The sequence below is a fragment of the Lissotriton vulgaris genome, chromosome 2_1, assembly GCF_964263255.1.
Source record: "Lissotriton vulgaris chromosome 2_1, aLisVul1.2, whole genome shotgun sequence".
NCBI lineage: Eukaryota > Metazoa > Chordata > Amphibia > Caudata > Salamandridae > Lissotriton > Lissotriton vulgaris.
The window spans coordinates 825643107-825715195 of NC_141687.1; the positions used below are offsets into that span (position 1 = coordinate 825643107).

The 72089-nt window shown below is 44.0% G+C and overlaps 1 pseudogene; it reads right to left on the bottom strand.

Annotated features, from left to right (window-relative positions):
- Positions 1-7529: 7529 nt before the first annotated feature.
- LOC147731226 (uncharacterized) lies at positions 7530-35475 on the bottom strand (annotated as a pseudogene).
- Positions 35476-72089: the final 36614 nt, after the last annotated feature.

The following is a 72089-nucleotide window of genomic DNA, read 5'->3' on the forward strand; positions in this document are numbered from 1 at the left end:
CGGTAGGTACTACCGCCGTGTTGGCTGGCACCGCCACGGGAAGGGATGGTGTCAATGTCTCATTCCTGCGTGCTGGCGTGGCTGGGAATTCCTTCCGGGTGCCCTTCCTCTTGCGGGTGGACCGACGCGTCCCCTCTCCCGAAGTGCCCGGTGCGCCATCGTGTGCCCCAGGCCTGCCAGCCTCCTCCAGCCGGCGCGCTTCAATGAAGCCTTGTGCCCAGGCTGGCCCTTTCGTCTGTGCGACCGCCAAGAATTCTGCCCACAGCCCATCCTGTGGCAACGCGTCACTGCGGGAGCTCATCGGGAATGCTCCTACCCTTCCGGGTCCCTACGAGTAAGAAAGTACACGTCAATGCACTAAACCTTTTATCATATCAGTTCGCCGCTAGTACGCCCATAACGGAACCCGCGTTACCCACCCCGCGTTACCTACAACACATCAGCAGTAGTGGAAAGGTAATCAACTGGACACACTGTGCACACAACATATATAACACTGATGCAAAGGGAATTTGCCGCTTTCTATTTAGGGTTAAATGACGCAACTTGGGACTCTACAGCGGGGCTATGTATGCGACCCGAGTATTACCTGCTGTTCCTTCAAAGACGGCCGCTGCAAAACTTTTTTTTTTTTTTTTTCGAGATCCGAACGCGACCTGTAAAACAACACGTGTTATTCATCATGCACGAACTTCCCGCTCGCACACCTGCAAGGAACCCGCGTTACCCGATGGCCCGTAACAACCGACGTATGCAACTCGTATATTACCTGGCGCTCCTTAAGAAGGCCGCTGCCGGTCCCTGCCCGCGATTCTGGACGGATCTGTAAAATAATATTGCGTTATCTGACTGCAAACGGATCCTTGCCAGCACACCTGTAGAGAGACCCGCGTTGCCCGACACCCCGCTCGCAACTGACGTACGCAACCTTGCTTTACCTGGTATCTTGCGAAGTCAGCTGCTGCCAGTCCTTGCCCGCGTTCTTGTACCCAATCTGAAAAAACAAACGCGTAAGTCGATATCCAAACTGTTCCTTGCCCACACCCTTGTATGCAAACCACGCTGTCAGATGTACTGCTTCATTGCCCGGCCCCCACCCTACTCGGGCGAGGCACGCCACACGCACCCCAGCCTCCTCGCTCACGAGCCGAAGATATACATTGCCCCGTCGTTACCTGATCCTTCCCGCCTTTCCTTTACCCGGGATGCTAATCTTGTGACGTGGTCCACGTGGCGTCTTCGATCGACGACGTGTCCACCGACGCACAACAGCGCAGAGCAGCCCAGGAAACGCGGCAGGAAAAGACCGAGCAACGCTCGCTGTGCTAGTTATAGGTCCTGTGAGACCGCCTCCCGCTCGCTCAGTATCGCCACTCATTGGCCGTTTGAAAAGGGGCGGCTCCCTGGCCGGCGTGCTATCGTTCTGCTCGCGCGGCATGTGGCACTAAGACGCTGTCTCGCTTTAGCTCCCCTTCGCGTCGCGCGGCCAGCGGCATTCTGCATTGGGGCAGCCGCCATGGCGGCAGCACAGGGCTTGGTGGAAAACGGGATCAAGGCCAAAGGGAGGTGGAAATCCAAGACTTACAAATCATATATCATTGTGCTAATGTGGAGCAACTCTCTTGCCTCAGGGGACAGAGCTGGGAGATGGACGCTTTGGAAAGTGGGTCACTCATACGTCTCAAGGGCACAACAGAGCGAGCGCTCGGAAGCTGTATGGTGGCATATGTTTGCGCAACACCAGGTTTTGCGGCTGGGCAAGCCAGGTATGAAGTGGAAGCAGCTCCTCCCAATGATGCAGGATACGCAACAGGCGCACAGAAACCCAGACGTCATAGTAATTCACTTAGGGGGCAACACAGTGGCAGACCCTGATGCAGAGGTCTAGCCCGGGACCAGGGTTCAATTCCCTGCCTCGGCGGGTCTTGGGCTCAAAAATTCCACGGACCTGATAATTATTCTCGCCTCGTGCCTATTCCAATCATGGAGTCCCACTCTGCAACTCTGGGCAATAGCTTGCTTAATCTCCACAACGGCCCCCGCAACGCTAAGGATGCCTGGCCTCCACCTTGGGGGTGCCCAGGAGTGGACGCCTCACAGGGAAAGCCAGGATGGGTTCCACAGCGGTATTCGTACAAGCGCCTTGAGACCCTTGCGGGTGAGTAGTGCGCTATACAAGTATCAATTTACATTTACAATTTACAGTCTTGTAGCAATGGGGTGAAAAATCCTGTTGGAGGCCATCCAGTCAGACATGCTATCCATCTCACGACTACTACGCCCTGCTGAGATAGCATGATATGGTCAGAAGTGATAGCAAGTAATGAGTGGATGGGGCACCCAGTCATGAAGTGGAAGAAAACCCCAGAAGGAAACTGAACATTGCAATTAGCAGGTTTTGTAAAGGTATGGGATGGGAACTTACCAGGCACGGCCTCATCACCCTGAGAAAGCCATGGTATTACGTAGACGACAAGGCTAACTTATTTTTCATAGGAATCGACATGTTCCTCCTGAATTTGTGGGGACATTAGAGCTTATGAGCTTTTCAGAATTGTGAGGTAGACCTGCCAGAGGCTGGTAAACCACTGCCACCATGGCAGGGAGCTAAAAGATTTAAGAATAAATATCACCACGCAAAGACATAAAAAGGCAATTGACCGAACAAGGTCCTTGGGATGCCTCACAGCAGGGACAATTAAGGACAAACAAAAGGGTAAGAAATGGGCAGCGTAGGGGCTGACCCAGCACATGCAGCCCAGGCACGGCCCGAAGCATTCCGTTGCAAGGGAAGCCTCGAATATGCGACCTGCTGTCACAAGTAAAGGACAGAAGGACATGTCACGGCAGTTGATAAGTGATTTCTTGCAACCATTACTGAAATGTTATGACTGTAAAGAAATGCATGGTAAAGTTATGATTTATGAATATGCAAAAAAAGCAACAGTGTTCACTGGATGACCAATTATGAACAGAATGCATTACAGTAAAGTGCCAAGATAACAACAAGGCCTGCGCTTATCAATGACTGATGCTATTGTGATAACTTATGTACCTGCTTATAAAATGTTAATAAACTGTGGCTGTTCTCACAAAAATGTTTGGGTGTCCATGATTAATGGTAAAGGGGGACGGCGAGAGGGCCCGGCGGAAGCTCGCACAGCTGGGGAGGGTTTTATAATTCAAAGCAATATTTACAGAGTCATCAGCTGTGCTGAAAAATGTTTTGCGCTGTACTAACCATTGAGCTTTGGCTCAACGCCGAGCTATCGCTTTTGTATGAAATTTGGTCAACTTCCAGTGCAAATAAAACATGATGGCAAGCATTCAGAAGTTGCGCAAAATGCGAAGTTTTGTGGAAATTAAACATTTTAGGGGTGGGAATATCATGTGATAAATGGTTGGACCCTAGTTTGGGCCTCATTTAATTTGGTTCTAAAAAATAATGCAAAGCCAGATCACTCTGCTTTAATATACCTGACTTTGTGTAAAACAGTATGAGTGTTTGAGCTGTTCTTGACCAGCTATGACTCTTTGCATAGATACTATGAAGACTGACATTCTGTGCTGAAAAGACCTTTTGAGCTGTGCTTGCATCGAGTTGTCAGGTCAAACTATAGTTTGATCGTGCTGTTTTTTTCATCGTGACATGCTGATTTTCTTCATTGTAAATAATAATAAACCAGGACCTTAATTGGGTACACTCCATTGACTGTTGGGGAAGTTCAGGCTTACACGCCCACACCCCAATCTCACTGATAAAGCTAAGCCTCTGTGTGGAGTATATGGAAGAGAATGCATGTGGCTGTAGAAGATATACAGACCCCCCCACACACACACACACCATGTTGCACTGAATAACTATCCTAAATATTTCTACTATGTAGTTACCTGAGTAAGAACGTTTCTTCTTGAGCCTAAGATCTCCAAAGTCACGTAGGTTCATCAGTTCCAGAATGTCTTCCTAAATGTACCTGTGGGAGAATCCCTGGCCACAACGATGATCGAAGGCGTAGAGCAGCTTTGAGGAACTCATTGTTTAGGAAGAGCACAAAATAGAAATCATAAGCTGGTTCTCAACTAAGCAGATCAAGAATGCAAATTCCAGCCTAAAAAATAAAAAATCATCTAGGCCCAGCCTCCTCTTAAACAAGCTGTTCAAACTCTTTCCAGACTGGTTGGTGAACATATCTCAGGGCGCCCCATCACTGCACTGAGACTTGCACCTAACTAGGCTCATGGCTCAATAGCATTTTTTTTGTATTTTTCTATATTGATTTTTAACTAGGCAACAACATTCGAGCATTCTCCCACACAAAGGCAACATGGTTGTCATTTTATAACAGCATCAACTTCCAATATCCGACCCCAGGGCCAGTACTAGGATTTGCGGGGCCCAGGCCAAAATGGGATGTGTGAGGCCCCTCCAAGTTACTTGAATGACACCTTCTAGGCTCTGGAAGCAGACTCCTCCAGGGCAGCAGCTCCCCTCTCAGCCTCCTACAATACCTCTTTTAGAGCTCCTATTGGGCTGAAGCTATGAGAATTGCTTATGGGCTGAAAGTTAAAACTGTGGGGCGCTAAAGTGATGGACAAAGGGCGTCCTACAGTGTCTCTGAATGGTTTCCTTGCAATTGGGACAAGAGGAAGTGTCTCCCTCCCTTAGGCCTCCAAACACCATTCTTGAGAGGCCTGGGGAGACCCTAATTGCAATGAGACACCTTTCTTTCAATTGAATTAGCAGGGAAGCAACAGGACACAAGATCGGTGCGGGCCCCATGCTGTGAGGCTGAATGTGAGGCCCTGGGTAGCAGCCCATGCCTAGCACCGGCCCTGTCTGACACTGAGAATCCATCAGTTCCTAAGCATTCATGTGTAAGAAAGCCCTCAGCGGGTCAAGTACACACATCGATCATAGGATTTATAAATCAAGGTGTTCAGGAGTGCCAAGGTTATCAACAAACACAAGGCACAAGCGGGTAACATAGATAGAGAGAGCATGGGGGCCAGAAGCTTCCTGTGGGTTTGGATCTTCTGCGGGCACCACCATTTCGGTATCATTTTGAGTTAAATCATGGCAGTCAGGAAGCTGCTTATACAAACGTTCATATCTGACTTAACGTGCGGTTGACATATCTCAAGTCCATGCTGCAATGTCCTGTATACCGGGTGCAGACTGCATTCCCACCCCTATTTTGAGTGAAATCTCTTGTCTATGTGGTCAAGGTGGTGTAACATAATTTTTTACTTTGAGTTTTGTTACCTACACATCCCAGACTCTCCAGACAGAACTGGAGAGTCCCTTTGCCGGGTCAGTATCGTGACATCTGCTTCCACTCTGGTCCACTTTTGCAAGTCACTAGCCAGGAGACTTTCAACGACAGAGCAATGAGACATTCAAAAAGTATGAGGGCCAAATCTATAAACCTGCATAGGGATTTGTTCCCTTTAGACTCCGGCATGAGGCCCAACATACACGGTTCTGGTGTAAGGATACACTGCAGTCCACCAGCTCTGAAACACCCTCTGCCACTCCCCCACAAGCTTGGTGTAGCTTCGGACATTCCCACACCATGTGGTAACCCTGGTGAAAATGGAAGATAATCCTGGAGTCATTCTGAAGTCATCTGATGACTTCATCTGAGCTATTCCTGTAATTTGTATTTGTATTTGTATTTGTATGTCGATTTGTAGAGCGCGATTGCTGCCCGGGGGCGTCCAAGCGCTAAGAAACCAACAGAACAAGAGGGAGTAGCCAGGGCGTTATTGGGCAGCAATGAAGAGGAATGTCTTTAGCTGTTTCCTGAATGAGGTAAGATTAGGATTTTTCCTTAGGTGGAGGGGTAGGGTGTTCCATAGCTTGGAATTATCTGGGTAAGTCATCCCCAACCATCCTGAAGTATGCCTATAGGGCAAAATAGTTAAATGAGATGACTCGAGAGTCATCACAAAAACTACTCTAGGATGATGTTCTGATGCCTTCCACTGGCAAGGAGTGACGACCTTTTACAACTCCACAAATACTAATTGACAACTTCAGGATGATTGTGAATTACCCCAGGATGGTCTCCAGACAATTTATGGATGACTGTGGATTACTGTAGTGTGATTCTGCAACAATTTCAAGGTGACTGTCGATTATTCCCGGATGGTCCTATTACCACTTCAGGATGGCTGTTGATTATTCTGGAATGATCTCATGACAATTTCAGGATGAGTGTGGATTACTTTAGGATGATTTAATGCTAACTCGAAAATAAGCATGGATTACTCAGGATTATTCTGGGACAGCTACTGAATGAGTGTGGATTACTAACCAATGAATACATAGGACTTTCAGATGATTGTGAAATATTCGTGGATGAGTTTATGCCAACTGCAGGCCTAGTGTAGATAACTCCCAGATGATTTATGAATAAATTAGATTGGCTATGGATCACTAATAAATCATTAAGGGTTGGATTACATCTTGACAATTCCATGTTACAAGAACATTAGCCGACTGCCAGTATTCCCTTGCAGGGTCCCATAATTAGTTTAGGAATATGGATTTGCTGGAAGGAAAATATGTAGAGGGCCAACTCCTCAACGTACCTTCTGTCGAAAAGAGACCACTTGGATGTGATATACCTTCTTTACACAATACCATGAATTATTTGCATGCCATGAGTTCTAAAGGAAGGCCCATATTTACAAAACGGTCACTGAATGCATCGCAGGACCCACATTTGCTGCATGGTGTAACAGGGAGAGAGCAGGAAAGTGCCATGTCTACCCATCTTCCTTGCACCACTAGGCAGCCAAGCACCATGCACACACAATTGCACTATAGTGGAAAGGTGTCTGCAAAAGTTTAGCTTAGGTTTTGTACTGGAAGGGTATCCTTTCAGTAGAAAAAATACTATGCCTAGACAAACGTAAAAACTTTTCCCATTTCGGATGAGTGTTGTACCAAATACCAATTTGCTTTGGTTTGCAAATCCTGGAAAGGATTTTGCTTCAAGCCTGCATTATGAAACTTAAGCAAAACAAACATAAAACTTCCATAAATCTGGTCCTAATAATCAGATCAATATGTTCCTGCTTTGGAAAGATTACTTTTTAAACTCTACAATGAAAGGCAGGCACCTGCAAAAAATAAATCTGAGTAATGTTCATTTTGGCTAGGTTTGTGCTGTAGAAACCCCTACATACAAAGTCAGTGGTCTGCAGCAATGATATACTTTGCATTCAGATAAGCTTGATAACTTATGCTGCTACTCCCATACTCTTAAAACACTGGGATTTGCCTTACATTGAGGTACAGATCATTATCTGAAGCTGTTTTACATGGTGTCAAAAGAATGAAAAAAACAGTGGCTTAAGGAAAAAGCACCAAAGGGATGTATCAACATATAATTGTATTGATCTAAAGCACACATTTGGCCCCATAGGGACCAGGATACCGAAAAAGAGAACAAAAAGAAAGTTCAGGACACTGTAAAAGAGGTGGAAAAAAGTCCAGAATACTACAAAAAGAACAAAAACGCTTAATGATAACCAGTAACTTTGTTGTTTGTTTCTAGATTCAGAGTTATCTTTAGCCCTCTTCTACCATTAGAAATATTTATGCCCAGAATACTTCTCATAGTTCTGTTTTCTAGCGATGGCCTGCCGTTGGCCCTGCACACAGACTTCATAAACTCTTGGGAAAGAAAAAAACATGCATCAGTTTCATGTTACCACCAGTATATTAGGTTTTTAATAGGGATGGACTGCTTTTAAAATGTTCCAATCACACTATTTTATACAGAGTGCCCGATAAAATATGGTGACAAGGGTTCATAAGTATAACATTAAGGGCACTTGGTAAAAGAGACATAGGTGAGAGCAAAGCATTGATGAAGGGGGGCTGGAGATGAAAAAAGAAAATGTTCCTTTATGAACTTAAGAGTGAAGCAGCAAGTTGTGGATTCAAGAATGCTATGTAAAGCGCTCTGATAACCTAATCGGTTCAAGTTCGCGCTATAGAAAACTCTAAAAATAAAATAAAATAAATAAAATAAAGAAATATGTTGAAGTTTGAGGAAGAGGACAGAAAAGGTCCATTTACAAAATACATTCTTAACTTTTGTTGAGTGAGCCCCCCTGATGTAAAATGTTTTGAAGTTGAACCCCCTCCAAAACTTTGTATAAGACTTAGAGCTGCAGGAATGGGTAGGGCTAAGAGAAGGGATGGAGGCAGCGACGCTGAGCCTGAACTCTACTTGCAATATTCATATTTGGAAAACAGTCTAAGAAACTACAATACTGACCAGAAATCCAAATAGGAGTTTACAACCAAGTGCTAGGAACAGGGCAACCGATCTATTAAATGGGAGAGTTGATCAAGTCTAATAAAAGCTGTGAGCACAGTGTTTTATAAGTGCAGTTTGCTATCACCCTCCCCTGGACCTACAGATTCAGAAATTAAATCCCAATTCAAGGCTTTGTGCCAGATTTGCATGCCATTTATAGAGCAAACTCAGCACAAACATAATAAATTACAACCTCCATTCTTCTTTTTCAGACAGCTGTTAGTTAAGCACAATGGAGTCCTTCTACAATAATATGATACAGGAACCACATATGAAAACATATTTTAATACTGTATGCATATTAATATATTTTCATAATCCTAGATTGACCGAACGTTACTGTGAACATTTGTAATATCTTACCAAATAATGCATCAACCTGCTCTTCATCAAGGCCAGATGTTCCAGCACGAGCCTTCGTTATACCGTTTGCAGATGCACGTTCTTTCTGTGAAAAAAAGTATTTCACTGACACCATTCAGAAGAAAATCTGTACTGTCCCGAGCTGCCTCGGCTTCCTCCAAGAGTTTGTGCAGTTCTCTCTTTGTCACAAGAACATTTCTGAACCATGAAGGTTCATTTGAATCCTTCACCAATTGCTGCGTATCAATCTGCAAAATAACACAACTATTACCTATTTGGCATCATGTTAGGTTACATAATAGAAATACATATATTATAAGTCATGGTTTTTGGATGTTGATTTGGCATCTGTACATGGCTAACAATCTAAGAATTACTGGGTTAAGATCCCTAAATATAAAGCAGCCATATTTAAAAGACATTGCATGCAGAAAGATTAAAAAATTTCCTCATGCAGAACATCTACAACGTTTGTCCTATATAAACTTTAATTGTGTGGAAATATTGACAAATTACAGCACAAATAGAATGCTAAAATAGTGGAAAAGAAATCAAGTACCTTTTGTACCATGAATGATCGACTGCTTGTTTTTGAGGCAGCTGTATATGTTAAGTTCCTTGAACTTGTCAAAGCAGACAGCGCAGCCTGCAAATGCTGTATAGCCTTGCAACTGTGCTATAATGAAAGAGTTTTTAACACATTAGATCATAAATATAATATACACATAACACAAGCCTGTGTTTGGGCGAAAAAAGATTGTTAATGGAAATTTGTTGCAGTTTATGTGGTTAGGTAGAATATCAATCATGTACCTTTTAAGTGTTCATTTTCGCTTGTAAAGCATTAATTTCTGCTTGTAACTGCACACATGCCTCATTCAGACAGGAACCAAGGGCAACAGAATAGCTTTCATTATGGTTAATAATGAACAATGAGTTATATACTATTTCCTTAGAAAGCAAATCATAATTAGGCCATACAAGTGGAAATGCAATTTCTTCTGTAATTAAAAAAAAATAATCCCCAGTGTGAAATGATGGACTTTCCTAGTTATCAAATGAAAGGATTCTTCATTGTCTGAACGGACCAAAAAAGATTTTTAAAAAACATAACCATTAGGCCATCATTTATACTGTACAGTTCAAACAGATTTTCATTTGTTTATTACAATTTTAAAAAGTAGGTATATATGCCGTATTGCTGAAGAAATTAATGCACAATATTAATTCTATGTTTTAATAAGGATAAAGGCTGTTTGCAATGATAACAGGCAGACGTTTAGTAGTTAATAAAAATAGGTTTTGGCAACAAAAGGCACATTAAGGTCACCAAGAAAAAATGGATGGCATGAATCATAAGGCATTGATTCTTCAATATATATATATATATATATATATATATATATATATATATATATATATATACATATATATATATATATATATATATATATATATATATATATATATATATATCTTCAAACAGACAGGTAACAGTGAGCATTTGAAATATCTTCACTTGATTGCCAGAAATATGTAAATAAACAGCTATTGATATTAACCCCTTCGCTGCTAGCCCCCTCAGTGCTAAGCCTTTTTTGGGCTATTCTTATAATTGTGTATAAATAGATAAATAGATGGACATATTTATTTTGGTAATAGTATACATTTTGTATTTAGATATATATATTTTTATACAGTTTTTAATATGTATATAATTAATGGTTTTAGAACTCCATTTTTTATAATAACATGTGCCATATCAATTCATTCCTGTAATCTGTTATACATTTAAAGTCCAGATTTACCACCAATGCATTTATGCTGCTAGTATGTGTTTGAGCTTGATAGAACAAAAAGTGTCTTATTTAACAAATAAGAAAGAGATTACATAAATGTGCTTTGAAATACATGAAAGAGCCACTTCCCCTATGTATATTGTTTAGAAGTGTGTTTTCACTTTCCATTAATCACGTGGTGTGCTCAACAAAAAAATGTAAAAAAATAAGTATTTAAGGTTCTCCTAACCATAGTACCGTTATGTGATCAAGGGTAGTTTCTACCCGAAACGCGTCATGCCAGAGAGAATGAGGATATAATAAACTGACCCTTCAAAACTGGAAAAGCTGTGTGGTGGTCCTTTTGTCCTGCATGCCGAGCCCGGAGAAGCAGGAAGAAGTGGTATATATATATATATATATATATATATATATATATATATATATATATATATATATATATATATATATATATATATATATATATATATATATATATATATCAATGCTCGAAGGTGTCCACCTTTGAGTAGCACACGAACAGCAGCTTGGTTTATGTATAGGTGAGGGCGGGGATCCACTCGTAGACCCAGCTCCGTATGGGATCTGCCCGAAGCGTTTCGAAGCTCCATTTGATTCTCTTCAGGGGCTTTAACGGAAGCGGTGTGCGCAACCGCCGACCCACTTCCCCATTTTATATATAACACACCCACCGATGGGAGGCTCAAATGAGACTGTGCATTCTGGGAAGTGTGGTTCGGGAAGCACACGATCAAGTCCTGTATGGACTCCACAAGTGGGCCCGTCCTCGATTCCAAGTACGACTGCTGCTTCACTGTACTGACCCTCAGGGTACCTGGGTGGTGCATACTCCGCGGCTGGATGGCCGCGTATAAATCAATGCTCGAAGGTGTCCACCTTTGAGTAGCACGCGAACAGCAGCTTGGTTTATGTATAGGTGAGGGCGGGGATCCACTCGTAGACGCCGCTCCGTATGGGATCTGCCCAACGCGTTTCGAAGCTCCATTTGCTTCTCTTCAGGGGCTTTAACGGAAGCGGTGTGCGCAACCGCCGACCCACTTCCCCATTTTATATATAACACACCCACCGAGGGGAGGCTCAAATGAGACTGTGCATTCTGGGAAGTGTGGTTCGGTAAGCACACAATCAAGTCCTGTATGGACTCCACAAGTGGGCCCGTCCTCGATTCCAAGTACGACTGCTGCTTCACTGTAGTGACCCCCAGGGTACCGGGGTGGTGCATACTCCGCGGCTGGACGGCCGCGTATAAATCAATGCTCGAAGGTGTCCACCTTTGAGTAGCACGCGAACATCAGCTTGGTTTATGTATAGGTGAGGGCGGGGATCCACTCGTAGACACCGCTCCGTATGGGATCTGCCCGACGCGTTTCGAAGCTCCATTTGCTTCTCTTCAGGGGCTTTAACGGAAGCGCTGTGCACAACCGCCGACCCACTTCCCCATTTTATATATAACACACCCACCGATGGGAGGCTCAAATGAGACTGTGCACTCTGGGAAGTGTGGTTCGGGAAGCACACAATCAAGTCCTGTATGGACTCCACAAGTGGGCCCGTCCTCGATTCCAAGTACGACTGCTGCTTCACTGTAGTGACCCCCAGGGTACCGGGGTGGTGCATACTCCGCGGCTGGAGGCCGCGTATAAATCAATGCTCGAAGGTGTCCACCTTTGAGTAGCACGCGAACAGCAGCTTGGTTTATGTATAGGTGAGGGTGGGGATCCACTCGTAGACGCCGCTCCGTATGGGATCTGCCCGACGCGTTTCGAAGCTCCATTTGCTTCTCTTCAGGGGCTTTAACGGAAGCGGTGTGCGCAACCGCCGACCCACTTCCCCATTTTCTAAATATAACACACCCACCGATGGGAGGCTCAAATGAGACTGTGCATTCTGGGAAGTGTGGTTTGGGAAGCACACAATCAAGTCCTGTATGGACTCCACAAGTGGGCCCGTCCTCGATTCCAAGTACGACTGCTGCTTCACTGTAGTGACCCCCAGGGTACCGGGGTGGTGCATACTCCGCGGCTGGACGGCAGCATATAAATCAATGCTCGAAGGTGTCCACCTTTGAGTAGCACGTGAACAGCAGCTTGGTTTATGTATAGGTGAGGGCGGGGATCCACTCGTAGACGCCGCTCCGTATGGGATTTGCCCGACGCGTTTCGAAGCTCCACATAAATAAAGCTGCTGCTCGCGTGCTACTCAAAGGTGGACAACCTGGGAGCGAGAATCTATATGCGGCAGTCCAGCCGCAGAGTATGCACCACCCCGTTAACGTGGGGGTCATGGCAGTGAAGTAGCAGCCGTACATGGGATTGAGGACGGGCCCACTTGTGGAGTCCATACAGGACTTGATTGTGTGCTTTCCGCACTACACTTCCCAGAAGTCTCATTGGAGCCTCCCATCGGCGGGTGAGTTATATGAAATTGGAGAAGTGTAGCGGGTGCGCACACCGCTTCCATTAAAGCCCCTGAAGAGAAGCAGATGGAGCTTCGAAACGCGTCGGGCAGATCCATTACGGAGCGGCGTCTACAAGCGGATCCCCGTCCTCACCTACACATAAATAAAGCTGCTGCTCGCGTGCTACTCAAAGGTGGACAACCTGGGAGCGAGAATCTATATGCGGCAGTCCAGCCGCAGAGTATGCACCACCCCGTTAACGTGGGGGTCACGGCAGTGAAGTAGCAGCTGTACATGGGATCGAGGACGGGCCCACTTGTGGAGTCCACACAGGACTTGATTGTGTGCTTTCCGCACTACACTTCCCAGAAGTCTCATTGGAGCCTCCCATCGGCGGGTGAGTTATATGAAATTGGAGAAGTGTAGCGGGTGCGCACACCGCTTCCGTTAAAGCCCCTGAGGAGAAGCAGATGGAGCTTCGAAACCCGTCGGGCAGATCCATTACGGAGCGGCGTCTACAAGCGGATCCCCGTCCTCACCTACACATAAATAAAGCTGCTGCTCGCGTGCTACTCAAAGGTGGACAACCTGGGAGCGAGAATCTATATGCGGCAACCCAGCCGCAGAGTATGCACCACCCCGTTAACGTGGGGGTCACGGCAGTGAAGTAGCAGCCGTACATGGGATCGAGGACGGGCCCACTTGTGGAGTCCATACAGGACTTGATTGTGTGCTTTCCGCACTACACTTCCCAGAAGTCTCATTGGAGCCTCCCATCGGCGGGTGAGTTATATGAAATTGGAGAAGTGTAGCGGGTGCGCACACCGCTTCCGTTAAAGCCCCTGAAGAGAAGCAGATGGAGCTTCGAAACGCGTCGGGCAGATCCATTACGGAGCGGCGTCTACAAGCGGATCCCCGTCCTCACCTACACATAAATAAAGCTGCTGCTCGCGTGCTACTCAAAGGTGGACAACCTGGGAGCGAGAATCTATATGCGGCAGTCCAGCCGCAGAGTATGCACCACCCCGTTAACGTGGGGGTCACGGCAGTGAAGTAGCAGCCGTACATGGGATCGAGGACGGGCCCACTTGTGGAGTCCATACAGGACTTGATTGTGTGCTTTCCGCACTACACTTCCCAGAAGTCTCATTGGAGCCTCCCATCGGCGGGTGAGTTATATGAAATTGGAGAAGTGTAGCGGGTGCGCACACCGCTTCCGTTAAAGGCGCTGAAGAGAAGCAGATGGAGCTTCGAAACGCGTCGGGCAGATCCATTACGGAGCGGCGTCTACAAGCGGATCCCTGTCCTCACCTACACATAAATAAAGCTGCTGCTCGCGTGCTACTCAAAGGTGGACAACCTGGGAGCGAGAATATATATATATATATATATATATATATATATATATATATATATATATATATATATATATATATATATATATATATATATATATATATTCAATGAAAAAACCATAGGTTATAGACCATATATAGTTAGGAATTCGCATTTACAAAACCTTATTTTACTCGCACAAAACCATTGAAATTCCATATATAGTTAGTTGCACTAACTATATATCGCGCACCCGCAATCCACTGCTGATGATGTCACATATTACATCATTCATGACATGGTCAGTGACATCACTGATGACATCACTGATGACATCTCAAATGACATCACTGATGACATCTCAAATGACATCACTGATGACATCACTGATGACATCTCAAATGACATCACTGATGACATCTCAAATGACATCACTGATGACATCTCATTTGACATTACTGATCACATCACTGATGATATCATTCATGTGATAATACGATGAACCTCTTCAGACTCTAATATAACCTTAGATACAATCAGTGTAAACAGACACTCACAGACTGTCACTCATCCATGGAGTTACTCACACACCTAGTCAGTCATGCAAAGAATCAATCACACCTCCATTTCCTCAACTATACAGTTATACAAACTTTACTTATTCAAACATATACTAACACATATTTACTCTCTTATACAATCCCTGATACAAGTTCACAATGATCCATACAGCCACTCACACATTCACTGGCTCTTATGCACAGTTATTTATATATGTCAACTCTCACATGTACTGTGTTTTACATATGTACTTACTTTGACATGTAGCACTGAGATATCCATTCACTCACCAATACACTCATGCACACAGTCAACCGCCCATACAGCTGTTTCCACATGCACTTTTGAACCCATACATCTAGTGAATCCACTGCTCACACATCTATGCACAGAGTCACACACCCCCTAGACACCCGCACACACACACTCGCTCTCCCATACAAATACTTGGGCAACCAATCAATAACCCATATAGTTACTCATATAGGTACAGAATAACACATGCATCATCTTATACAACAACAGACATACTGATGCACACATTCAGACAGTTTAGTCACTAACCAATGCACTCAGTGAGACACATTTAATCACTCTCTCATACAGTCAGTCATGCACCTACTAAATCCTTTATCCAGACACTTATACATCCACTCATTCTTCAATATGTAAGACATATTTTAACTTTACAGAAACATACAGTCACTGGATAATGTCATCAGTGATGTCATCAGTGATGTCACTGACCATGTCATGAATGATGTAATATGTGACATCATCAGCAGTGGATTGCGGGTGCGCGATATATAGTTAGTGCAACTAACTATATATGGAATTTCAATGGTTTTGTGCGAGTAAAATAAGGTTTTGTAAATGCGAATTCCTAACTATATATGGTCTATAACCTATGGTTTTTTCATTGAATTTCAATGGTTTTTTAAATGCAAATTTCTAACTATATATGGTCTATAACCTATGGTTTTTTCAGTGAATTTCATTGGTTTTTTAAAAGCTAACATCTGTAGCTGTAAAATGTATTATTCTTTAAATCCCAAAATATATATAGATATTTATTGATAATTTTTTTTAAATATTTTTTTCTTCGCTTCTAGTTCGCGAACCGGGAAGCTTTCCGTTAGCTCATCTTGATGCCGCGATCTAGTACGCGAACCGGTCAACGTTACGTTAGCGGAACAGTGACGCGCCGCGGAACCGCGACGTATCACGTTATCGCGTAATGCGTCTAATGACGCGTCGCGTTAGCGCTCCCGGAAGTGCTCCGGACAGCGAACCGGAAGCGATCTGGGACGCGGCGCGCGCCGCGTAACGTAAGCGGAACAGGTCATGTGACTTGTTTATCAAACTTCTCATTGGTTCATTTCACTTTTGGTTTCCAAATGATGTATGACTAGGTCATGTGACCTAAAAATAACACTTTTCATTGGCTCAGAACTTTTGTTTTCCCCAAATCATGTAAACCCCTCCTTATTTCCTCACTCTGACTTTCATCTTGGTGAGAGAAAGACCATTTTTCAGAACTTCCACAATGGCTTCCATTCTTGCTGCAGCTGGTGCACCCCCACCACCACCTCCACCTCCCCATAAGAAGAGAGGACCACCTAGTCAAATTATGACTAACAGAGAGGAGGAAGATGAGGAAGAAGAAGAAGAGGAGAGAGAGGGACAACAATTTGTTGATGAGTTGCCCCGGGTTTCTAAACGAAAAACCAGTTTCATCTGGCAGTTTTTCACCATCCCTCCTGGAACCAAGAAAGTGAATGCAAAATATGCCACCTGCCTCATCTGTGACTACAGATTGTCGAGAGGCACAGAAAAGAAGTACAGTATGGGGAACTATACAATGCATCGTCACATGAGCAGGTGGCATCCCTTGAACTACAGCCGGGCTGAGTTAAGGGATCTTGAAGACAATCCGACGGCAACTCCTGTGGCAAGATCTACATCCACATTGTCTTTGACGGGAAGAGAGGCACAAGAGACTGTGCCAAACATCCAACCTAACTTCCAGCACATGAAGTTGTCTTGTATTTACTGTGGTGCTATGCTATCATATGGCAACATGAGTGTCAACCTCATGAACATTGCATATGAAAATCATAAATGCCCTAATGCACCCAAAAAGTAATTTTCTTTTTTTTGCTCCAGTTGAGCCGTTTTGAAAGCCTGTTTTTTGTTGTCTCCCCTCCATAAAAAACACAAAAAAAACATAAAACAGTTCTAAAAATACAAAAAAATCAAAAAATGTTCAAAAAATAAAAAAAAATATAAAACAACAAAAAGAAGAAAAAAAACAGTTCTTTTCAGAACTACCTCCCCTTTCAAACAAAATTGCTAGAATGTTTATCACTCTGGCAAGCTCTATTTCTTTTGGTTCGCTTCAAGTTCGCTGACCGGTTCGCGAACTTTAAGCGAACTAAAAAAATATTTTTTAAAAAAAAAGAAGAGTTAGTATAAGGGAAGTAAACAGAGAATAATGTAAAAAGAAAGACAGCTAGAGAGAGTAAATGAGAGATAGTGTCAATGACATCATCAGCAGTGCATTGCGGGTAAAAAGAGTGGAAAACATTTACCTTATAATTCTTGTTACCTTTTTTAAATATTTTTTCATACTTTCAATCTGTAAAACAAAGAACAAACATTTCAAAAAATATTAAAACATGTATTTAAAAATTAGAAAAGACAAGGGAAAAGGTTCAAAAACAAACAGTTTTTCAACAACTTTGACATTTACAGAAGTCTCTGCTTCTCTACGTCCCCTACACAATCCTAAAGATATATATTCGAAAGAAACTGTATCTTGATATTGCTGAACTGAGGCCTATTTTGGAACATGATGTTTTTCTTGCACTGCTAATGTCTCACAATAGTGATGCAATAGCAGCGCAAAAAAGATGTAAAGCCATAATAAAATTGTGTCTAACATTGTAAATGATTGTTTTAGGATGCAAATAAGATGTGTGCTTTCAAGAGCTTTCTTTGAGGTGAGGCCTCTTTTTTTTTTTTTAAAAAAACACTACCCAGAAGTACAGCACTCTAAGCATTAAAATTGATATTTACAGAACTCACCTTACCCATATGTACCACACATTTCTAAATGTATATCATAAGGACAAAAAGCATAACATTAATTATACATGTTAAATGGTTTATTTTTGCTGTTCTCAGAATGTATCAAATTTCACTTAAATCAGTGACTTGAAGGTATTCATCATGTAACAGCGGGGAAAAAAAAACACAATCAAAATGACTGTGTTTAAAAAACCCATACAACCTAAGAAATCTGATTTCAAAACTTCTTAAAATTAACTTACTTTCAATGACGTCGAACGATCTCCTATGAACAGCATCCACTCTGTTGTGCTTTAAATATTTTCAGCCCGCCACTTTCTCAAAGAAAACCTCCATCGATACGTGAAATATGTTACATAGAAAAAAAACTTCTCTCATTATATCACATGTTTCCACTAGGCCAAATCATGTTGCCGCGATTCGCAAATCTTGTAATTCTTCAAATCAAATCCCGACATTTTCTATTTTCGCAACTTTCAAAAATAAAATATTTGAGATTATTTTCACAATCCTGGACTACTAATATCTTACTCTTCTTTGTCACTCATGTTCTCCTTTTCCTATGACACTGATACTGCTTACTATGAAGCAGACTTACTTGCATCAGGTTTATATAGTTGGATTTTTAATCGAGACAGCATTGCAGACTTACATTCCCTCTACTTAAAATTTTGGTTTTAAAAACACCAGGTAAGAATTTTTAAGGTCAAACGGCAATTTTTTTTTGAACGTTACAACAGAATCATTACAGAATGACCAGCCGTTTCCAGACTTTAAGTAAGCTGTATAATGTCCTGATGTTGTTGATGGACCATCGTGATAGATAATTGCTACAGTAACAAAAGTCCTCCCTGATATTGACAGCTGAGAAGCCACAAAATTTTTTATTAAAGTTGACAATTTTGATCCATCAGGCCTACATCGTTGCATCATTAAAATGACATACTGGCCATATCTACGTATAAATAATGTTGACATCATATCACATTTACATTGGCTACACTCCATGTTGTGATCCGCTGCATTTACTAGCTTATTAAAGGAGACTGATTTACTGTCTGGCAAAGTTAAATATATAAATCTTTCTGAGTCTACACTAGTAGTACTTGATACCATACAGTTCTCGCAGTCATGCTGCCATTGATAAGAAAGCCCAAACAGGTGATCTACATCTACACCCTCAACTTGCAATATATCAAGCATATACATTAAAAACTCCTGACAATCTTGCTGATTATTTTCAGAGAAGTCTGTTTGACCTGAACATTCATCTAACAGATAACGAACTTCAGACACACTTTCTACTTTTGTTCGATCAGTGCTACATTTCTCGAAAACAGAATTCAACAAACAGCATAAAATTTGTTCAGAATTCAACAGAATCTGTTCTTTTAAACTCTCTAGTGAAAAGAGAACATTAACCACTACATTTGCATAGCAGTTGACACCAGAACTGTTTTCAAATTGAAAACCGACAACATCTTCAACAGAATCCACTTTCTTTCTGCTAACAATTTTCGGTTCATTGACTTTTAGTCTTTTTGCAACAACCTCCCTACTATTACTGCTATTTCTACGTTTGCGGCCTACCACACGTTTCTCAAACAAAGGATATTGAGGCAAATGTGGCGCATACTCTCTTCTTAACCTATTGTATTCCTTAACACAATCTAGATCCGCACAAATGTTTGTGACATCACAGTCAATCAAGTACAATCCCGATAAAGTTCTAACTCGTGACAATGCCACATATGCCATACCCTCCTTGAACACAGAACTGCCAATATTCACCAATGCACAGTCTACACTTAAACCTTGCGATTTATGGATTGTCACCGCATATGCCAAGCAAACAGGAAACTGTTTACGGCGAACATATAAATCTTTAACAAGCAAAAACCTAGCAGAACAACGACCAATTTGCTGTACTTCCTCAATGCCATCAAATTTAATTTTTAAAAATTCTATTCCATCTCTATTTCTGTATTTCTCAAAATCAACAACATTACCCATTGATCCATTTACCAGACCTCTTTCTACATGTAAATTCCTTCTCAAAATAATTCGGCAATTTAAACACACATTCAAAGTCTTTTCAAAACCCGCTGTTTTAGATATAGTCTTCTCTAATGAATCCAATTTTGATTTCAAATTGTCTGACAAAATAATTGTTGATCCCATATGCTCTAATTTGTCGATAGCTTCAAGTTTCACAATCTCTTGCTTTTCTAAATTCAACATTTTGTTGTTGAAGATGGCACATTCTGCAAGAGTTGGCATGAGACATATCCCGGATTTCTTCTCAGTAATTTTCTGAAAAATATTCTCAGGCACAATCTCTTGTTTGGGATACAAATTTGACAGTAACCGTGCATTTAAAGCTTCTTTCCCATGCTCGTTCACTTTTCCAATTCTAATATCTTGTAGAATATTCTTGTAATCTTCATCCTTTGCCTGACGCATATTTTGATGCAGTTCAGCATAATTGAAGTTTAACCATATATTGACGTTGCCAATGCTCCCTAGGCACTTCCTGGTATCTTCATGCGTGAGTATTTTGAACACAGGTTGACCTTTTACTGGTGTCAGCTGTAGAAGATCTCCGAAAACAATAATGTGTTTCCCACCAAATAAGACATCATATTCAGTTTTAAGTACTTCTTGCATTCTCAAATGCACAAAGGCAAGCATGACATTGGAAACCATGCTTACTTCGTCAATGATAAGTAGTTTCATTTTCCTCAAAACTCTTGAAACTTCACAGCAAGCATCTCCAGATAACTTGTTGTATTGTAATTTGTTGTCATGCTCCACCGGCAGCATCAATAGACGATGCAAAGTAATACCTTTAATATTATGTGCTGCCAGTCCAGTAGGAGCGGTGACAACACAAGACAGCGATGACTCAGTCCTTTCCTGCAAATAACAAGAGATTGCTTTAATGAGGAAACTTTTTCCAGTTCCCGCTTCTCCACTCACGTACAGTCGGACAGGCTTCAACGACGTACACGAGCACTCTTTCTTCTCATGACTTAATCCGTGCTCAATTTCCTTGGTAACTTCATCATATATTTTCCTCTGCTCAACGTTGAGTTGTTTTTCCAAGTCTTGTAAGTTAACTGAATCCTCCTGAGCATGTGCCATGGCTCTTTCTACTTCATTCATAGCAGTGGCAGCTTCATTTTCGATAATAGGTCCTCCAAGTGGATCTTGACTCAATGAAACAGAACTCTGACTGTCCTGAGAACTGTCTCTGGCAATCTCAGCTGCAATCGTTGCTTCCTGCTCAATTTCCAAAGTTAGCATTTCTTGATATTTAGAAAAAGCAGGACATTCTATGGACTCCTTGGCTGCATTGAAAGAGTCTTCGTAACAGAGGAAATCTCCAAGCAGTTCCTCTTCTGCACGCCAAGGCTTGAAAAGTTGCAAAAGTGCTAAATAGAAAAACTCCTTTTTTTCTGGAGATTCGCCACTTAATTTTCGATGGTTTACTAATTGGCATTTTCTTTGCTTGACCAGGCATCCCTCACTTCCAATTACAGCATACACTCCTTTCTCAATATCTTCTTTGATGTTCCTCTTGAATATATAATTTTGGAGAACCTCATATAGACAAACATTCTCAAGGTGACTGCTTCGATTTGGATAATATGTATCCAACATGTTGGTCTTCAAAATGTCGGTACTGTTTGGTTCCTTTTCTGCCAAATACTCAATTTCCCGAACAGGTTTTAGAACTCGATTTCGCGTTGCAGCAAGACCAAGACTCGCCCAAACGAGACTCCTGGATTTGGCATAGAGACTTGCTGAAGACAATCGATCAGAACATTCGTAAGCTCCGATTTCTCGATGCGACAACATCTTCAGACTGAAACTGTACAACTTCTTGCTGAGGCTCTTTTCATGGGAAATGTCCTCCCACATATCCTTCAGTTCAGTCTTTTCTTTTTTGGTGATGTAAGATGTCACATACCGAGCCACAGCCATACAGTTGTCAGCCACAAACTGTATATCCATGTTGGCATTCCACATGGACAAAATCACTGGGTTGTAGTCATTGATGTACTTGGACTCTTCGTTCCTTTTCAAATTGTATGTATTCTTGGGTGATTTCCTCGTCACATTATGTCGCAGCGAAGACATCAAACTGTTCACTCTTCCTTTAGAAATCACCGGTCGTGGAAAGTTGAAACGACATTTGGTGTAGAACTTGTCCTTGTTTCTGAATTTACGACGACAGTACTTTCCACAACGATGGCTTTGGAAACGTAGAACTTGTTCTCTTAGACTTTTCTTCTCCGTTGCGTTTGGAACAGCACACGTAGAATACTGTTCGATGAAATTCATCACTAAGTCATCCGGATCTGTTCCAAATTTAGGTGCATCCTTGATCCACAGCAACATATGTATATGAGGGGCACCTCTTGCTTGGTACTCCTTTCTCCAGAAGAAATCCAACACCTCTCCAAGAGGTGGATTCTTTTTATTTGTGATGAAAGACATCATAGCTTCAAATCTATGATTGAAGTACCTGCATACATTCACAGGATCCAAAGAACACAGTTCTCCAGGTGTCTTGAATTCAATGTTTTCAATATTTCCATTTGCCTCTCGTAGAAATTCAAGTAAGTCATCCCAGCCATACTCGGCACAGCTCAGAGTGAGGAACCATGTCGGAGTTCCTAAGTTCCTCAGCATACATTTTAAGTCACCATGACGACGGTACCAGTACTCATTAGTACCACGCTGACACGCCATGAGATTAATTAAGTGAGAATCCAAAATACTGTCTTGGACATTGACTTTATGCATAAAGTCACTTGCCGAGATGTTTCGCATCTGTATACCACTTTTTAAGATGTGGTTCACTGCATATGACAGTCCAGACAGATCGCTTTCAAACAGGAGATGAAACAAATAGGGAATGCATTGCCGAAACCTAGGATCTTCTGCATACAATCGTAAAGTCCGGTATTCAGACGCAGGAATTTCACGAGGTCGCTCATCATATCTTCCTCCTTGACCTGTGGGAAATAGCTGTGGGAAACACCGAGCTTCCAAACTTTCCTCCCAAACACTAATGGGACTCCCTTTGGCTTGTTTCATTTGAAACAACTCAAAAGCATTCCCCATCACTTCCTTGGAATGCAAAGGATGAACACTATAATGTTCATATATTTCTTCACTTTTAGAGGCCTCTACTTTCTCAATTTGGCCAGCACACAAATCGCTATCCTCTTCATCACTTACTTCCTCTTCTGCAACATATACATTCTTATAATACTTATTATTTTTCTTCAAATACACTGTTGCCTTTTTGACTTTCCTAACATCCACTAAATCTTGCCATATTTTCTTATTCTTTGTCGGAACCCCATTAACCAAGATAACCAGAGGTTCCTCTTCCACTTTTTCTATTCCAATTGTGTTAATGTTTTTGTTCAAATCTAGAGGCAAATAAACAACTCTTCCCTTTAATCCTCTCTGTAAATCTGCTGGAGGCAACTTCCCTGTCTTTGGCTCCATTCTTACAATAGCCTGAAAGGGATGGATACTTTGAATCAAAATAGATTCATAAGTATTTAAATCCTTCAATTCAGAAGGAATCTCAACCAATTCCAGATTATTATGAACTGCCCTAGCAGGCATCTGGTTTTGGTTTAATTTATTACAACAATAAGTACACACACGTTGATCCGATCCCAAATCAAAATAATTTTCTACCATCAAGTATGTGGCTAAATCCTTCCATTCACTATTATTTTCCCTTTCACTTTTTGCATATAAATCCACTACCTTAGTCTGATTCTTATAATAAGTGCGTCGACAACATACACAAGTGAAATTAGGCCTCTCACTTGATTTCATCTGAAACGTGGCAATTTCCTTCTGAAAATTATCTGTACTGGAAACCTGTACATTATCTTCCACATTACCCTCTACTTCAGGGTCAATTTGAACATTCTCATCTTTACTACCAAAGTAACAAAACTCAATTTCTTCACAAATATTTTTCACATCTATTTCAGAACCATGCAAAAGAGCAGCACATAACTGTTTAAGCATAATTGCTGGACTCTTAGCATAATACAACATTCTCACTAATTTTCTCACTTTATTATGATGCACTGCTAGCATCCTGAAATGATGAAAAACACTCTGGCATACTCTCCTGGAAAGACAAGCCAGTGAATGACCACGCAAACCTGTCATTTGTCTCACTCTGCAAGGATCTAAATCTTGCAACAACTTCATTTTCTGCTTCAAACTTTTCTTATTAAATGTCCGTATAAAATCACAAAGCAAATTGATGGAAACCTGTCGCACACTGCAAATAGAACTACACTTCCAAATGTACACAGGACCCTTAGGACGTCTTCCTAAAACCTCATCACTTAGCGCCTCTTCTGTCTCTGTTGTCACAAGTTGTTCTTTTTCAACTGGACAACCATCCTTCACTTCATAAGCTCGACCACTGATGTCAACTGCATGCACCAAATCATTATCCTGAAAATAAGTCTCCTCATTAAAAAATGCCTCAGAACTTGAACTATGCATCCATTCTCCAGAAAAAACTTCACAAAAGTTAGTACGATTTACTACTCTCTTCCATCTACTTTTTGTTTTGAAATCAGAAATTACCTTGCTTAGTTTCCTAATTCTATTGATTACCAAAATAAACAACTTTCGCTTGATTTCAAAAGCATGATCAATAATTTTCTCTACATTTTTCTTCTTCCTATAAAATGCCGCTTTCTGTTGGCCTTTCTTTTTAATATTTTTCAATAAATTAACTAATATCCTATTACGGAACATTCGTTGTCGAATGTCCCTAAACTGTTGTTTCCTTCTACTATCATGCACAGAGTTATCTCTTCCTCTACCAGTAACATTTGTGATGGGTCTCTCCTTTCCATTTAAATTACTTCTCTTTTTGTGAACAGACACATTTTTTTGATCAAAATTTTTTTTACTACAAATATTTCTTAAGAATGATTTCGTGCTCTTACCCGGACCTTTCTTGGTGTTTTGACAAGTATTTGGGGAAGAGGACTGCTGCAATAAAACATCATCCTGCTGTCTTTGACGTTTTCTAGCCTTTCGTATTCGACTTCTGGAAGGCATTTTCCAAACTATGAAAGAATCTGCAGTTGAATCTGTGAAAAAATATAATATAAAATGTTATTAACCACTATTACCAAACAGTAAATAAATAACAGTCATCTAAAACTTAATGCCGTACTAATTATTTAACATAGCAAATATTTTCCACCAGCACTGCATCACAAAAATGACACTCAATGGTACAAAACAGGCATACAACACTAATAAATCACTCCCTAATATTTTAAATCATTAATTCAGGATGACGATAAGATGTAGCCTATCTAAAGGTTTGTTTAGGCCCAGATCTTTGGACTGGGGTGAATGTGTGTCATTGATCCACATTCAGTCCATCACCTGTTTTGTTTATTTGAGGTGAGGCCAACACATGGTTGCAGATAAGATTTTCACTGAAAAAAAACCAAGGTAAAAAAACATGTGAAGGCCTACCAATGAAGTAAATCATTAAATGAAAACCAATACATTTCTGGAAATATGCACTACTAGTGCTTCATAAGATGTTTTGGATCATATTTATAAGTTATTTGAGTATCTAGTATGCTATTTTACATTCTTCATGGTGCAAATTTATTGTAAATACGCTCCCACCTGCGGTTGGCAAATTTAGATTTTGATTATGGGAGTTAGATAGGCATGTTAATAATTTCCCAAAAATGGTATATAACCCCAAACAACCTTTGAAGCAAATGCTCTTAGCCATGTTATCCACCTCCCATTGGATAACATGGCTAAGAAGTGCTTGCAAATGTGATAAAAAAAGGCCTGCAATGCATGAATATCGCAGAAAAATCAGCGATATTCATGCATTTTCCAACAAATGCTCTTAGCCATGTTATCCACTTCCTATTAAATAACATGGCTAAGAACTGCTCAGGGCCCCATGATAAACGCTTTCCATTTAAAAAGGGAAAAATAACATCAAAGACACTAAAATGCCTTCTAAATATGAACCCAAACAACCTATGAAGCAATGTGGAAAAAACTGCCGCAATGCATGAATATAGCAAAAAAATCAGCGATATTCATGCATTTTCCAGCAAATGCTCTTAGCCATGTTATCCACTTCCAATTAAATAACATGGCTAAGAACTGCTCAGGGCCCCATGAGGAACGCTTTCCATTTAAAAAGGGAAAAATAACATCAAAGACACTAAAATGCCTTCTAAATATGAACCCAAACAACCTATGAAGCAATGTGGAAAAAACTGCCGCAATGCATGAATATAGCAGAAAAATCAGCGATATTCATGCATTTTCCAGCAAATGCTCTTAGCCAAGTTATCCACTTCCAATTAAATAACATGGCTAAGAACTGCTCAGGGCCCGATGAGGAACGCTTTCCATTTAAAAAGGGAAAAATAACATCAAAGACACTAAAATGCCTTCTAAATATGAACCCAAACAACCTATGAAGCAATGTGAAAAAAAACGGCCACAATGCATGAATATAGCAGAAAAATCAGCGATATTCATGCATTTTCCAGCAAATGCTCTTAGCCATGTGATCCACTTCCTATTAAATAACATGGCTAAGAACTGCTCAGGGCCCCATGAGGAACGCTTTCCATTTAAAAAGGGAAAAATAACATCAAAGACACTAAAATGCCTTCTAAATATGAACCCAAACAACCTATGAAGCAATGTGAAAAAAAACGGCCACAATGCATGAATATAGCAAAAAAATCAGCGATATTCATGCATTTCCCAGCAAATGCTCTTAGCCATGTTATCCACTTCCTATTAAATAACATGGCTAAGAACTGCTCAGGGCCCCATGATAAACGCTTTCCATTTAAAAAGGGAAAAATAACATCAAAGACACTAAAATGCCTTCTAAATATGAACCCAAACAACCTATGAAGCAATGTGAAAAAAAACGGCCACAATGCATGAATATAGCAGAAAAATCAGCGATATTCATGCATTTTCCAGCAAATGCTCTTAGCCATGTTATCCACTTCCTATTAAATAACATGGCTAAGAACTGCTCAGGGCCCCATGAGGAACGCTTTCCATTTAAAAAGGGAAAAATAACTTCAAAGACACTAAAATGCCTTCTAAATATGACCCCAAACAACCTATGAAGCTCTAACAGTACATATCCTGAAATTTAATTCATTTCAAAATTCGTTTTTAAACACAGCATATAAATCAATTGTATACCTGCATTCATGAAGAAATGACTAAAAATGTCCTTGAGACACATGAAAGTGTTTTCTGGAATGCCCTAGCACCATTTTTGGGACACTATTAACATGGCTAGGTAAATCCCATAATCAAAATCTAAATTTGCCAAGCACAAGTGGGAGCGTATTTACAAGACACTTGTCCCATGAGGAACACTTTACATTTTAAAAGGCGAACACAACATCTTAGACACACAAATACCTTATAAATATGGCCCAAAACAACCTATGAAGCTCTAGCAGTACATATCCAGAAATGTAATTGATTTCTTAAATCGTTTTTAAAAGCAACATATCTGTTTCAGCTTACATAACAGACCATGAAATGGCCTCCATGTATTACAATATCTTGTGTAACTGCATGCCAGAATGTTACACCAAATATGCAATTATAATTTCTCTTTGAAACTAATTCTATTAGTATATCACTAGAGACAAAACCACATTTTAAAAACACAGCTTTCTTCATCATTTTCTCCTTAAATCATACTATTCTCTATCTAAATTAAATAAATCTTTTCTCACCTTAGCAAATATTTTTTGAGTTTTGAAAACAGTCTCAGAAATACACCAAATTGTCTTCAGCAGAAGAAAAAGGATGCACTCCAAAGGCTGCAGCTATTGAAAGCACAGAAATACAGATATTCTTTTCACATATCTCTCATATTAGCCAATCATACCTCTTCCCTCACTTTTTTCAAATCAAAACCCTTCCCCCCTCTGCCCTGTCTGCCTTGTTTCCATAGCAACCACCTCCTGGAAGACCTCTCATGTTTGCAAATTCACACAACAATGTTTCAATTGAACTCTGAACTCTCAGTGCACCTGCGTATCCAGTGCAATCTTTCATTAAATGTTTCTTCCTTGACCATTCAAATTACATCTTTCAAAGAACACATCCATGCACCCTAACTTTCTGTTTTCAGAAATGGAAATGCACCAATCACTGCTAATGAATCATTAGCATTGTAAATCCACAGTTTTTTTTCTTTAGAAACTCCTACTGTTTCAACTGCCCTTTCATTACCACACTTCATCTGACTGCAGAACAACCTTCTTCCACCATGTTTAACGTCTGGATTGTTGGACATAGTTACATCCACTGGGCTCAAAGGTATGCTGAGAGCAGAAATTTACACAACCTCAATTTACAAGATGTGGAAATTAAGTGGTTGGGCCAAAGAGGATTAAAATGTCACCAATTGATACCATTGGTGAAAACCTTTATGCATTTGCCAAAACCTGACCTGTTAATAGTGCACTGTGGAGGTAATGATTTGGGCACTTTGACAGGGGTAGGTCTGGAAATGCTTTTAAAGGACACCTTGGAGCAATTAATGGCACTTTTTCCTCAAACTGCCTTGGTATATTCCAATATATGCCAAAGACAGAAATGGAGGTGGTCCAACCAATTTTGTCCACAAATTGAGAAAGCGAGGAAGCATGTAAACAAATCTGTTTCAGCTTACATGAGAGACCATGGAATGGGCTCTCTGTACAACAATAACTTGCGTTACTACATGCAAGATATCTACAGAGGAGATGGAGTTCACTTCTCAGATGAGGGCAACAGAATTTTCATTCTGAATTTAAGACTGTGCATTGGTACCTACTTATAAGTACCTAAATGTACCATAAACCCAAAAGCTCTTCTCAGAGCTACCCTACATCTGATCACTCACAATTATTATTTTTCTCTAACTTTTTTCACTAATTTTCCACAAAATTCGCTCCCCGGAGCGCTACCCGGTTCGCTAACCGAAAGCTAACCTCGCGGAATTTAAAAAAAAAAAAAAAAAATTTCCGCACATATAAGCCTCCTCAGCCACGCTCAGAAAACCTAGGGGGTCAAGATAAGTCTACCATGACCCCTTCTACCCATTCTAAACATTATTTGCCCTCCATCTTGTATCTTAATGCGAACGAAACACAAAATGGTGGACTCCCGTGACGCTTAAGGTTCGCTAACCGGGCAGCTTCCCGGAAAGCGGTCCTAAAAAAAGGCGGGAAAGTAATTTACAGAAAAACGACTAGAGACACTCTCACCAAATATAGATTAGCTCATACTACATAACAATCCCTTCCATTCTCACAAATTTCATTGAAATTCCATTTAGCCATTTAGCCTGTAGACCTCTCCAAGTACCGTGAGGTAAATTACTTCACAAAACACATCTGAATTGTTGGAATTGACAACCAATGAAAATGTTACTTTCATTTTCTACTTTTATTACCTGACATTTAATTGGTTATATACCTGTATATATATAAAGGGAGAGAAGGAAACACAGCCATTTTGACTACTACTTCTTGTTGTACCTCCTATTTCAATAGCTTCAAAAAACTTCAACTTCTTTGTGAAGGTAAGTTATAATTTAATATATTGTGCACTATGACTTAATATAGTAGACTTTTTCTGCTACATATACACTATCCCTCTGTAGTAGTAATGTATTTAGATAGACTTCTCTGTTATAGTTATCAATGGAGTAAGGCTTGTCTTGGTTAAATCACATACACTTTTTTATAGTCCTATTTCCACTCTCATACTATACACTGCCAAAAGATAAATTCACTGATAAAAACTGCCTATCTAAAATTAATCCCAACAGTGCCCTATCTCTACTAATATATATTTTTTAAATCCAAATTTCAGGCAAAATGGAAGGCGAGCAGCAAGTTTCATTTTCGATTGAACTGAAGGAGAGCAGCCAAGACAAACTTGATGACTTTATGGATGACAGTAGAGACCACGAACTTCTACAATGTGTTGAAGCAGTAGACAACTTGCTTCAAAATGAAAAACAATTACACCCTATAATAAATTATGACATTTCTGACAATGAAATGTTAGAAAATTTAATAAAGTATGAAACACAATCATAATAAAAAAAAAAAAAAAATAAAGAAAACAAAAAAAAACAAGAAAAACAACAAACAATTAACATACAGTATTAGAAAAGTCTTTCATTCTTTGATCCATAAAGTTCGCTGCCCAGAAAGCTATCCGGTTCGCGAACTTGGCGCTTACCACGCAAAAAAAAATTTTTTTTTTTGGACCCTCCTAGGCCCTTTTAAAACCTCCACATAAAACCTAGGGGGTCAACGAGGATCTACTATGCCCCCTTATGGTAATTTCCCCCTTTGTTTTGGCCTCCTCTTGTCTCTCGATCCAACCGAGAGACAAGATGGCGGCCGCTCCGGACTGTTTAGAATGTTGACAGACACCGGAGGGCCAATCAGCTTCTCATCGCAAAGTTCCGTTACGCGAAAGGTTCGCTAACCGGATAGCTGCCCGGAGCGCTGTTACAGATATATATCTTGATTTAAACGTTAATTTCTCAAAATCCACTGAAGCACATATATTGAGACCTAGCAAAGGCACATCAGGCTAACAGTCCCTACAATTTTGCCAAGTTTCGTGAAAATCCATTCAGCCGTTCGGGCTAAAAGTGAGTCCAACCGCCCTATGGAAATTAACATGGGAAAAAGGCGTTTTGGGACCCCCCTTTTTTCTCGGCCCCCCCTCCACAAAACCCCCCCAAATTTTCAAGGTCTGCTCAGAAACAAAATGTGCCATTTTCCTGAAAATTTCAGCCAATTCCGTCCACAAACGCAAAAGTTATTAGGCATAGAATTTTCAGAAATCCCATAGGGAAAAAATCCTAACTATATATACCTACTGGCGACCGCCAGTAGGTAATATATATATATATATATATATATATATATATATATATCTACAAACAGACAGGTAACAGTGAGCATTTGAAATATCTTCACTTGATTGCCAGAAATATGTAAATAAACAGCTATTGATATTAACCCCTTCGCTGCTAGCCCCCTCAGTGCTAAGCCTTTTTTGGGCTATTTGGGGTAGTTTGCGCTTAGGTCCCTGTAACTCTTTGTCCACATAAGGTATCCACGCCAAATTTGTGTACTTTTCTTCCAACATCTTGAAGATTCTAAAGGTATGCAGGGTTTGTGTATTCCCTTCGAAAGGGACCCAGAAATTAGCCAAAATACAGCTAAATTTTTTTTGTTTTTTTAGAATTAAACATTTTTATTATGTGGCCAGTTAGCAACAGACACAGCCCAGCTGCCTACATCGACTTACCGGCAGGGCGTAAGCAAGTAGTAGTTAAACACAGCAGTCAGACCTACAACCCGGAGGGCGGTCCTGCGTTGTAAAAGCCAAATGCACCCCCCACTGGCACCCGCTTGATCCGCAATTTTCTGAGTAGAGAAAATCAGCAAAAACAGAATAGGAAAACAAGAGAAAACCCCTCTCATCCCACCCTCCACCCAACCCCTCCCATCCAAGCCCCCCCAAATCCCCCCCACCGACCACCCCCTGCCGCATCAACCATCAGCCACGAAAAGAGCAACACATCCATCCCCCCGACCTAGGCATATCCATCCCAGAAGGCTAGGGTCCTGGTACAGCGCCCACCGGATCTAAAGGAATAAGCTGCAGGACCTGAAGGTACTTTGGGCATGTAACTTCTCGAATCTCTTTGGACAGGAGCCGTAGGAAGGGAGCCCACAGGGTAGTGTATTCAGATGCTCTACCATCTACGTCAAGTGAAAGGTGCGCCATCGCCAGAGTATGCCACAGGCGCATCAACCAATCTCGCATCTCCTGGGCATCAGGGGAACCCCATCGCGCCAGCATGACCTGTTGCGCAGACAACAGCCCCAATGCGATTTATGGTCCTAGTGGTGTGCGCAGAGGGAAACATTTAGGGGACGGGAGGCCTAGTAGCGCATGCTCAGGGAGTCTGGGCAATGAGATTTGGAATGCAGCATCTAGTTCATCGAACACCATCTTCCAGTACTGTTCCAGTTTGGGGCAATGCCACAACAAGTGTAATAGAGTGCCCGACATGCCGCAACCTCTCCAGCAGAGACTAGATTTGGCCTTCTCCCAGGATGCTACGCGCTGTGGTGTATAGTACCGATTCAGAAAAGGGGGTGGTGATGAACAGAGTGTCTGAATTAAGCAGACCACTCTTTCCCAGTCCAAAGATCAGGGCTTGATCCATCACCGTTATTTATCTCACTGCACCATCCCAGCTCAGAACCTGGCTATATGCAAATCAGTCTGTCCCTGGCCCAGTGCATCATGGGAACAGGGCAGACTAAACTACCAAGCCAATTCTTCACCAGAAAGGAGACAAGCTACCGGGGACCGGTTTCTGGCATTTCAGCCGTCTTCGGCCCGGCTTGCTTGAATCCTGATGGTGCAGTGAGAAAGGGACTCATGTCTGAGTATACCCTGCCACACCTATAGTGGCCAAAAACGATTCAGAAAAGGGGGTGGTGATGAACAGAGTGTCTGAATTAAGCAGACCATTCTTTCCCAGTCCAAAGATCAGGGCTTGATCCATCACCGTTATTTATCTCACTGCACCATCCCAGCTCAGAACCTGGCTATATGCAAATCAGTCTGTCCCTTGCCCAGTGCATCATGGGAACAGGGCAGACTAAACTACCAAGCCAATTCTTCACCAGGAAGGAGCCAAGCTAACGGGGACCAGTTTCTGGCATTTCAGCCGGCTTGCTTGAATCCTGATGGTGCAGTGAGCCCTGATCTGTTGACTGGGTACGAGTGTTCTGTTTAATTCAGATACTCTGTCCATCACCACCCCCTTTTCTGAATCGTTTTGTCCACCATAAGCGTGGAAGGGTATACTCAGATGTGAGTCCCTTGCTCACTGCACCATCAGGATTCAAGCAAGCCGGGCTGAAGACGGCTGTAATGCCAGAAACCGGTCCCCGGAAGCTTGTTTCCTTTCCAGTATAAGAATTGGCTTGGTAGTTTGGTCTGCCCTGTTCCCATGATGCACTGGGTCAGGGACAGACTAATTTGCATGTAGCCAGGTTCTGAGCTGGGATGGTGCAGTGAGCTAAAAAACGGTGATGGATCAAGCCCTGATCTGTTCACTGGGTACGAGTGTTCTGTTTAATTCAAATACTCTGTCCATCACCACCCTCTTTTCTGAATCGTGGTGTATAGTACCAGTACGTCACCAGCTTATAGGCCGACTCCGTACCCGCTGTGTTAGCTGTCGTGTGGTGTGCGCGATAGAACACCTGCTCCCAATCCTTATGCGAGAGCGGACGCCCAAGTTCCACCTCCCATCGCACTTGCGCTTTTGTTCGCTGCTTTCGCGGGTCACGCAAAATCATGGCGTAAAGCTCAGATATAAGGCGCCGATCGTTCTTTTTACGCATAAGCCAGTGCTCGAAGGTCGTCAGAGGGCGCGACATCAATGCCATGTTGGTCGGGTGCGTCACCCAGTGTGCCACTTGTGCGTTGGCAAAGCTATCCGACGCCTCCATTAGGGAGTGTTCGGAGCGCAGCTCTGAGAAGGGGACGAGACCCTCGAGATCAAAAAGTATTCCCACTCGTTCACAATCCTTCTCTCGCCAGCGATGGAAGACCGGCGAAGCAAGACCAGGGGGGAAGGCGGGATTGTCCACAATCGGTGTCATGGGTGAGGGGAAAGTCGTCCAGCCCTTACGGAGCGCTAACTGATCCCAAGCTCAAAGCGTTGGTGACGCCAGATATTGCAACCCGCAACGGTCTGATCCATGAACAACCAGTGTTTACTCGACTCCGGTCTGTTCCACTCTACCACGTATCGTAGGCAGGTGGCCTGAAAATAGGCCACGAGATGAGGGAAACCCAAGCCGCCCGCCGCTTTTGAGAGGGTAGGTGTCGTAAACGCCGCTCGGGGCGCTTATTGTCCCCAAAAAACCTGTTCAACAAGCCCTGGAGTTTCTTTAGGGCTCCCGTCGGAGGTGTGAGGGGGGGCATCTGGAAGATATATAGTATTCTGGGCATAAGAGTCATTTTAATGGCCGCCAATCTGCCCAACCACGACAGGTTAAGGCGCGACCATGCAGAGATAGATTTGGCGGTCTGCTCTATTAGGTCAGTATAATTTAAAGAAAGTGTCCGGGGAAAAAGTCGACGCAAGACGGATACCTAAGTACGTAATGTCAGATTGTGCCCACCAGAAGCCAAAGTCCTGTTGTAGGTCAGTGACTTCATCCGGCGGGACAGAAATATTAAGGATCTCCAATTTAGAGAAATTGACCTTAAAGCCAGCTATGTCATGAAAAGCCTGAATTTCCGCAATAAGTCGTCACAGAGAAGGAGCAGGATCTTGCAGAGCTAGAATGACATCATCTGCATACAGACTTATTTTGTGTTCGTCGGCTCCAAATTTAATGCCCTTAATGTCAAGGTGGGATCTGTTGCTGGGTGAAGGGCTCCATATAAAACGCAAATAGGAGAGGCGAGACGGGGCAACTCTGTCGCGTCCCTCTTGTGATGGAAAAGGGAGCCGAACTACAGCCATTGACCCGCACTACCGCCTTCGGGACGCATACAGGGCCTAAATCCAATGCAAGAAATTACCTCTGAGGCCATATGCCTGCAGCACTCGGAAGAGGAACCCCCACTCGACCCTATGAAAGGCCTTCTCCGCGTCGATGGATAGGAGGAAGGCCCGAGTCTTCGCGCGATGGACCCCATCCAGTAGATGCAATAATCTTTTGGAGTTGTCACCTCCTTGGCGGGTAGGGACAAAGCCCGATTGGTCTGGCTCAATCACGCCATCCATAAGGGGGCTGAGTCGCACAGCCAGAATGCCCGCAAAGAGTTTGGCGTCGATGTTCAGGAGAGAGATTGGCCGATAGGAGCTACAGTCATCAGGGTCCTTGCCACGTTTAAGTATGACTGTTATGGCAGCGTCAGACATAGAGGGCGCGACCGAGCCAGTGTCAAGGAAAGAATTGAACAGGCGGGTCAGGAACAGGGCCAGTTCCCGGCAAAAGGTTTTGTAAAAAAGCGCTGAGAAACCGTCAGGGCCCGGAGATTTAGCTAGTTTAAGCCAGGCTATGGCGGAGATAACCTCCTCCACTCGGATCACCGCATCTAGGTCCTCGACAGCTGTTTCCAGCAGGGGGGTAATGCCCGCCGCCTCAATGTACCGGTCGCAATCCGCGAGTGATGGGCCCTCCTCCGTGTACAAACTCTAGTAGAAGTGGCGAAATGCTGCTACTACCTCAGAGTCAGTGGTGTGCGACACCCCTTGGTGATCACGGATATCGGCGATGGCTCGAGCCTGGGTCTTGGCCCGCAGGCGGTGCGCCAGCATCTTGCCCCTTTTGTCCCCGCTCAGGTAAAACTTATGACGCAAGTGCAGCAGCGCGTATTCCGACCTGTCCAGATCCAAATGTTTCAGCATGCGTCGCTAAGTCTCCAACTCTCTCCAGACCCTGCGAGTGCCAGTGCGCTTGTGGATAGATTCCAATCCCCGCACCTCTCCCTCCAGCTCTTCCCTCTTCTCCCTCCTAAGCTTGGAGTATGTGGCCGCTAAAGCAATGAAGTCCCCCCTTACCGCCAGTTTCAGTGCCTGCCAAACTGACGCTATCGCCGTTTCTCCAATGGGATTCTCAGCAAAGTAATGTGTGATAGTGTCCCTAATCTGTCCCACTACAGAATCAGCGTGGAGCATGGAGTCGCGCAGTCGCCAGCCAGCTGTGGGAGGGCGCGTGCAGCTAAGGGTAAACAGGACCGTGAGGGGCGCATGGTCTGAGAGGGAGCGAGGGGCAATATCCGCGTCGTGTAGGTGGGGTAGCAGTGCAGAGGAAGCCAGAAAGTGGTCCAAGCGCGCATATGTCTGATGTGCAGCCGAGCAATATGTGTGGTCGCACTCTTGGGGGTGTTGTAGCCGCCATGCGTCATGCAAACCGCCATCTACCAACCACTGCTTCCCCTCTGTCAACCAGGTCCCCGAGTTGTGCAGTGTATTTTCTGACCTGTCGAGGGTCCCGTCCATTACAAGATTAAAGTCCCCTCCCACTAGGAGAAAACCATTGGGGCAAGCAAGAACCTGGGCTAGGGCTGCACGCAGGAAGGGCTCCTGCTGTGTATTAGGCACGTACATGGAGCCAATAGTGAAGGTCGCATACCCCCATTGCACCCGCACCGCCAAAAATCTCCCCCATATGTCTACCAGGTGGGTCAAGATTCTACAACGTGTCAGCTGGTTGGAGGAAGATGGCGGCGGGTTGACGCAGGCCGTGAGAGCTCCGTCCCTGATCTGAAGGTATCTGGCCACACCGGAGTACTTGCGCTTTTCCAGCAAGTCACATGAATGATAACTATGCGGTGAGCAAATGAGGCTTATTGTTCCTCTCTCAAAAAACACTTTCTTACCCGTACCTTGTGTCTTTTGCATCTTTGGGGGTTTCACGGAGCAAGCCGACCTGAGCTGAGTGGAGCGGCGTGCACTAGGACCCGGAGGCTCAATGGGTGTGGACGCTCTGCTGAACGTCAGACGCAGCGAGTCTGGAGGTCGAAGGGATCGAGATGCGCGGAGAGAGGTCGGTATAGTGAACCGATCGAGTGTTTGGCGCAGGATTCAGACAGCAGCGGCAGTGAGCGGGTATCGGTATCAGTATCGGTATCGTTCTTGGGGCAGAGAGATGGGAGGAGAGCTCTCAGGTGCATGCAGTGTGTCTTCTGTGTGTAGAGAGGTTGGGGAGAGTCGCTGTGTTGCACTTGGGGGCTGTTTAGGCTACAGGCACTGATACAGGTCTTCTGCGACGCGTCCATAGATCTTAAAGGGATGGACATTGATATTGATGTAAATACCAAGGCTATTCAGAACCCCTTACTAACTTTGAAAGAAACTCTACCCACAACAAGGAACCCAAGGGTGGAAGGGACAAATTAGAGTTTAAGGAGACGCTAAGAGTATCAGAAGCTGTGGTTGCAGCTCCTACAATTACAAGGAGCAGATATCTCCTTCGCTCCCTACCTGAGAGGGAATTACCACATTCCTCTTCGAATGGCTCGTTACCTGTCCCTTTGACTCCGCAGCAAAAAAAAGAGAAAGGAGGGAGAAAAGTAAAATTGAAGAGGTGAAAAAACAAAAACAAAATTGTGTGACACTAAAACCCGTTCCCTCCCTAAAATCATATTTTAAAATAATGGAGAAAACGGTTTCCAGTTTGGATATAGCCAGTAAGCAGGCAACGCCACAAACTGAATCTCAGGTGTCTATTATTGCCCCTGCGCCCGGCTCCTGCTGTTTCGCGATTTCTCAAAATAAGTATGCTCCCGTGCTTTCTGAGCCTGAGACTGATTTGGGAGATTGTTTGTCTAGCACTGATTTACAGGACCAAAGCAGCGAAAATTCCACTTTCGCTGAGCCCCCACCGGGTACCACCCTTCAAGTAGCAGTCAGTCTTGTTGCCAATCCTTCATCTGAGGTAGCTGACCCCTCAGGGGGAATAGCCAAATACTGGATTTTCAACTGCAACAAGTGCAGAAAGAGGGAGGGGGGAATATGGAGAGTTTATTCACATCCCTACGGGAAGATCTTCTAGCGAAGCTACTCCTCAAAATCGAAATATCTGAACAAAATCAGAAAGAAATCGCTGAGAAGTGCACTAGTCTTGAAAGCAAACTAGACGATATTTGCACAAGAACAGAAGTTTTAGAAGGGGAGGTAGCAGTCCTTACGAGAGTCTCGCAAGCACACTCAAAAACGATATCTGAATTGAAAGCTCAGAAATAGACTTTGCAGCAGGATATGGAACAGTTGGAGATACATGCCAGACGTAACAATCTGAAGTTTTTGAAAGTTCCTGAAGGAGTTGAAAATGGAGATGTAAAGGCCTTGGTCTGTAAGTTGTTGAGAGAAGGAGTCCTGAAGGACAGACCCGATATCAATCTCGAGAATGAAATACAGCGGGCACATAGAGATCCCTTTCGACGCCATCCTGATAGAAATGCACCCAGGAAAATCTTAGTAAATTTTCTCTCATACTCAGTAAAATAACTGATATTAGGGAGGGCTCTCATCTATCCCTCACTTCAGATCGACTCCTCTAAATACTTAATTTGCTCTGATGTTGGTAGAGTGACAGCGTAGAGGCAGTGGGAGTTGGGGTCCAGGATGCAGGAATTAAGAGGGTTAGGGGCACAGGTCATGATGAAGTTTCCGGCCTCATTGCGGGTGGTATGGAATAACAAAACGTACTATTTTACGTCACCTCAGGAAGTCGATAGCTTTATTATCAATTTGAAAGATGCTCAGCGATAAATATAGATCATAATTAATTTTATGAGAAGAGTAGATATCACAGCACGGCCTTAATTATTTGGAGCACAGTAATTATAAATACATTTACAAAAACATAGGTGTGTAAATAAAAATATAAAAAAATATAATAAAAAAAACTAACATAAGTGGTACCTATTCATAAAGAGTAAAATATACATAAATAAAGGGGGAAAATAAAATAAAAAGGAAAATGTATATGTATATATATAAATTAAGAACATAAAAGATTAAATGGGTGTAGGTACTTTATTTCACATAGCTGATATAATTGAGGCCAAAATCCAGGTGAGGGGTAGGGCCCTCAAATGGCGATACAATCGCAAAAGGTAATAAGGGGGGTTTCCTTAAGAGGGGAGGAGGGAGTGGGTGGGGGGTTGGGGTGCTATAGAGAAAAAAGTTTCCTCATATATCTAGAAAAGATGAGATAGACATGATACAACCCTTAAATAGAGTAAATATTGGAGCCAAATTAGCAATTGGATACCTTTTCTTTAATGATAAATATGGAAATGGTGAATAAAATAAAAATAATAAGTTGGAATGTCAACGGATTGAGGGAGAGTAGAAAACTTAATAGAATCTGCAAATTTCTGAATAAGTCTGGGGCCCATATTTTTCTTCTGGAAGAAACTCACCTTGAACAGCAGGAATGTAAGGCAGCCTTTCAAAATCAAAAGTGGATACAGGATCTCCTCTGTTCTCAACAGAGGGGTAGCTCCAGAGGAGTAGCTATAATTATTAGAACTAATAGTGGGATAAGAGTCGAGAAATACGAAACCGACTATACAGGTAAATGGTTGACTGCATCTCTAGCCATAAAAAATACAAAGTTGACATGTGCAATCTATTATGGACCAAATCAGGACTCTCCAGAGGCGCTGAAAAGCCTAAAAACTAGTTTTTTTTAATTGAATGCTCCTATTATCTTAGGTGGTGATTTTAATCTGGTATTTGATCTAAGCTTAGACCGTACTTCTAGGGTTGCTTCGCCCCCATTACATAAATCTAAAAGAGAGCTTAGAAGTACGATGAGGGATTATAACCTATTGGATGTTTGGAGAGTTAAGAACCAGAATAACAGAGATTACTCTTTTTACAGCCATAGACACAGACATCACTCACGCATTGATTTCTTCCTCATTGACCAAGGTCTACTTTCTGAGATTGTGTCTACCTCCTATATTCCGGCAATATTATCTGACCATTCTATGGTAGAATTAACAGTCACATTTCCACAAGGTTTTCAAGTCAGACGGTGGACTTTGGATAGATCCTTATTATTATAGGAGGGGGTAAAAAATGATTTGCTGAAGTGTATGGCGGAGTATTTTGAGTTTAACAGGGCCACAGCATCTGATCAAATAGTGTGGGAAGCTTTTAAGTCTTATCTTAGGGGTACATTTACAACTATAATGATACAGAGAAATAAAATCAGGAAGAAGACAGATGATGACTCTTTACTTAAAATAAAACAAAAAGAGCAACAGCTGCAGAAAGCCTCTCTGGAACAGCAGACTAATTTGATTTCCATACAGAAAGAGCTGGAGAGCGTAAAAGCTAAATATCAGGCGAATTTGGACAAAATCATTAAAGATAGGTGGGATGCAAGCAGACTGCAGAATTTCTCCTATGGAGAAAAATGTGGTCGAATATTGGCTTGGAAGGCTAGATCTGATCGTGTTAGAAACCAGATAACCAGATTAAGGATACAGAGCTCTGGAGACACATCATTTGATAATGATGAGATTTTGGAAGAAGTCAAAACATATATGCAGAATCTATACATGGGGAATAACGATAAAACATCAACCGAAGGTGCACCTCAGTGGTTAGAGGGGTTAAGCCTTCCACATCTAACGGAGGTGGATAGCTTGGTTTTGGGCTCTATGATCAAAGAGGGGGAGGTCTACGACCAGTTGAAAAGAATGGCCAGGGGAAAAGCAGCCGGCCCAGACGGGCTTCCAGTAGAAGTTTACCAAATAGGATCTGATATCGTAGTCCCCATTCTGACATCTTTATTTAATAAAATACATCAGGAAGGAGAGCCTATCCCTCTGACCTGGTTAGAGGCCACAGTTACGTTAGTTCTGAAGTCAAATAAGGACCCCCTGATCGTTGAGTCCTACAGGCCAATCTCGCTGCTAAACACAGACTATAAGATCTTTGCAGGTGTTTTGGCAGCGAGATTGGCCATAGTTATTAAGTATGTGGTGCATGAGGATCAGTGGGGTTTCATGCCTGGCAGGCAGCTAAATGAGCTGATGTTCCAGGCTATTGCAGCAATAGACTTTGCTACAGAGGAAAAAATCCCTCTACCTATCATAGCAATTGACGCCGCTAAGGCCTTTGACCAGGTTAGCTGGCTGTACTTGTGGGAAGCCTTGGCAAAATTTGGTATACCAACTAACTTTATAGCATCCGTAAAAGCATTGCATTTTCACACCAAGGCCAAGTTTTTTGTGAACAATCTACTTACAGACTGGGTCCAAATAACACGTGGCACTAGGCAGGGTTGTCCCCTCTCTCCTCTATTGTTTAATTTATATATAGAGCCCTTAGTTATTCAATTAAGATCGGATGTTTTAATTAAGCCTTTCCGCATAAATGAACTAGAATTAAAATTTGCCTTATATGCGGATGATCTTTTAATGTATACCTCCAATCCTGAGACATCAATACACCGACTATTCCATCAGGCAGAAGCCTTTGGAGAGTCCTCAGGATATAGAATCAATAAAGAAAAAACAGAGGTCATGCAGTGGAACCACGAGGATCAACTCCCGAGACGAAGCCCCGGAGGAGATATTTGGGAATACATCTGGTTCAAAACATCTCTGAGACATCCAAAACAAATTTGGATAGAGTCTATAAGGACATCTGTGGACTCTTGCATCGTTGGTCGGGACTGCCACTAAACACCTTCGGGAGGGTCAACCTAATAAAGATGGTTATTTTGCCAAAGGTCACCTTTCTTTTCAATTCAATACCCTTGTCATTCAATCCTAAAGATATTGCTAAATTACAGGGAAGAATAGGATCTTTCATTTGGAACTCTAAATCGCCCAGAATCCCAAAATAAAACTGAGAAGAAAACTGAAAACAGGAGGATTCGCCATGCCAGACATTCTTCACTACTGTCATTCTTTTCATTTTAAACATTTTAGAACAATGGCCGATAAGGCAGATACATTCTGCTTGGGTCGGTTATTTCAGGCACTACTACATGGTATTCCTCTAGGGCACGAATCTTTCTTATTTAAATTTGGAGACCCCAGATTCTATAAAAAGGTCAGATTAAAGATTTTAGATACGGCACTGAGAAATTGGGTGTTTGTTAGAAAAAAATTGGGTATCCCGTATTATACACCTCAGGCTCCTATATGGGATTCCCCTGGAACACCTGAATGCCTCAGAGACCGACTGTCGCTTCCCCTTAAAACAGCTGGTATCATGCAGTGGCAGGATCTTCTTGATAACTCGCAGCTATTGAGGTGGGATTCACTCTTTAGGCTGACAAATGGAACTCTCACCAGGTTCAAATATTATCAGTTATCTAGCTGGTGGTCTACTATATCTTGGGATCTAACAACTAACCCTAAGTTTGACGTGGTAAAGAAGAAGTAGAGATGGAAAAAAGAGATTTCCTTTTGGTATGAGGCATTAAAGAAAGATAAAGTCACAGAACTCGAACTTAATAAGCTGTGGGGAGGAGTGGAAATATTGCAATATGATAATCTACCAGCTCTATGGGAAGACTCTTTTAAATTGCTAAACACAGTGGTGAAATCAGCCCCTTTAAAACAAAATCATCTGTTCACTCTGTATAGAGCATATATATCTTCGAAAGAACTGGTTAAGATTACGAACCTTGAATACTGTTGCCCACGTTGCAAGGCTTCTACAGCAGACGACTTGCACATGTTTGTAGAGTGTCCAGAATTGTTGTCCTTCTGGTCTAAAATCGAAGAATTCATAACAGAAGTTTTGGACATACATTTTGTCATTTCCCCAAAGATAATTCTCTTTGGCTTAGGAGTAGACTACCAGCTCAATGATATAAAGACCAAATTTGTATTTTATGAAATGATTTTAGCTAGGCGGGAAATTTGCAAGGCCTGGAAATCAGAGAATGCTCCCACCTTTTTTGACTGTCTGAAATACATTATACATATTAGTGAGTCTGACATGGCATGCGATAGCTCTAGTCAAGATAAGATCTGGGCGGCCGTGGTGGCTTGGCGGAAAAGATGAGAGTATTCCTATGATTTCACCTGGGTACTGTTGGTGCTTGGTCTCCAACCCAATTAAGTGCCTTCCAGTTTAAGGGTATGGAGTGGACATAGCAAACAGCAAAGCCTAGAGGGGTGTTCTCTATCCTCTCCTATCCTGGATTAAATCCTCGAGGCCGGTACATCGCAATATGGAGAGGAGGAGATACCCTATCTGGAATACCCATTATTGATATATGAGGAATACAAATAAAAATAAAAATTAAAAAAAGATTCTACAACGTGTCCGGGCACTGAAGAGGAGGGCAACTCCGTTCTTCTTCGCCGGGCCCGAGGACCATAGCTGTAGGGGAAACCGCCTGTTGCGCATTCTACGCTCGTCCTTCTGTAGGAGATGCGTCTCCTGCAGGAGGCATACATCCTCCCCAGCTTGTTCAAGGAGCGATAGGACTGCGGAGCGTTTCACTGGGTTGTTGAGCTCCCGAACATTGAGGCTCACCACTTTCAGCTCCCTAGCCATCCCAGGCCAACAAGATCAGCAGCTAATGCGGCCCACGTAGAGTCCGAAGCGCCCGGCTTCTCCCGCCTCGCCACCCAGCGAGGCCTCGGAGCAGAGCACCGTCAAATCGGCCGATGGGCGGCAGAAAAACACCGGGCAGCAGCCCCCGGCCTCCCGGATCACGCCAATGCGAATTCCTGGCGTGGATGGGCACCGCAAGGACCCGCTGTACAAGGCTAGTATATGCTTGGCGCCGGAGGGACCAAAAACGCGTCCTACTCCGCCGCCATCTTGGCCACGCCCCCTTTTTTGTTTTTTTAAAAGTGGGAAAAAGGTACTGCCTTTAGATAGGGCCAATCTGCCCACCGGGGGAGGGCAGAAACTGGCCACAAGCACAAATAAAAATTAAGGGGCGATCCTTGCCTAAGGGATCACCCAATACACTATAAAAACAAATCCCTGGCTCTAGTAGGGTTTCTTACCACCCCCCTCCCGGGACAGAAAGGCCGAAATAACAAGCTGATCTGCCCCCAGTGGGGGGGGGCAGAAAAACATACAAAAATTATGCCCCTTGGTAGCGACCCTTGCCAGAAGGGTAGCTTCTATTTACAAAACAAAATCAAAAAAAATCCCATAATCTGGTGAGGGGGGCAGATGGGCCTTAAAACGGGCCGATCCGCTACCGTAAAGAGAAATGGGGGCAGAACACAGTTACAATAAAATAATTAGGGGGTGATCCTTGCCTAAGGGATCGCCTGATGCCCTATTAAAACAAATCACTGGCTCTAGAGGGATTTTCTGACCCCCCTCCAGAGAAAAAGGCCAAAAAACTGACCTATCTATCATGGGGGGAGTGCAAAAAAAACCACATAAATTATGCCCCAAGGAAGTGACCCTTGCCCAAGGGGTTGCTTCAATTGCCAATTAATAAAAAATCGCTGGATCTAGAGATTTTTTATCCCCGGTAGCAGATGGGTCTTAAAAATGGGCCAATCCTTCCCTAAGGGATCGTCCCCATGCCCCAAAAAAATAAATCTCTTGCTCCATAGGGTTTTCTGCCTCCTCCCACCTTGGGACAGAATGGCCAAAAAAACGGCCAATCGTTCCCCCGGGGGGCGGGGGGGGTTCAGAAAATAGATACAAATAAATTCCCCCCATTGGAAGCGGACCTTGCCCAAGGGGTCACTTCCATTTCAACAAAAAAATAATCCCGGCTCCCTAGTGGGGGCATTCCTGCTGCACGATTGTAATGCCATGTGCGATCATGCAGCAGGAATGCCCTCTCCCTCAATGCACATGGAAACCACCCACGGGAGCAGGAAACAACTAAGTGCTCTCTGCGATGCCTTTAAGCAAATGGCTTCCGGGGCTTCTTGATGACATTGGCGCACGCTATGCGTGCAGACATCATGGGAATTCCAGGGGGGGCGGTTGGGAAGGGACAGCGAAAACTCTTCCGCTGCCTTCCTGGTTTGTTGGGGGTAGATGGGCTGCCCATGGGGGGATCACCAGTGCTTCCCCGATGGGTGGGTACCATGATGAAACCATTCAGTCATTAGCACATGCCCACCAGAGTTCATGACAGAACTATTCCCTCATGAGCACGGAAGGGGTTAAAAGACACAAATGTACAATCTATCCATAAGAAAGTATGTTTTCCTTACTAGACAGTACCCTTGCACCTCCGGAAAAAAGTCACCAAACCAAAATAGTTCTTCATCCATAAATGGCTGCCTTCTAGTAGTACCATAAATTAATTATTTTAGGCCCTTTCATAAAAGTGTTACATTTGTCTCTGGAGATAGTTGCAAGGCATATGTGAGAACCTGCATGTGTCAATGTTTACAGCACCATCACTGGATTAACATTTCTGAATGTAGGCTTTCACTGAATTATGTTGGTAATCTGTACCAATACCCTGCAGTTGCAATCCCAATACAAAGGATTTTTACTTATTTTGCTTACCAGATGATTGGAAAAGAACCACAGCTTTGAAATCTTTTTTCAGATATAGGTCGGCCAGTTTAATATATATTTGACCAGCCATTTACAAAGAATTTCCCAAGGATTGTCCAAAAGCTAAAATTATCCATCTTTTCTAATACAAACTGACTGATCGCAAGCGAAAAATGGAACTTTGATAAAAGCTATGATAATATCCTGCTAGATATACAAATCAATAATTAGTTTGCGACTGGTTTACGTTTTAGAGGTATGATACACAACACATCACAAACTGATTCATAGATTATTTATTTGAAGAAAAGCGTCACAAAAAGTACACTGACCTGGTGCTGTTTATATTTAACATGCACATTTTTTGGAATACAAAGCAGTGTTTAGGGCTCCACTGCAGGGCATTGAGGAAACTGCATAAATATCCCGTATGTGCTTACTTGACTAGCAGCACTGCAGATTCCAAGTAATATAATGTAATAGTAGGCAGATCCCTATGGAGCTCCAATATTCTGCCTCTTTGCCATCATACTACTCTGCAGAAAGCACTGAAGTTGGCATTGCTTGGTAGATGCAATACAGCTGTCAATACCATAAACCAGGGTCTCTCTCATCCATTCTAACACATGCCTTTAAGAGTAAAAAGACTACTGTGAGCCTCATATGACTAAGGGAAAAGACTTCTGAGGCTGGTTGCTGGTAAAGAAAAATGCTGGAATGGGGCTTGCTTGGAAAAAGGGGAATGGAAGGTATTTGGAGCAAGGGAACTACCATACACAGGGGTGTGGAATTTTTAATAAAATATCTTCTTGTCCATTTGGCAAGTTGCTTCATAAATGTACTTGTCCTGTAACAAAATCCACTTGTCCTGTTTGTGCCATGTAGTGCAGTGACAAATTGTAGCAGCAATCTCATTATATGAGCTCTGATATAGCCAGGGCTCATACCATAGTAGGGTTTGAATACCCTTATGTTGCCAAGTTTCTGCAGATCTACATACTGGGGGATGAAGGTAGTGGTAAGCAATAGTTCCAGGGTTGGAATGCCCTTTTATGTCTGTACAAATCTCACTTGCTTGTTTTAACAAACTTGCATGTTTTTAGAAACTCTTCTTTAATCTTTTCCCATACTGAGAAAGGTTGGAAATTTACTCCTGATAATGGCAGATGTAAAACTTCTTCCAGGGTTGGTGGAAAAAAGTGGTTAGAGAGAAAGCAAACTTGCAAACACTCAGATTTTCGCATTAGAAAATCTACACATTCATATTTGCTCATGCTAAAATGCAGTTCACAGATATTTTCTAGGAGTATTATTTCTTGAGCTAGTTCTGTAAATGTTTGTGAATTCACAAACGCCATGTATCTGTACTGCATATATCATGGGTGCACTTTTGAGACTTTCTTTAATAATTGGCCCCATAGGTCTGGAGTTAACTATGACCTTTTGTGTTTATTACAATTCTGTCTCTCTTTCGATCGGCTGGCTTCATTTTAACAGCATTCTGCTCTTTCACAAGGAGCCTATCAGCACACAATGTGGTTTTGTTCAGTACCAGGAACTACTGTGGCAATCTGTGCTTTTTGAGACTGAATTTATTTTTGCTTTTTCCAATGTTTCCAATAATGGTGAGGGTCCAGCATCTTCCTTACTAATAAGGTTTTACAAAAAACTTAGCAAAACAATTTACACATTGACAAAATCAAAAAGCGGAACCAATTTCAGACCTATTGGCTTTGCTGATGCTTGTTTATTTTGTTTCCCATAATCTTATTGAAACTGGTTACACTGATTTTCAATCAAGAATATTTTGGGAAATACTAACATACATCAACACATTTAACTAAAATGATGCTGCAAACAAATTGTACCTAAAATTTTGCAGCAGTTTAGCTAAATGTTTTTTTTCCTTTTTGGATTTTTTTGTGACATTTTCTTTTTAAACCAAAGAATCATCCATTTTGCTTTCAAGCTTCTCCAAATATTTGCATCTAATCAAAGAGCATTCTAGGAGCATTATAAATAGCCTCATATTGCAGAACTTTAAAAACGTGTGCACACAATTTTACACTGGAACCACTGTCAGTAGTGCTGCCTGAGCTTACAACATTTACTTAGAGCTCACCCGAATAATAAAGGCCTTGCATAAATACAAGTCTGAACAAGTTTAACACATGGACACAAACATTATCTTAACTGCAGGCAGTGCCCTTCCCAGATTCATAACGTGTTACTGTAAACTGGCAGCCAAAGGGTTTGAGCTGTAGGGAGTTGGGTCTATTTTTCCCAAGGACAAAATATTCATGAAAACCTGTTGCCCTTGACCTCAAACAATGTGTCCAGGGCATCCAGCTATAGGAATTCCACAACCCTGCATACATCTGCACCATATGCAAACAACAAGCAGCTTAAGGCAACAGGAGCAAAGACAGATTTGGAGGCTGTAGACAGTGTGGCAAATGCCACAGTAATGCTTGGATAACAAAGCACTATATGTCGACCACATGTAACTTCAACATAACACAACATAATGTGTATTTGTGAGGCGCACGTTCACTTAAAGTTATCTTGGTGCTGAATAACAGATGTTTTTGCTATCCAACTCAATAGTACTTATTTTATCATCCTCAGTAGGTTGAATGTTTGAGTGGTCCCGCTGCTCCTATGTATTGTCTTAGCTACACAACAGCCTCCTGTTTGCTCAGTAGCAGCTGGCGAATATGCAAATTAATGAAACTTAAAAACCCGCTGGGAACCTGGCCATATGAAGTGACTATCCCTTTCAATTGAAGAAAAAACACTACAAACCAACGTTCATGCAGCAGCATTGAGGAACATGCAAAACCTCCCTTACCCTGTCTGAGCACTGAACCATGGTGCTCAGATCAATCACAACGCTGCATTGCTGCGTTGTGATTGGCTCAGGGGAGCCCGGGAGCCGGGTGCTTCCTGCTGCCAGGATTGCAGAAAAAAGGAAGCTGAACAAGACAGAGGAAAGGCGGCGACCGGCAAATAGGTAAGTGGTATTTCTTTTTATTATTTCTTCCATTCCCTGCCGCTACCCCAACCCTCCACTGCCGTTCCCTGTCCAGCTACTACTGTAAATACACTATAGGAATCATATGCCTACAACTGCCTTCTACAGTAGTCTCCTTCTATGTCAAGTGATACCAAAAATATTACACTAGGCTCAACTCAACTCTATGCCCCCCCCCCATCCTTTAACCATTTCAAAGGTTGTTTGTGCAAATCATCAAAGCATTGGAGTACAGGACCACTGCACCTTCTTGGGTCTTTCCACATATCCTTTATGAACAGTGAGGACCAGGGTATCACAAAAATGTCCTTTCAAGACCTCAGTCCAACTCAGGTCAGGACCTCTCCTCCGGTCCCCATACCCTCCTTCCTATCTTTTTTCTACTAACCTACTGTGTTTTTTGTCACTTTCTCTCTTCCTCTTAAACCCCACTCACTATCCTCCTGTCCATTGTATTGAATCACACCCACTGATACTACTCACTATTCTTTACACTATTCCTCTCGCATTTCTACTTAAACCTTTGTGTTTCCCAAACCCTACCAGCAGCACCCCCTATGATCTTTTCCCCGACCCCTCAAATCTCTTGCACTGCATGCAATCTCTCATGCTCATCATAGTAATCCCTCTAACCATTTCCTTTGAGTTTCTTCTTCCTGCCTTTCATTATCTATCTCTCTCTGTAATCTCCCTCACTTCTCACCTTTTATTTTCCCCCAGCTCTTACCATTTACAGAAGAATTGTTTAACTGATCGATGGAAAGGAATGTGTTTAGGAGGCTAGCTTAGTATATGGTGTACACCCATTGGTGAAACATTGTGCACTGAGGCCAGGCAGTATTAGTGATAGTAGTAGTGGTCCCTGATATCAGAGGTCTCAAGGGGTAGCTGTGGAGAGCATCTAAGGCTTATTCAGGAAGGTGTAAAGCGGGTACATTATCACACAGTCAGTCAACAAAGCTTAAACACAAAAAAAACACACCTGTTATAGAAAAAGCTGCTGTATTTATTAAGCACAACACTAAGAAGTACTTTGGTATATCTCCTACCCAGCAATATCAATACACATAGAAATAAACTTCTAAACATGTAAGTAAAGCATAGAAAACACACAGACCCCTGTGGAGGTGGGGGGGGGCCAAACCATATACAAAGAAAATTGAATGCAAGGTGAGTACCAAACCAGGTCTTATACCCAAGGATGATGAAGCCATATGAAGCACAGAACCACCAAAGGTCAGTAGCTAGATACCTCCAGGTGCAGAGGCGTTATGCCTGGTCAAATGTCCATAGGCTAACAGAGGGAAAGGGTTGGTTGGTAATTTATGGATTCAGGACCCTTCCCAAAGGACCCAAGGACACCAGTTGGATCAAGGAAGGTTAGAGACCCAGCCCACCCATAGATACCTAGGGAACCAGGATATCTACATCATGGAGCCCAAGTGCATAGGTGCGAAGTGGTGTCGGAACCGCCCGTTGATGTCAATGGAGGTTCTTGGAAGTCCGGCGGGTACAGTGTCTCATGGACCAGGTCGGTGGAAGCAAACCATAGATTCTGGACGAGAAGTCCCTGAAACCAGAGGGGACAAAGCCAAACTACCCGGAGGTGTCCAGGAGGAGCAGGAGCATGATTTCACCCCTTGTCAGAGGTGATTGCTTTAGCATGCTGTTAGTGATGTAGCAGCAGTGGAGTCCAGGCGACGATGCTGGAGCACAGGAACCATCCACAACTTAAGTGTGAGCACCATGACATCAGGAAACCACTTTATCTGGTAGTAGTAGATAACAACATCACAGCTGTCAGGATATCAATGATAAAATGTTCCTGCTTTTACATTCAGGTAGAAAATTAAAAATTTGTAAGTGAAAGGGCAAATCGATTTGAAATAGATTAAGGCAAAGCATGATATACAATTCTCCTACATGCACGCCTCTTCATGTAGTGCATTTGATTTGTAATTCTCTGGATCAGTATTCTTAACCTATGTTCCAGGGACCCCTAGGAGTCTGGGAAACCGACACAGCGGTCCACCACTGCTCAAAAAACATAATCATGCTGACCGAATAATAAAGTGTATATCTGAAAATTCAAAAATGTTCTGTAAATGTGCAGCAGTATGAAATTGGAGGCTAATAATCCCTTTGGTATCCTCAGATTGATCCTTGAGAGCAGTGCAGGTACATCATATAGAATACAGTATGGCCAATGGGCGGTCTCAATTAAATTTATACCTGTCCATTAAAAGTAAAGTGTAATTTTTTTTACATTTGTTTTGAAATTAAATGAAATATTTCATCATTTGTGTATTTGTTTGATGAATGCTTGTAATTATGTGTATTGCTTTGCAGTGCAACTCATCAAAGATCAAATGGCTAGATAAAGAATCTGCTGCACAATGTGCCTTGAGTGATTGTATAATATGCAGCAATTATTTTTGTAACATTTAGTCTACCCTGCCACATAATTTCATCCTTCATTGTGACTTAATTTCAATGACCATGCATAAAATGACCAATGTTCATCTTTATTAATGTTAGGCATTGATCACTTTAACAGCGGGTGCTAGTTTTATCAAAAAGAAAGTGGCAAAAATACATAAATGTGTTAAAAAATAACTTGTGACTTATGCACAGTTCTCTGAGGCCCATTGTATGCTCAGTTGTGTATAATAGAAAACGTATGTGTCATTTTATGTTTATCTGCAAATAATCGGGCAATCATCCAATAGTTTGAATTTTTCTATAAAACTGAAACCAAAGCGGTGGGCATGCTCTTGAAGTAACCAACAATTCATGATAAATTCACCAGAAGAAAAACATCTTATTGAAAACACAATGATACCATTGAGGTAATCAGATAATCATTTTCAAATTTCTTTTTCATCAGGAACAATCTCATCTTGTAAAGTAATTGGATACTCATTTTCAAGTCATCCTTAAATCATCAGTAATAGTGACACCTTTTGAAGTCATCAGATACTCATTATCAATCATCCTTAAATCATCACAAATAATAACACATTCCTAAGTTATCAGATACTCATTTTCAAGTCAGCCACAAATCATCAGGCTCAGTTTTTAAACTTTGCTGATGACTGCTCCAGCATCCTTCATGGTTTCCCATCAGGCCTCAGCATCACATCTTTTATCCCAGGTAACACCCATAAAACTGGCTGCCAAGTATATAGGAAGGCGACTGGCGTTTGTGTATATATTTCTGCTGACATTTTGTCGCTACTCACACCTGGCCTCCGTGATCTGTGTTTGGCAGAGAACATTATCCAGGTGATCGTTGGTTCGCCACTCTGGGCCCGATTCACAGAACTAACTTAAAACAAAATCCTAAACTTACTACCATTTTGGTATTCACAAAAGGCACTTACTCATTTTGGTATTCACAGAAGGCACTTACTCATTTCGGTATTCACAGAAGTTAGGAGTCTTAACTTTAAGACTCCTAAATGCCTTCTGTGAATACCGAAAATCTTTAAATTAGGATTTTTCTCAATTTAGTAGTAGTAAAGTTAGGACTCCTAATGCCGTTTGATACGAGTCGGAACCGAGTCGGACAGTCCGAACGATTCCGACCATCGTAATCGGTCAGTCGGAAATGTTTCCGAGTTGGTGGCAAACAAGGCTTCCGAATCGGATTCCGACTAACCAAATGCTGTTCGGAGCCTTTCTGAATAACATCGTAATCGGCCCCTTAAAGTGAAAGCTGAAAGCAGATTAGCAAAAACTGAATCGGCCTTTTTCTCAAACTTAATTGTGGACATAAGTCAGACTTACACACTGAATTATCCCTGTTTATGAGAGAAAGCTACTTTTTAATTCAGAGCAGTTTTGTACACATATGTGCTTTTACTCACACAAAGATTTTTGTGTCAGGAAAGCTAAAATGGGGTTTGTTGAGGGGCCAAGGAATGGGTGCTATTGGTCAAACACTTCTCAAAGTCTCTTTCCACTGTGAAAAAGGTTGTAGATTTACCCCTGTCAATGGCAAGGGTAGAACCCTTTCCTGGATAAAAAGAGCGAGGGAACACTCACAAATCTAGTGGAGGATTTAACAAAGTGTTTTTTTTCCACGAAGGAAACTATTTCCTTGTGAAAAAAGTTCTACTTGTATGTGTATGTGTCAAAATTATAATTCACCAAAGTTTTCCATGAAGAAAACATAGAAACCTGTGACTGGGGCACGTTTCCAGAAATAACCTGAAAAAGTCTGTGAATTCCAAAACCAATTCTATATCCATGTGGGGTTGTAAATCTCAAAGTGTGGTTTTATTAATTTCTGTGAATTAGGCCTCAACACAAGAAGCAGGTTGCGAATAGCTTCGTGATTTTTTCAAAAGGGCTAGCATGTGATAATAAAAATAAAGTGCCCAAAATATCTTTCATGAAAATATTACCCCTTTGAAGTTAATAACAGAATCTATCCTCCCAATGGAACATGCATTTTGCAAACTATATTTAGGCGAGATATTAATGTCAGACAGTATTTTTGTCTGCAGTATTCTGGTGTAGATCGGATTTAGTGAGGCCTCTGGAGACACCAAGTAACTGAAGAATGTATATATCTTTGACTGCCAGATGATGTGAAATTGTATTCACTCCAGCAAATTAAACTGGAAGCAATATAATTTTGTGTTACTTTGCTGAGTTACACATCTTCTTGTGCTCCACCAAGTAGCCCATCCTGTTACGTCAGATCTTTCAGCAGAAGTAGAGTGCACAGCATCAATGTACCACTGAAATGCAGACCCTGGATGAACATCATCAACAAGATCATAACTTTAGGCCTCATTATGACGGTTGTATTCCATCGTAGCGGGATTGGGACCATCCAACAAGTAGTCGGAGGTCCCACCCGCCATATTATGATACGACCGCTGTGTAGGCGGTCGGAAACATACCTTTTTTTATTGAGGCTTGTGCTGTGGCCCAGGAAAAGGGTCAGACTGGCAATCTCATCAAGAAAGCCCTGGATGAAATAGCTGCTTGGCTGGGGGGTCAGCAGAGGTGTGCCCATGTGAAGGTGAATGTGGGGGACAATAAAATGGCAATGGTCATGCTTTTGCAGTTAGGGAGCTGAAGAGGTTCATGGAAGCATCTAAAGGCTTCCTTAAGTAAACACAAAAGTCCCCTGCAGACGTTCGTAGTATACAAAACAAGTAAATACAATTGTGAAAAAAAGGAACACTGCATGAGTGTTGTCGCAGCAATAAGTCACGAAATGTCACTAGTGTTTTCCATACACAAATTTGGTCTTCCTTAGATAGAAATCTACTTATACAAGAAAATTTGGAACCATAAGATGTTTTGTTTGTTAAAGTATGGGTTTCCAAATGCTCTAGAGGTTCACTTGAACCGTGTTTCTTTGTTAATATGTCACAGTGGGTGTCTGCTAATGGTACTAATTGTCTTATACCCACTATGCTCTTATTATGTACCCTGTATGCTTTTTAGCCCTGAAGCCCTGAAGTCACTGTGTACTCCTTGGTAGCGACGAAACACGTGTTGGCTATGCTAAGGCTTTGAACAAAGAAGCTTACAATAAGGACAATAATTCCTAGGATCGCACAAATCAGTGGATGAAGAGTGTGCCTTTTTTCACAATTGTATTTACTTGTTTTGTATACTATGAGCGTGTGCAGGGGACTTTTGTGATTTCTGTTAGTGGTCTACCAGAGTTTATGGAGAGAGTTGGTTCTCCCTACTCTTTTGCACCACACTCACACATTATTATATCCAATAGTATCCGTGCACTGCCAAGGAGCGCCATCACCCTACTAGAACAACCACCTAGCATTTAGTGGCTTCCTTCTGTACTATAGCAATACCCCAGCCCTTCTTGTTCTCCCAGTGTTTCCGATATATGCAGTGGTTAGAGGGCAGGGCCTGAATGAGGTCAGGCTCTTATTCCTCATGGAGCAAGGTTTCTGTTGGGAAGACCACATCTGGTTTTCCCTCCTCTAGATAGGAGAAGAGCTCCAACTTGTGGCATGGTAGAGATCTGCAATTGGTCATGAACATATTCAAGCTGGACATGACAATACTGGTGGTCTTGGAAGCACAGGTACATGGGAGGGGCATAGAGTAATTCTTACAATGGAGTTCTCCTTTGGACAGGTCATTGAAAAAGCTGTCAACAACCAACTTGCCTCCTTTATCGACGAGAACGTCATCCTCGACTGCTCCAATTCTGACTTCAGGAAGAACCACAGCACAGAGACCGCCCTCATTGCCATGACAGATGACATCCGCTCCCTCCACAACAGAGGAGAGACTGTGGCCCTCATCCTCCTGGACCTCTTCGCCGCCTTCAACACAGTCTCACCCCGCATGGTCAGACTCCCTCCCTTCAACTCGGACCCTACACCAACCACCTGCGGAGTCCCCCAAAGATCCTCTATCAGCCCCACCCTGTTCAACATCTAAATGGACCCTCTCGCTTCCATCATCAGATCACGCGGACTCAACATCGTATTTTATGCAGTCGACACACAACTCATCCTCTCACTATCCAACTAACCTAGCATCTTGAAACACAAGTTTCAAGAAGGAATGGGAGCATTCACCAGGTGGATGAAGAACAGCTGCCTATAAATGAACTCAGACAAAACTGAAGTACTCATCACAGGCCCACATCCCGATGCCTGGAATGACACCTAGTGGCCCCTCGCCCTTGGGAACCCACATCCATCCATGGACCACACATGCAGCCTCGGAATCATCCTGGACTTTGAACTCAAAATGGACCGCCAGATCAATGCCGTCACCTCTGCCTGCTTTCACATCCTCCGTCTCCTACGAAAAACTTTCAACTGGATCCCCTATGAACATAGGAAAACTGTCACCCACGCCCTCATCAACAGCAGCAGACTGGAGTATAGCACTCTACGCCAGGATCCACAGGAGCCTCACCCACAAACTCCAGAACGCCACCGCTAGACTAGTCCTCAACCTACTGTGCCACTGCCACATCACCCAACACCTGCGGGCACTACACTGGCTCCCCGTCGAGAAGAGAATCACTTTCAAGCATCTCACCCACACCCACAAAGCCCTCCAAAACACTGGCCCCGCCTACATGAACCACAGCCTTTCATTCCATGCACCTCAAAGATACCTCCGCTCAGCCTCGCTTTTCCTCACTGCTGTACTGTGCATCAAGAAGACCAGAACTGGAGGTTGTTCCTTCTCCTCCCTTGCGGCCAAGGCATGGCACACCCTCCCGCTCCACCTCCACCAGACACCAACTCTCTCCAAGTTCCCTTAAGGACCTCAAGACTTGGCTCTTCAACGAATCACCGTGAGCGTCCGACACCGCTCGTACCCTGGTGGGCCATGGAAGTCCGCTGAACTCACTTGCAACATCACTCCATGTGTGCCTAGGAGCTGTGCGCCCCCCACCTCCCCTCAACGCCTTGAGACCCTTTTGTGTTAGCAGCTGCTATTAACAAACCCTGATTGACTGATTGACTGAGATCAACTGAGTGAAGGCAATCATCCTAAATGGAACCCCAAAAAGCTAGTAAATGGGCTGAGAAGTATATTAACTTGCTTGGATGTGTCAGAGCAGGGTTCCTGGTCCCTGGTACTGTTAGGGCATGCTTTCATTGCACCAGCGTCCGCTGTGCAACTGTGCCCCGGGTTTCATTATATAGTGCAAGCCGGAACTACTAGAGCGCTGACCAAGGTGGTTTATCACAGTGTCCTAATACTCCCCAAAGTGCAAATACAGGCAGGTAAGAGCTAAGTGCAGTAGCGTTAAAATAAAGTACAAATTCGGTTTTTAAAATAAAATTCATGCAATTCAGAATATCTTTAAACGCAGATTTATAAAGCAATGGTCCCCTTGAAGCTCATGGTTGCCGCACGTCACACTAACTAGTCATTATATGACTTGGGCGATAAGCAGAAAACTGGAGACTGTTCAACTGTGTTATTATGAAGTTAGCAATGAATCCCACTGGTGTTGGGGTACATGTAAGCATGTCATTGGTCCTCATCGCAAGCGGCCATGTGTTAAGAGGGATATTTATCAGGCCTGATAAATAAGGATAGGATTGGTTTGTTTCTCTGGTCTGAGAAGTAGCACCTAAAATGCAGCTTTTGTTGATTGCTGCACCAAAATCATCATGCAATGGCATTTAGCGGGCATTTTTCCAACCATAAATATCAGTAGATTTAACCCGCCAAAATGTATCCAGGGATGAAGTTTTTATTCCACTTACTAATTGCCCTGAGTGATAACATCAAGAAAACGTATAATTGAGTTATGTCCTGTAAAATGAGTTACCACCGATATCAGAATTTATTGGCCACTTATATCGAGGGTCATAGTGTGCTACATGGGAATTTGGAACATAAAAGACTTTGCCAGTGACACTTTTCTTGTGCTAAAGAACTGCTGGACACTGATGTTGTCCATTCGTGTCATGGTTGAAACCCCCCAGAAGGTTAATGATAATCCTAGGAGTGGCACACATCTGGGCTCACACTGACAATAATACAGTGCAACATAAAATTGGTCTTCTGAAGAGTCAGACCCAATGCCTACACCAGGATAGGGCTGAACATTCCATCCATTGGAGAAGTAGTGCTGCATTGTTGGTAGCCGGTGCCCAGGCTAGATGAAGAGGTCATTCAACCCTCTACAGTGATGATGAGGTACCCAGGGGCATGCACCAGAGCAGGAGCATTCAGACTCAAGTGTCACCAGAAATGATATGAATAAGAATGACTTCTAATGAGGGTTTTCAAAACTTAAGCAAGCTAGGCGGCTGTATCATAGTCAAAACACTATCTGATTTTTTGATAAAAAATGAGTGGTTAAATAACTAAGGGCCATATGTATCAAGGCCAAATGGGTTCATTTCGGCATTTGCGAACCCATTTTCGAATAATGGTATGTATCAAACAATTTGGGTGCAAAATAAGGAATCGCAAAATTTGCCATTCCTTATTTTGCGATTGCATTTAAGGAATCGCAAATTTTGGGATCCCTTAAATGCAATGTATCAAGGAAAAAAAAATCCAAAATGCCCTTAAGGAATCGCAAATTACCACCAACTTCTAGTTGGTGGTAAGTTGCGAATTCTTTTAAAAAAGCATTTTTTTGAAAATCCAATGGTGCCATGTGACGCTCATACTTGCCCTTAGGGCATGTATGTGCGCCATATGCGCACACATGTCATTTTCAGGGGTGCGATTCAGAAAAGGGGGTGGTGATGAACAAAGTGTCTGAATTAAGCAGACCACTCTTACCCAGTCCAAAGATCAGGGCTTGATCCATCACCGTTATTTAGCTCACTGCACCATCCGAGCTCAGAGCCTGGCTATATGCAAATCCGTCTGTCCCTGGCCCAGTGCATCATGGGAACAGGGCAGACTAAACTACCAAGCCAATTCTTCACCAGAAAGGAGACAAGCTTACGGGGACCGGTTTCTGGCATTTCAACCGTCGTCGGCCCGGCTTGCTTGAATCCTGATGGTGCAGTGAGCAAGGGACTCATGTCTGAGTATACCCTGCCACACCTATAGTCCCCAAAAACGATTCAGAAAAGGGGGTGGTGATGAACAGAGTGTCTGAATTAATCAGACCACTCTTACCCAGTCCAAAGATCAGGGCTTGATCCATCACCGTTTTTAGCTCACTGCACCATCCCAGCTCAGAACCTGGCTATATGCAAATCAGTCTGTCCCTGGCCCAGTGCATCATGGGAACAGGGCAGACTAAACTACCAAGCCAATTCTTCACCAGAAAGGAGACAAGCTTCCGGGGACCGGTTTCTGGCATTTCAGCCGTCGTCGGCCCGGCTTGCTTGAATCCTGATGTAGAAAATGAGCCCATAATCCTATCGATGCCCAGGCCGCTGGCGCAAACCGCCTCTTAGTTCCCATGTTGAATAGTTACCAAAATAAAGAGACGGGCGCTGGAAGCAGGAATCAAGAACAGAGTTTATTTCTCATGAGGAGAGCCAGTCATTTCGGACACGAAACACAGTGTCTTTCGGGAGGTGCTCTAACAAGTGAGCTGAGACTCTTGCTTTTATACCCTACAGAACACTTGATAACACAATCAGGACTGTATGACGCAAAAGAAAGACATCCCTATAACCCTCGTGGTGATCCTATAATCCTCGTGGTGATCCTACCCACATATATTCACAATGGGGACCCTTGACCTGCTGATAAGAGGGGAGGGCAATCACGCAGCTGAGTGTCTCGTAGGATGTGTACGCCTGATCATAGCCCAGGGGATGGGGTGGCTAAGATCAATAGAGGATCCTTTGAAGAGGAGTGACTTCATATAATAAGGGCAGTAAATGGTATCTCCTGACCCAGGCGATGGCCTCGGACATGTGTGGTCAGCCGGACTCGGGGGGGAAAGGGTCATCAAAGGAGTGGTATTCATGCCGCGTGGACAATCGAGCGCGGAGGGAAGGCTTTGTCAACAGAGGGGCATTTCATGGAAGGGAAGGAGGTGTTGGTCAGGCGCAGCCGTGACTCTCAAGGACAGGGCCTTGCAGAAGAAGAGGGTTTATGACTTGCCCACGTGAGGAGAAGGGAGGGGTAGCCAGGGTGGACACAAGGGTAGAGTCACACAGAGAGCGAGAGATCTTATGACCCGTATATGAGAGAGCGGGGGCAGTCAGGTGCAGCTGGGGAGGGCTACGTCAGCTAAGGCGAAGGATACCTCTCCAAGAAGGAATAGGGGGGTTTTGTACGAGTCAAGGGGGAGAGTTGCCTTTCACAGCGGGGTCGCGCAGAGGGAGAGAGTTCCATGGTCTATGCATGAGAGAGGGGGGGGGGTTAAGATACGCGCAGGAGGGAAACCAGAGATCCTATTGGGTAAAAAGGCCATGGTGCCTAAACTGCTGTACATATGCACAGGGGTAGGGGCTTTTACGGGCAGAGTGATACGGTCAATAGTTTACGGTATTCATGGTGCTCACAGGGAGAGGAGTGGGAGAAGATGGGGAATGAATGCTGTCTATGTACATCAATTTCTTCAACTTTCACAGTCGCCCCTTTTTACATAGCAGCAGTCATATTTGCAATTGATGGGTTTACAGGTAGACAGGCATCATTGATGAATTAGCATTTTGTCGATACTAACATTTGGCGTACAATCATAGACAGTTAAGGCAATGGGCAGAATGCAGTACATAGAAAATTGCTTTTCATTGGGTTCCTAACAATTAAACGCACTACATAGCAAAAATCTTTCCGACTTAAAAAATGTGACCAATGAACAGTTTTGACCAGGTAGTTGAGAGCGGAATTCAGTTCAATATACAATATTTCTTCGTTCCAGTGTCTTTTTGTCAGTGAGCCATCACTGGTAGGCTCTAGTCCGAGTACTTTCGTTGGCGCTGTTGAGCACCGGCGGTGGAGCTATAGGTCCAGCTCTATTCTTATCCTTACGCGTTGCAGGGTGCGGTCAGTCCTCTGCTGTTAGACCACAGTCCTGTTCCCTAAACAATCCGGTTGGTGGCGCCTTATGCTCGGCACCCACAGTTCTGTGGCAGCACCCTATTCCCAGTGGGATGCTGTTCTTTCCCTTGGCAAAAAGTCACGTGGAAAAGAGGGTGAGTGTGGTCCAAATAGTCGATAGGGGAGAGGGCGGAGTTGGGTCAGAGTTCCTGGGACACACAAAAGGGACAAAGGGAGCAAAGGATAACAAGCAGGCGGGCCCATCCATCGGGCTCAAGGAAGGGGGACGGAGACTCCAGGCACACGTGCGTTAGCAGGCGGGGGGCTTCGAGGCAGCCCACCGTTTTTCATTTTCCACGTTGAAATTGCGGTCTCGTCCCGTATCCTGTTGCTCTGCGGCTCCACCTTTTGGTCGAGGTCACACGAGTCCCAAGATCCGCAGCCAGGCTGTACGTCACTTCTGACCCATCTCCTTCGGTGATCGTGAATCTTTGAATAGGTACAAGACAAGGTTTCAGTGAAATGGCAAAAAAAAGAACATATCTACGCATGTGAATTCCTCCCTCAATTCTACGCATTCGGGAGAGACGCTCATTGGTCACAGTCAGAGGTCCATTACCAAGCAGTGCATGTGTCAGTATTCCTACTGGGCTCATGGCAGGTCTATTCATCGTCTTATTTATAAATCAAGTGAGGTAAATGAGGTTCCCATTAATTGTGCATTACATCATATTCAGCATTTACAGAGCATTTCCCATCAGGACTGGCTAACCTTTTCGAACAGGGCGGGGGTGCCATTATCGAGAGTCAGGCAAAACAGGGTCTTTTCGAGGGTCAACAGCTACTCATGTGCATCAAGTTTATATTCGGGACAGCAATTGGGGTTTATCAAAAAATGGGGCGGGGATGCTTCGGGCGCTTGCGCTTGGGTGCAAAAAGGGGGGTGGGGCAATCCGGGCGTTGGGAGTTCAATCTGGACGTTGGCATTTGTCTCTGAAGAACAGACATAAGGTGCCATTGACTTACAGTTCCCCTATAAATGGCCAGATTTGGGGGACCTTAGTCGTCTTACCTGTCCTTTCCTTCTCAGCCAATTCAAGTTCATTCATTTTGCAGAAAGGAGAGGCAGTAATATGGCGAGATACAATCATTTTAGTTTCGGCCAATTTCGCTGAACACCTTCGCGTTCAATATGTATCAAATCAGACTGGTGCCGGTGGGGCACAATTTTACCAATGAGGGAGAGAGAATAGGGAGACTCTCATAGAGAGTGAGAGTCGTCCGCAATCTAAACGAGCCATCCGGTACACGTATGACATGTAGGGAGAGAGAGAGAGAGAGAGAGAGAGAGAGAGAGAGAGAGAGAGGGACGTGTACAAAAATAGGTCATTTAGTGCGCTCACAATACGGAACAGCAAAGGTCAGGTAACACGCAGATACGGACAGAGGGAAGACATGAATTCGTACATTACACACACACAAACTCAGACAGGGAAGACGGCACATGCATTACACATATACAAGACTTTCATGATAAGACAGGAAACAATTGTTAGCCTACAAGATCTTTTTATATGTATATCCTACGTATCTTTACTATCCTGTTTTATCTACGTGCTTAGCTCCCTCTACCCTTCCCCCCTTTCCCTTCTCGCTTGTCACGCCTGCGAGCGTTCCCAATTACCAATACTCACACCTCGGCTGGTCGATCAGTAATTAACCAGGTCGTGCTAGTTACCCATGGTTGGATCTTAAGCCATTTTTCTGTTCCCTCCTTTGGTGGGAAGTTCTCCAGGCTGAGGCAACGGCAAGTATTGATCGGAAAAACAGTCGGACAGCTTGGCTATATCTATAAGAGTGTGAGAAAGGGGGTAGCGCAGTTCGAACATCAGCAACATTTCTAACTTCCTAGACGGGTGGTGCTGTGGCAACCCTTACCCGTATAATTTTTCTTTGTCCTTTCCCTACCTAGTCAAACGTCCAGTTACATTATTTAACACGTCATTTCTAGTCAATTTTTCGTCATTCAGTACCTGTCCAGTTTCTATGTCGGTCCATCCTCTCAGTCGCTATGTCCTAAGGAGGAACAGTCATGTTAGGCCTACGTCTTTTTTAAAAAAACTTATTGTTATAACGACTGAACACATATTCCCCCTTTCCCTTTTTCGTCGGTGGTCCAACCGTGGCTCTTCCACACCTCAGTCGACGTTCTGACGTGACCTGCAGAAGGGAGGAAAAGAAGGGGTGGGGGGGGCAGCGTTCGAAGCACATCATCATGCAGTAGTTTGAAAAATATTTTTACCTACCATATACTCGCCCTATCTCCTCGTACTGCATTCCCTTGCCATCTCGGCATTTCAGCCCAGAGGGACCAGTGGTGTCAGATAGATAATCATTGACGATCTGAGTATCTACATGAGCTACTTGGTCGTAACCCTCTTTATCGGGTGCAAGGGTGATGGTCAGGTGGCATTTTCTGTGGTATCATTTTAAGGGTATCTGAAACACTTTTCCGGCTGCTTGTGGCACATAAGGTGGCTGCTAAATATCTGATCCCTTTTGATCTACATCCTTCATCATACTTACTCTTCACTCACAGTAGTAAGGCATCCAAAACTCATTAATGCAACTGCTACGACCATGCTTTCTTCTTCAAAATACTTTTAATAAACGAAATTGGTGGCAGTTCATTGCATAAAGTGCAGCAGTGCAAATAAAATCGTATTAAAATTTTCCTTACAGAGCAAGCATGATGCATGTCAAGAATTCATTTTTAATTAATTCAAAAATTCATTATCCAATACTCATTCGTTATCTAAGTTACACCAATTCATTTTCCAAATCATAATCAGTACCCACCCTGAGTCAATTCATTATCCAAGCACATACTCAACGCCCTTCATATCTACTTTCATTATCCAAAAAACTGCACATAGATCTCGGGACAACAAGCTGCGCAATCTGGGTGCAACAGAGTTTATTCAAAGTGCGTTTCATTTTGCGGCGGCGGCGCCATTTTAGGTGGGGTCAGGCAAGTTCCAGCATAGTCAGAAAGTCTCTAGTCTCGCGTGGTTGGCCCAGAACTTTCTGTTGGTAGCTCAAAAAGTTTTGCGCTATGTGGTTAACAGTTTAGTAAATGTGGACCATGAGTCAAAGAGTGGGAAGGGCGGCAACAATTTTCCTACCGGGTCATCCTGGCGTTCCTCCGGAACTGAACAAGTCCGTGCCGTGGCTTCATTTTAGCCATTTCCAATCCGAGGCTGGTGCCGGCAGGAGTTGCACCGGTGTCGTGGTTCCCAGTGAAGGGGGCGGGGGCACCCATGCGGAGGGATCGGGGTGCCCCCCGGCTCTTATAGAATCTTCAAGGTTGAGGGGAGAAGGCATGGAGCGTGTGCCCGTCCTGGGCAGAGGGCCGCTTTATGATGTTGACCCTCTTTAAGTAAGAGCATTGGGGTGCCGCTGGAAGCCTCCACCTGGAGGGAGGTGGGGGAGGCTCGTTCGCGTCACCTCCCCCTTCCAGCGACCCCGCGCCGTTACTCGGCTCCGTCGTTTCGATATTGGCCGTGCTGGCTATTGAAGATGGGGGGGGGGTGGTCGGCGGCTGAGGCAAGACAGCCCCCCCCCCCCTTTCTCTTGACATGTGGCGGGACTATCTGCAACTGTCCAGGCGTCGACATGTGGCGGCACTATCTGCAACTGTCCAGGCGTCGACATGTGGCGGCACTACCTGTAACTATCCAGGAATTTGACGTGTGGCGGGACTACTTGATTTGCCGCCATTCTCGCCCCTGGCTTCGGCCTTCTTCGTGGGTCGGACCAGGCGAGGGACAGAAGGGGGGGGGTGGTCGGTGGCTGAGGCAAGACAGCCCCCCCCCCTGTGGCCTGCAGGGCAGCGGAAGAGGAGAGAAGGAGAGGACTCTGCCATTCTTTGGACCGTCTGCCCAACATCATCTCCTCCCGACCGTGGTCAGGCGAGCCCCTCGTGCCTCGAGGCCTCACCTTCCGGATGGGCGTAACCGCGGACCTGTTGCATTTTGGGAGCTTCCGGAATGGGGGTAGGTACCTATTGGATTGTTTCTATTTGATGTGACCGTTATTTGGGCGTGACGGGCAATGAGGCAGGCATGTTGGGAGCAGGAACAGGCAGTGAAGCCTAACTACCTCGTGGCTATTCCTTCAAATTTTTCACCATCATATATTTCTTGTTACGAACTATTTCTAATGTTTCTTATTTTTAGTGAAGTCAAAAGCTCATCAGGGGGTTACTGACTTAGCCTGATTTCTTTTTCTATTTTTCTTTCTCTTCCTTAGCGTGTTTCGAGCTAAAGCTTTCTGTTAGTAGGGAACGGTGATCACTTCATATTTGTATGTGTCCTTTTCACTAGGGGGTACTTCTGGACGGACCAGACGAGTTCCCTCCAATAAATGGTCCGGGGTGGAACGAGATTATCGATCGAAAGGGGAACATATATTCCTTCATTAGGGTATCATCCTGGACAAACCGAGCGATGTACTTCCATCTACTAGGGTAGCCTCCTGGACGGACCAGATGGTCTACCTCCACTAAATGGCCCATGAGCGGGGAGTATATGTCCTCCATAAGGGTAGTCTCCTGGGCGGACCATGCGAGCTACCCCCCAAACAGTGGGGAGTGGGTAGGACTGACGAATTCACAAAGGGGCATAACCTACCCTTTACTACTTGCAAAGACTAGATAGAATATTTCTATTCCACGTTGTTTGCAGGCAGAAAATACCTCAAACAAAACAATTCCTGGAACAATAATGTCCAGGCAACCAACCAATCAGTGGGGAGAAAAACAGGCATGACGGATTATAACGGGGACAAATGTCTGCATTACCTGCCCTTCGCTATCCAAAAAGGAAGACAGAATATTTCTACTCGTCTCAGTTTGTAGACAGGGAAGATCTCAAAGAACAACAATCGACTATTAATCGACTTCAAACAATTCTCAAAGAACAACAATCGATTATTAATCGACTTCAACAATTCTCAAAGAACAACAATCGATTATCAATCGACTTCAAACAATTCAGTGGGGAGAAAAGTAGGCACGACGGATTAATACCGGGGACAAAAGTCTGTATTACCTACCCTTCTCTATCTGCAAAGAGGGACGACGTTCCTATTCGCCGCTGTTTGAAAACAGAGAATGTCTCGTTCTCAGAAGAGAACCAATATGTCAAGTAGCCCTCAAAGCTAAATGAACCAATACCAGCAATTTCGGTATACAAATACCGATTTTCAATACAAACAATCAATCAATCAGGTGGATAGAACCACCCTACCAATCAGGCGTAAAAACGCCCTACTTAATCTTACCCGGACCGGACCATACGGACAGTTCTTCGACTTCCTCCTCCAGCGCCCGTTCGTTCTCTTACTCCATGTAGCATTCCTGTGGGATTCCAGTCAGGACAATAGGTTACCTCAAGAGAGGTCCGTTCAGAATTGGTGAAGTTCTGTCGATCGGCAGCCGGGCGAGGGCCCTCTCAAGGCAGGCATGCTCCGATCATTTAGATGTTCACTTCTTCGTCTGGATCTCTCTTACCGCACCCCATGTCACTGATGGACCCCGCGTTGGGACGCCAATTGTAGAAAATGAGCCCATAATCCTATCGATGCCCAGGCCGCTGGCGCAAACCGCCTCTTAGTTCCCATGTTGAATAGTTACCAAAATAAAGAGACGGGCGCTGGAAGCAGGAATCAAGAACAGAGTTTATTTCTCATGAGGAGAGCCAGTCATTTCGGACACGAAACACAGTGTCTTTCGGGAGGTGCTCTAACAAGTGAGCTGAGACTCTTGCTTTTATACCCTACAGAACACTTGATAACACAATCAGGACTGTATGACGCAAAAGAAAGACATCCCTATAACCCTCGTGGTGATCCTATAATCCTCGTGGTGATCCTACCCACATATATTCACAATGGGGACCCTTGACCTGCTGATAAGAGGGGAGGGCAATCACGCAGCTGAGTGTCTCGTAGGATGTGTACGCCTGATCATAGCCCAGGGGATGGGGTGGCTAAGATCAATAGAGGATCCTTTGAAGAGGAGTGACTTCATATAATAAGGGCAGTAAATGGTATCTCCTGACCCAGGCGATGGCCTCGGACATGTGTGGTCAGCCGGACTCGGGGGGGAAGGGTCATCAAAGGAGTGGTATTCATGCCGACTGGACAATCGAGCGCGGAGGGAAGGCTTTGTCAACAGAGGGGCATTTCATGGAAGGGAAGGAGGTGTTGGTCAGGCGCAGCCGTGACTCTCAAGGACAGGGCCTTGCAGAAGAAGAGGGTTTATGACTTGCCCACGTGAGGAGAAGGGAGGGGTAGCCAGGGTGGACACAAGGGTAGAGTCACACAGAGAGCGAGAGATCTTATGACCCGTATATGAGAGAGCGGGGGCAGTCAGGTGCAGCTGGGGAGGGCTACGTCAGCTAAGGCGAAGGATACCTCTCCAAGAAGGAATAGGGGGGTTTTGTACGAGTCAAGGGGGAGAGTTGCCTTTCACAGCGGGGTCGCGCAGAGGGAGAGAGTTCCATGGTCTATGCATGAGAGAGGGGGGGGGTTAAGATACGCGCAGGAGGGAAACCAGAGATCCTAATGGGTAAAAAGGCCATGGTGCCTAAACTGCTGTACATATGCACAGGGGTAGGGGCTTTTACGGGCAGAGTGATACGGTCAATAGTTTACGGTATTCATGGTGCTCACAGGGAGAGGAGTGGGAGAAGAAGGGGAATGAATGCTGTCTATGTACATCAATTTCTTCAACTTTCACACTGATGGTGCAGTGAGCAAGGGACTCCTGTCTGAGTATGCCCTGCCACACCTATAGTGGCCAAAAACGATTAAGAAAGGGGGGTGGTGATGAACAGAGTGTCCGAATTAAGCAGACCACTCTTACCCAGTCCAAAGATCAGGGCTTGATCCATCACCGTTATTTAACTCACTGCACCATCCCAGCTCAGAACCTGGCTATATGCAAATCAGTCTGTCCCTGGCCCAGTGCATCATGGGAACAGGGCAGACTAAACTACCAAGCCAATTCTTCACCAGAAAAGAGACAAGCTTCCGGGGACCGGTTTCTGGCATTTCAGCCGTCGTCGGCCCAGCTTGCTTGAATCCTGATGGTGCAGTGAGCAAGGGACTCATGTCTGAGTATACCCTGCCACACCTATAGTGGCCGAAAACGATTCAGAAAAGGGGGTGGTGATGAACAGAGTGTCTGAATTAAGCAGACCACTCTTACCCAGTCCAAAGATCAGGGCTTGATCCATCACCGTTATTTAGCTCACTGCACCATCCCAGCTCAGAACCTGGCTATATGCAAATCAGTCTGTCCCTGGCCCAGTGCATCATGGGAACAGGGCAGACTAAACTACCAAGCCAATTCTTCACCAGAAAGGAGACAAGCTTCCGGGGACCGGTTTCTGGCATTTCAACCGTCGTCGGCCCGGCTTGCTTGCATCCTGATGGTGCAGTGAGCAAGGGACTCATGTCTGAGTATACCCTGCCACACCTATAGTGGCCAAAAACGATTCAGAAAAGGGGGTGGTGATGAACAGAGTGTCTGAATTAAGCAGACCACTCTTACCCAGTCTAAAGATCAGGGCTTGATCCATCACCGTCATTTAGCTCACTCACCATCCCAGCTCAGAACCTGGCTATATGCAAATCAGTCTGTCCCTGGCCCAGTGCATCATGGGAACAGGGCAGACTAAACTACCAAGCCAATTCTTCACCAGAAAAGAGACAAGCTTCCGGGGACAGGTTTCTGGCATTTCAGCCGTCGTCGGCCCGGCTTGCTTGAATCCTGATGGTGCAGTGAGCAAGGGACTCATGTCTGAGTATACCCTGCCACACCTATAGTGGCCAAAATCGATTCAGAAAAGGGGGTGGTGATGAACAGAGTGTCTGAATTAAGCAGACCACTCTTACCCAGTCCAAAGATCAGGGCTTGATCCATCACCGTTATTTAGCTCACTTCACCATCCCAGCTCAGAACCTGGCTATATGCAAATCAGTCTGTCCCTGGCCAGGTGCATCATGGGAACAGCGTGGAAGGGTATACTCAGATGTGAGTCCCTTGCTCATTGCACCATCAGGATTCAAGCAAGCCGGGCCGTCGACTGCTGAAATGCCAGAAACCGGTCCCCGGAAGCTTGTTTCCTTCCCAGTATAAGAATTGGCTTGGTAGTTTGGTTTGCCCTGTTCCCATCATGCACTGGGACAGGAACAGACTAATTTGCATGTAGCCAGGTTCTGAGCTGGGATGGTGCAGTGAGATAAAAAACGGTGATGGATCAAGCCCTGATCTTTGGACTGGGTAAGAGTGGTCTGCTTAATTCAGACACTCTGTTTATCACCACCCCCTTTTCTGAATCATTTTGTCCACCATAAGCGTGGAAGGGTATACTCAGATGTGAGTCCCTTGCTCATTGCACCATTAGGATTCAAGCAAGCCGGGCCGACGACGGCTGAAATGCCAGAAACTGGTCCCTGGAAGCTTGTTTCCTTCCCAGTAAAAGAATTGGCTTGGTAGTTTGGTTTGCCCTGTTCCCATCATGCACTGGGACAGGAACAGACTAATTTGCATGTAGCCAGGTTCTGAGCTGGGATGGTGCAGTGAGCTAAAAAAATGGTGATGGATCAAGCCCTGATCTTTCGACTGGGTAAGAGTGGTCTGCTTAATTCAGACACTCTGTTCAGCACCACCCCCTTTTCTGAATAATTTTGTCCACCATAAGCGTGGAAGGGTATACTCAGATGTGAGTCCCTTGCTCATTGCACCATCAGGATTCAAGCAAGCCGGGCCGACGACGGCTGAAATGCCAGAAACCGGTTCCCGGAAGCTTGTTTCCTTCCCAGTATATGAATTGGCTTGGTAGTTTGGTTTGCCCTGTTCCCATCATGTACTGGGACAGGAACAGACTAATTTGCATGTAGCCAGGTTCTGAGCTGGGATGGTGCAGTGAGCTAAAAAACGGTGATGGATCAAGCCCTGATCTTTGGACAGGGTAAGAGTGGTCTGCTTAATTCAGACACTCTGTTCACGCCACCCCCTTTTCTGAATCATTTTGTCCACCATAAGCGTGGAAGGGTATACTCAGATGTGAGTGCCTTGCTCATTGCACCATCAGGATTCAATCAAGCCGGGCCGACGACAGCTGAAATGCCAGAAACTGGTCCCCGGAAGCTTGTTTCCTTCCCAGTATAAGAATTGGCTTGGTAGTTTGGTTTGCCCTGTTCCCATCATGTACTGGGACAGGAACAGACTAATTTGCATGTAGCCAGGTTCTGAGCTGGGATGGTGCAGTGAGCTAAAAAACGGTGATGGATCAAGCCCTGATCTTTGGACTGGGTAAGAGTGGTCTGCTTAATTCAGACACTCTGTTCATCACCACCCAGTTTTCTGAATCATTTTGTCCACCATAAGCGTGGAAGGGTATACTCAGATGTGAGTCCCTTGCTCATTGCACCATCAGGATTCAAGCAAGCCAGGCCAACGACGGCTGAAATGCCACAAACCGGTCCCCGGAAGCTTGTTTCCTTCCCAGTATAAGAATTGGCTTGGTAGTTTGGTTTGCCCTGTTCCCATCATGCACTGGGACAGGAACAGACTAATTTGCATGTAGCCAGGTTCTGAGCTGGGATGGTGCAGTGAGCTAAAAAACGGTGATGGATCAAGCCCTGATCTTTGGACTGGGTAAGAGTGGTGTGCTTAATTCAGACACTCTGTTCATCACCACCCCCTTTTCTGAATCATTTTGTCCACCATAAGCGTGGAAGGGTATACTCAGATGTGAGTCCCTTGCTCATTGCACCATCAGGATTCAAGCAAGCCGGGCCGACGACGGCTGAAATGCCAGAAACCGGTCCCCGGAAGCTTGTTTCCTTCCCAGTATAAGAATTGGCTTGGTAGTTTGGTTTGCCCTGTTCCCATCATGCACTGGGACAGGAACAGACTAATTTGCATGTTGCCAGGTTCTGAGCTGGGATGGTGCAGTGAGCTAAAAAACAGTGATGGATCAAGCCCTGATCTTTGGACTGAGTAAGAGTGGTCTGCTTAATTCAGACACTCTGTTCATCACCACCCCCTTTTCAGAATCATTTTGTCCACCATAAGCGTGGAAGGGTATACTCAGATGTGAGTCCCTTGCTCATTGCACCAACAGGATTCAAGCAAGCCGGGCCGACTACGGCTGAAATGCCAGAAACCGGTCCCCGGAAGCTTGTTTCCTTCCCAGTATAAGAATTGGCTTGGTAGTTTGGTTTGCCCTGTTCCCATCATTCACTGGGACAGGAACATACTAATTTGCATGTAGCCAGGTTCTGAGCTGGGATGGTGCAGTGAGCTAAAAAACGGTGATGGATCAAGCCCTGATGTTTGGACTGGGTAAGAGTGGTCTGCTTAATTCAGACACTCTGTTCATCACCACCCCCTTTTCTGAATCATTTTGTCCACCATAAGCGTGGAAGGGTATACTCAGATGTGAGTCCCTTGCTCATTGCACCATCAGGATTCAAGCAAGCCGGGCCGACGACGGCTGAAATGCCAGAAACCGGTCCCGGGAAGCTTGTTTCCTTCCCAGTATAAAAATTGGCTTGGTAGTTTGGTTTGACCTGTTCTCATCATGCACTGGGACAGGAACAGACTAATTTGCATGTAGCCAGGTTCTGAGCTGGGATGGTGCAGTGAGCTAAAAAACGGTGATGGATCAAGCCCTGATCTTTGGACTGGGTAAGAGTGGTCTGCTTAATTCAGACACTCTGTTCATCACCACCCCCTTTTCTGAATCATTTTGTCCACCATAAGCGTGGAAGGGTATACTCAGATGTGAGTCCCTTGCTCATTGCACCATCAGGATTCAAGCAAGCCGGGCCGACGACGGCTGAAATGCCAGAAACCGGTCCCCGGAAGCTTGTTTTTTCCCCAGTATAAGAATTGGCTTGGTAGTTTGGTTTGCCCTGTTCCCATCATGCACTGAGACAGGAACATACTAATTTGCATGTAGCCAGGTTCTGAGCTGGGATGGTGCAGTGAGCTAAAAAACGGTGATGGATCAAGCCCTGATCTTTGGACTGGGTAAGAGTGGTCTGCTTAATTCAGACACTCTTTTCATCACCACCACCTTTTCTGAATCATTTTGTCCACCATAAGCGTGGAAGGGCATACTCAGATGTGAGTCCCTTGCTCATTGCACCATCAGGATTCAAGCAAGCCGGGCCGACGACGGCTGAAATGCCAGAAACCGGTCCCCGGAAGCTTGTTTCCTTCCCAGTATAAGAATTGGCTTGGTAGTTTGGTTTGCCCTGTTCCCATCATGCACTGGGACAGGAACAGACTAATTTGCATGTAGCCAGGTTCTGAGCTGGGATGGTGCAGTGAGCTAAAAAACGGTGATGGATCAAGCCCTGATCTTTGGACTGGGTAAGAGTGGTCTGCTTAATTCAGACACTCTGTTCATCACCACCCCCTTTTCTGAATCATTTTGTCCACCATAAGCGTGGAAGGGTATACTCAGATGTGAGTCCCTTGCTCATTGCACCATCAGGATTCAAGCAAGCCGGGCAGACGACGGCTGAAATGCCATAAACCCGTCCCCGGAAGCTTGTTTCTTTCCCAGTATAAGAATTGGCTTGGTAGTTTGGTTTGCCCTGTTCCCATCATGCACTGGGACAGGAACAGACTAATTTGCTTGTAGCCGGGTTCTGAGCTGGGATGGTGCAGTGAGATAAACAAGCATTGGAAATGCAATAGGTCTCGCAGCATTAGAGTTAGTGCTTTTAGAATTGTTTATGGGTTTTTTTGTAAATCTTTAGCATTTTTGTTTCCTGTAGCCAATGCTAAAGAATAAAAAAAAAAAGCCATAAACATTTCTAAAAGCTCTAACTCAAATGCTCCGAGACCTATTGCACTGTGTGAGGGTGAGGGGTTGAGGGTGAGTGAGGGTGAGGGTGAGTGAGGGTGAGTGAGGGTGAGGGTGAGTGAGGGTGAGTGAGGGTGAGTGTGAGTTAGGGTGAGGGGTTGAGGGTGGGTGAGGGTGAGGGGTTGAGGGTGAGTGAGGGTGAGTGAGGGTGAGGGGTTGAGGGTGAGTGAGGGTGGGTGAGGGTGAGTGAGGGTGAGGGGTTGAGGTTGAGGTGTTGAGGGTCAGTGAGGGTGAGGGCGAGTGAGGTGTTGAGGGTGAGTGAGGGTGAGGGTGAGGGGTTGAGGGTGAGGGTAGGTGAGGGGTTGAGGGTGAGTGAGGGTGAGGGTGAGTGAGGGTGATGCTGAGGGGTTGAGGGTGAGTGAGGGTGAGTGAGAGTGAGGGTGAGTGAGGGGTTGAGGGTGAAGGGTTGAGGGTAAGTGAGGGTGAGGGTGAGTGAGGGTGAGTGAGGGTGAGGGGTTGAGGGTGAGTGAGGGGTTGAGGGTGAGTGAGGGTGAGGCGTTGAGGGTGAGTGAGGGTGAGTGTGGGTGAGGGTGAGTGAGGGTGAGGGGTTGAGGGTGAGTGAGGGTGAGTGAGGGTGAGTGTGGGTGAGGGTGAGTGAGGGTGAGGGTGAG